The sequence below is a fragment of the Caretta caretta genome, chromosome 1 (assembly GCF_965140235.1).
Source record: "Caretta caretta isolate rCarCar2 chromosome 1, rCarCar1.hap1, whole genome shotgun sequence".
Lineage (NCBI taxonomy): Eukaryota > Metazoa > Chordata > Testudines > Cheloniidae > Caretta > Caretta caretta.
Genome location: NC_134206.1, coordinates 2,125,274 through 2,196,763, shown reverse-complemented (window position 1 = coordinate 2,196,763; position 71,490 = coordinate 2,125,274). Strand labels below are relative to the sequence as shown.

At 45.9% G+C, this 71,490-nt stretch overlaps 4 protein-coding genes and 1 pseudogene across 5 annotated transcripts; 3 read left to right on the top strand and 2 right to left on the bottom strand.

Moving 5' to 3' along the window:
* Window positions 1-4,017: 4,017 nt before the first annotated feature.
* Window positions 4,018-4,962, top strand: LOC142071052 (olfactory receptor 52D1-like). Its single transcript, XM_075125300.1, has one exon. The coding sequence runs from the start codon at window positions 4,018-4,020 to the stop codon at window positions 4,960-4,962; it is 945 nt and encodes a 314-aa protein (XP_074981401.1).
* An 8,742-nt stretch (window positions 4,963-13,704) lies between these two features.
* On the top strand, window positions 13,705-16,517 carry LOC125644276 (olfactory receptor 52M1-like). 2 transcript variants are annotated; one of them, XM_075125549.1, is made up of 2 exons: window positions 13,705-13,711; window positions 15,577-16,517. In XM_075125549.1, the coding sequence occupies exons 1-2, from the start codon at window positions 13,705-13,707 to the stop codon at window positions 16,515-16,517; spliced, it is 948 nt and encodes a 315-aa protein (XP_074981650.1). The 2 variants fall into 2 exon arrangements, with proteins under 2 accessions (XP_074981650.1, XP_048723961.2); XM_048868004.2 differs by lacking the exon at window positions 13,705-13,711 and having other exon boundaries at window positions 15,489-16,517.
* Window positions 16,518-34,679: 18,162 nt separating this feature from the next.
* LOC142071051 (olfactory receptor 52R1-like) lies at window positions 34,680-35,681 on the top strand (annotated as a pseudogene).
* Window positions 35,682-42,188: 6,507 nt separating this feature from the next.
* LOC125631123 (olfactory receptor 52M1-like) lies at window positions 42,189-43,010 on the bottom strand. The gene has a single exon (XM_048837344.2). It carries the CDS (start codon window positions 43,008-43,010, stop codon window positions 42,189-42,191), a length of 822 nt encoding a protein of 273 aa, XP_048693301.2.
* Window positions 43,011-54,323: 11,313 nt separating this feature from the next.
* On the bottom strand, window positions 54,324-55,271 carry LOC125640577 (olfactory receptor 52E4-like). Its single transcript, XM_048859329.2, has one exon. The coding sequence runs from the start codon at window positions 55,269-55,271 to the stop codon at window positions 54,324-54,326; it is 948 nt and encodes a 315-aa protein (XP_048715286.2).
* Window positions 55,272-71,490: the final 16,219 nt, after the last annotated feature.

Below are 71,490 nucleotides of genomic sequence, written 5' to 3'. Positions count from 1 at the left end.
CCTTTTTTTTAATAGTTTACTGTTAACAGAGAATGGTCAGGAATTTGCTTTGGTGTTTTGCTCTGCTGCCGCCTGCCTCTGTACTTCTGTATCCGAATGAGACGTGTGGCTGATCTATCCCTTAGCAATTGCCTGATTGTGTACATCTGGTTCTGAATTGGATGTGTGGTTGATCTGCCAGTTGCTAACTCTGGCGTTCGTAACTCTAAGGTTCGACTGTCAATGCTGTTTAAATCCCTTGTTCCGGCACCCAGTGCCAGAGGAGAACAACAGCAGAGGGGGCTCATTACCCGGTGTGCTTCACTTAATAATTACAATGGGGTGGAGAAGCAGAAAAGTTTATTTGCAGCTGCAAACAAGGTACAGGGAGAATAGAATCTTAAATCCTGCACACCAGACCACGTCATTACACACACTTTTATATGCCTTCATGCTACAGCACTACACATTAGCCAATTTAAACTTTGCACAAATACTCTGCCTTTCTTATATGGGTTACAACAATGTTTATTTCCTGCAACCTTTAACAAGCATTCCTAGCAACTTAAACAACCAGCACATTCTGTCTGGCCTTGTAACTGTCTCCTATTACCTTTAACTTGGCGTCAGCAAACCTTACACTATAAGACATTATCTGTGGCTGCAACATTGTTTTAAGAGCAAAAGAGCTTACTCCAACCAGCCAGGCCTGAATTGTATTAAGGGGGGTTGAGAAGAAGCCCTTAGGTCTTCAGCAGGGAGACTTCCTCGACCCTTCTGGCCTTCTATCTCCTCAACTTAACTAGTGGCCATGCCCTGGGGTCTCCAGCACCCTCCTTGACAGCTAATGGACTGGAAAGTTTTTCATCGGCTCATGTGATATACTGCTTCTTTCCAACTGCAGAACAAAAGTATTTCTTGAACACATCCACTTTTTCTGTACAATTAACAAGTTTCCTTTCTACCTCTCGGAACGGGCAACTAAACCTTTTCTAGGAATTCTTTTCTTCTTAATACACTTAATAACCACCTTTTTTATTATCCTGAGCCCACCAAGCATGGATTTTTCCAGTTTCCTTCCTCAGTGTCCCCCTTCCCAGCTCTGACACCACAGAGCCTTACACCTGTGTCCCTGTTCCCATTCCTGCCCTTAACGAAACATGATTCCAATTTCCTTACCGGCATTCCCTATTCCCATTTCCGCCACCCAAACCCCCACTCACCTCCTGATTGACTGCAGACTATATAGTAACACTTGAGTTCTGCTTAGCTATACCTTAACCAATCATTTTCCTGAAATTTAACTAACCAATCCTAACATATTGTAACATGATTATGTAACCAATTATATCCCACCACCTTATTTAGTTTTCACCCAGCAAAATTAATTATACAGCAGACAGAAACAATCACAGAACCAGACAGAGATTATACAGACAAACAATAGCAAAGTGACAGGTTTCAGAGGAACAGCCGTGTTAGTCTGTATTCGCAAAAAGAAAAGGAGTACTTGTGGCACCTTAGAGACTAACCAATTTATTTGAGCATGAGCTTTCGTGAGCCACAGCTCACTTCATCAGATGTGTACCGTGGAAACTGCAGCAGACTTTATATACACACAGAGAATATGAAACAATACCTCCTCCCACCCCACTGTCCTGCTGGTAATAGCTTATCTAAAGTGATCAACAGGTGGGCCATTTCCAGCACAAATCCAGGTTTTCTCACCCTCCACCCCCCCACACAAATTCACTCTCCTGCTGGTGCTAGCCCATCCAAAGTGACAACTCTTTACATAATCAAGTCGGGCTATTTTCTGCATAGATCCAGGTTTTCTCACTTCCCCCCCACCCCCATACACACACAAACTCACTCTCCTGCTGGTAATAGCTCATCTAAACTGACCACTCTCCAAGTTTAAATCCAAGTTAAACCAGAATATCTGGGAAGTTACCTACTACAGGACAGGCCTAACAAAGAAAATAACAGAACGCCATTAGCGGTCAACTTCAGCCCCCAACTAAAACCCCTCCAACGCATTATTAAGGATCTACAACCTATCCTAAAGGATGACCCAACACTCTCACAAGTCTTGGGAGACAGGCCAGTCCTTGCCTACAGACAGCCCCGCAACCTGAAGCAAATACTCACCAACAACCACATACCACACAACAGAACCACTAACCCAGGAACTTATCCTTGCAACAAAGCCCGTTGCCAATTGTGCCCACATATCTATTCAGGGGACACCATCACAGGGCCTAATCACATCAGCCACACTATCAGAGGCTCGTTCACCTGCACATCCACCAATGTGATATATGCCATCATGTGCCAGCAATGCCCCTCTGCCATGTACATTGGTCAAACTGGACAGTCTCTACGTAAAAGAATAAATGGACACAAATCAGATGTCAAGAATTCTAACATTCATAAACCAGTCGGAGAACACTTCAATCTCTCTGGTCACGCAATCACAGACATGAAGGTCGCTATCTTAAAACAAAAAAAATTCAAATCCAGACTCCAGCGAGAAACTGCTGAATTGGAATTCATTTGCAAATTGGATACTATTAATTTAGGCTTAAATAGAGACTGGGAGTGGCTAAGTCATTATGCAAGGTAGCCTGTTTCCTCTTGTTTTTTCCTACTCCCCCCCCAGATATTCTGGTTTAACTTGGATTTAAACTTGGAGAGTGGTCAGTTTAGATGAGCTATTACCAGCAGGAGAGTGAGTTTGTGTGTGTATGGGGGTGGGGGGGAAGTGAGAAAACCTGGATCTATGCAGGAAATAGCCCGACTTGATTATGTAAAGAGTTGTCACTTTGGATGGGCTAGCACCAGCAGGAGAGTGAATTTGTGTGGGGGGGTGGAGGGTGAGAAAACCTGGATTTGTGCTGGAAATGGCCCACCTGTTGATCACTTTAGATAAGCTATTACCAGCAGGACAGTGGGGTGGGAGGAGGTATTGTTTCATATTCTCTGTGTGTATATAAAGTCTGCTGCAGTTTCCACGGTACACATCTGATGAAGTGAGCTGTGGCTCACGAAAGCTCATGCTCAAATAAATTGGTTAGTCTCTAAGGTGCCACAAGTACTCCTTTTCTTTTTGCGAATAGCAAAGTGGGAACTATAATGACAAAACAAGACAGAAGTGAGGATTTCACACCCCAGCTATTCATACGTGAGTTCTTGCCAGGCAGGATGCTATCAGACTAAGTTTCCTTTTACATTTTCTAGGCACTTCCCTTTCTCTGGAGGCGACAGGCACTATCAGGACAGGATTGTGTCCTAACAGCCCAATAGCACCTTCTTTCAATGTGACTAGTTTGGAATGTGAGGAGGTGACCGGTCGCTTCCCAGCTTATGGCTGCCTCTGCTGCTTAGCCAAAGGCCTTAGCCTAAGAACAGGGCCTCAGACTTTCACAGTAAGAGAAGGCCCTTACACCAGCAGACAGTGATTTTGATTCTTTCTTTTTTACCTCTAGAACTAGCCAAGTGATAAGAATACACCTAAATTCTTCGAGTACAGGCCTTTACCAACAGGCCTGAATATCTATATCCTAACAGCCACTACTGCAAATGAGCAAGCAGGTGAATGGGGAAGTCCAGACAGCTTGGACTCACTAGCTTGGCTTCCACTGAATTAAGGAACAATGACGGATAACCAGTATCCGCACACATGTTTCCTCCTCGTGCCTATTAAGGTGTCCCACATCATGGCATGTACGAAGTATTGACCCGTGGAGCACGGTCAAGTATGGAATGGTGTTATTTGAGCCAGTTATTCAGAATTCATTTATTTGAATAAAGAAAATGTCATTTTCCAGTGGGTGAAACGTGATCAATTTGATTCACCCGTGAGAACAGTCTCCGGTTGTGCATGTATTGTCTCATAATGGCATTGTCTCTCCTTCCAGGCATTTCTCATGTGACCACCACCCTAGACTCTGCGCACATACAGCAAGTCGAGGCAATTTACAGTAGATGCAGGCGACACTGTTCTGCCTCAAAGTTGGAGACCTTCTCTCCTACTCCATGTCAGATTCCAACACAACCGACTTCACCAACCCCTCCACCTACGTCCTGATGGGCATTCCTGGCCTGGAGGCAGCCCACGTCTGGATCTCCATCCCTTTCTGTGTCATGTACACCGTCACCCTCTTGGGGAACTTCACCATCCTGTTTATCGTGAAGACAGAGCCGAGGCTCCATGAGCCCATGTTCTATTTCCTCTGCATGCTGGCCGTCACCGACCTGGTCCTGTCTACATCCATCGTGCCCAAAATGCTGAGCATCTTCTGGTTCAATTCCAGGGAGATAGATTTTAGTTTGTGCCTCACCCAGCTCTACTTCATTCACTGCTGTATAGCGATGGAGTCTGGAATCGTCGTGGCCATGGCTTTGGATCGTTACGTGGCCATCTGTGATCCGCTGAGACATTCCACCACTCTGACCTACTGCTTTGTAGCCAAGATCGGCCTGGCCGTGGTGCTGCGTGGCAGCATTCTTGCCCTGCCCTTTCCTTTCCTGGCGAGGCAGTGGCCATATTGTAGAACCAACATCATCTCCCACACTTACTGCGAGCACATAGCTGTGGTGAACCTGGCCTGCGCTGACATACGCATCAGTAGTTATTACGGCCTCTCTGTGGCATTCTTGGTGATTGGTCTGGATGTGTCTTTTATCACTGTGTCCTATATCCAGATCCTCAGGGCCATCTTCAGCCTCCCCACAAAGGATGCCCGGCTGAAGACTTTTGGGACCTGTGGCTCCCACCTCGGTGTCATTTTAGTGTTTTATATTCCAGGTCTCTTCTCCTTCCTCACACACAGGTTTGGCCATAATGTGCCCCCGCATTTCCACATTCTCATGGCCAACATATACATTCTACTGCCCTCTATGCTAAACCCCATCATCTACGGGGTGAGGACCAAACAGGTCCGGGACAGGCTGCTCTGGCACATTATTCATATTGAATAAAGTTTACTTTTGGTGCTCTGGCTCTCAGACCAAGCTCTGTGGAGATCTGATGGTTGACATAATGCTGTGTTCTCTTCCCTGAATCAGTGACTAGAGACATTAAATCCTTCCTTTACCTTATAGTGCTATATCAACCTGACAGTCTGGGGAATCCATCGATGTACATCTCACAGGGTTCCCACATTTCTTATTGCTGGTAACTGGACACCTGAGGCCCCACACTTTTCCCCACCTCCTCCCCCGTTTGTCCTGTCCCTGTCACTCACTCCTCTCCTCCACTATCCCTATTACTCGCTGGATTGTCTCCATCCCCCTTTCTACCCCAGCTGTATCCTCTATGTGCGGGGCTGGAACCGGAGTTTCAGAAGCCTGATGAGGATCTTTCCTGCCTGTAGGATGCAGCCCCAGTTGAGCAGGGGCTGATGTGAGTTAATGACATGGTTGTGCCCCCCCCCACACACACTCTGCTGTAACTGGACATTGCCAGATCCCCTTTTCGACTCGATGTTCCAGCTGAAAATCAGGATGAAGGGGTGGTTAGTGGTGTGGAACCCTAGCATCCTTCGGTGGAAGTGATGGGAGAGCAGGGTGGAGGGTTTAGAATGGATATTAGCGTGGGGCTGACGGAGTGGGTGGTCTGCGAATGGATATTAGCATGGGACTGATGGGGGAGGACCTTGGACTGTGTAATGACATGGAGGACACACCTCTCTCTCCCCTAGCTCCTGGGCAGTTGGGTGGGGGGAAGTCCAATTTATCCCAATTCGAGAACAGCGTGTTAATCACTTCACAGCATTTCTTATGATTTTCTTTTTCAGGGGGCTTTGTAGCCTGTTCAGTTAAAACGGACACAGCCCCTTTATATTGTTTTGCCTCCAATTGATACTTTTGTTTTTCCTGCATTTGTGCATTCATATCACATTCCAATTCCTGACAAGTCTGAGTTAACGCAACCATAGCTGGGCATTGGCTATATTTTGCATCAGAGAAGTTTGTAAATCTCTTTGCATCCCCTCATTTTGCAATCTCAGCTTCTGCAGCTCCTGTTGCAAATTTTCCTTCTCATCTTTCCAGATCTCATGCTCCTCTGCAAACTTATTCACAGCCTGATACATAATCCAAACAGCAGCATTTCTCATTTGTTCCTTTTTTAGGAGTGGGAGTGCACAAGTCTGATATTTTAATAATATGTCATTCAAACACCCTTCCCTGAACAGGACAGGAACAGCGTTTGGCAGCCAGAGAACAGAGCCCAGATCCTCACATGCCTATCTCAGTAAACACCCCTCCACCATAACCGGAGGGTTCTGGGCATCCCCTTCAGCCTCGGTACGATGACCCCTCACTGTCTGCATTTGCAAACCTCGAGCCATAAATAATAGGTCAGAACTGATTCAGCACAATATGTAAATTAGTTGGTCAACACCAGTGATCCAGGATAGCAACCTCTTACCGAGAAGCCAGTCCAGAAACAGCATTCATTCAGTGGAAAAACCTATTCACATAGACATGACAGTAAACCGTCCTCTGCTATCAAATATTAACACTAGGGGGCGTTACTACCCCTGAAATGGGTCTTTCATGGCTCCCAGTGGAGAGGATGACTGTCCGACCAGTGAGAACGTCCACAAGAATTATCCGCAATACACAGGATTTCATTGAGAAGGAATTACACAAGCGGTGATGGGTTATATCAAGCACATAACTCCTGTGTTAGACAAAGCTATACATGAAGAGCTTTACAGTCCCCTAAATGAGCCTCTGTTTCACAGAGATACGCAAGCAGTTCCTGTGCGGGCCCCACGCAGTGCTGCTTGGCACGCAGAGAAGGGGGTTGCCAATTTTATATACGGCTTCTTTTCTCTTTGTCTGTTCTTCTCAGCCCTCTGGTCTGTCTCGGATGCCCTCGAGGCAAGGATTTGACTGCGTTGAGAACTGCTGGGCTCTGTGCTGAGGCAGAGAGGAATTGGCTGTGTGACGTTGCACTCCATATGCTTTATGGAAATATACTTATGAATATGAATCTGACCTTAATGGCATATGCTTTCTGTGTGAAATGCCTCTTGTCATGTGTTATTGGAAAAGGTACAATCAACTGAATGCGTTCATCCTATTTGTATGCATGTATCATTTTTATGACTGAAGGTAGGAATATGAAGTATTAACTTGTATTACTGATGTAGTCACACTAAGTGAGGGCCATGAATGGTATTTCAGGGAAATGATGGCTCCATTTAAGTCGAGCAATTGGCTGTGAATGGGTTTTGTCCTGTATGTTTGCCGGACACCTGCAAGCAGGAGGGGCAATGGGGGCCCTGCAAAGAGAGGTGTCCAAGTCAGCTGATACTGAAATCCATCTTAAACCATGTACTTCTCCATCAGGAACTGGGAGAGAGTCAAACCGAAACAAAGGACTTCCACCTTTGGATAAATATGAAACTATCCTCACAGTCTGCAGCATGTTTTATTGAAGGATCTTCAAAACACCTAGGAAAGAAAAGTCACTATGAACATGTCCCCATTACACAGATAGGCAAATTGAGGCACCAGGAGGCATAAATTTGCCGAGGTCACACAGAGATTGTGTGGAAAGAAAACAGATAGGACTCAGGAGGACCGATAGGACCCCGGAGTCCTGACTTCCCTGCCGTAACCACAGTTTCTCGTCATGCCAGAGCCACGGTTTCCATCATGCAATTCAAACTGAATGCGGTGGGTGGGTGGGAGTGCACGAAGAAGATAACTGAGGCAGGGAAGGGGGATTGATCACCTGTGCGAGGTTGGTACACTGGCTCTCCAGCCGCAATATCATTGGGATGGGGTGCAGTGAACAAGGGGTGAAATTTAAAAGGGAGAAGGGGCACAAGCCCTTCGGGAGGTGACATGGGTGCATAGAGCAAGACGTAATCAAGGGGGTGGCAAGTTAAGGTTAGGGGAAAAGCAGGTCAGGATGGGGAGGAAGAGCAGAAGTAGGAACTGCTGAGGTGAGGGCGGGACAGGCAAACTAACAATCACAAAAAGAAAAGGAGTACTTGTGGCACCTTAGAGACTAACCAATTTATTTGAGCATGAGCTTTCGTGAGCTACAGCTCACTTCATCGGACGCATACTGTGGAAAGTGTAGAAGATCTTTTTATACACAGAAAGCATAAAAAAATACCTCCTCCCACCCCACTCTCCTGTTGGTAATAGCTTATCTAAAGTGATCATTCTCCTTACAATGTGTATGATAATCAAGTTGGGCCATTTCCAGCACAAATCCAGGGTTTAACAAGAACGTCTGGGGGAGGATTGGGGTGGGAAAAAACAAGGGGAAACAGGCTACCTTGCATAATGACTTAGCCACTCCCAGTCTCTATTTAAGCCTAAATTAATAGTATCCAATTTGCAAATGAATTCCAATTCAACAGTTTCTCGCTGGAGTCTGGATTTGAAGTTTTTTTGTTGTAATATCGCAACTTTCATGTCTGTAATCGCGTGACCAGAGAGATTGAAGTGTTCTCCGACTGGTTTATGAATGTTATAATTCTTGACATCTGATTTGTGTCCATTTATTCTTTTACGTAGAGACTGTCCAGTTTGACCAATGTACATGGCAGAGTGGCGTTGCTGGCACATGATGGCATATATCACATTGGTGGATGTGCAGGTGAACGAGCCTCTGATAGTGTGGCTGATGTGATTAGGCCCTGTGATAGTGTCCCCTGAATAGAAATGTGGGCACAGTTGGCAATGGGCTTTGTTGCAAAGATAGGTTCCTGGGTTAGTGGTTCTGTTGTGTGGTATGTGGTTGCTGGTGAGTATTTGCTTCAGGTTGGGGGGCTGTCTGTAGGCCAGGACTGGCCTGTCTCCCAAGACTTGTGAGAGTGTTGGGTCATCCTTCAGGATAGGTTGTAGATCCTTGATGATGCGTTGGAGAGGTTTTAGTTGGGGGCTGAAGGTGACGGCTAGTGGCGTTCTGTTATTTTCTTTGTTGGGCCTGTCCTGTAGTAGGTGACTTCTGGGAACTCTTCTGGCTCTATCAATCTGTTTCTTCACTTCCGCAGGTGGGTATTGTAGTTGTAAGAATGCTTGATAGAGATCTTGTAGGTGTTTGTCTCTGTCTGAGGGGTTGGAGCAAATGCGGTTGTATCGCAGAGCTTGGCTGTAGACGATGGATCGTGTGGTGTGGTGAGGGTGAAAGCTGGAGGCATGTAGGTAGGAATATTCAGTAGGTTTCCGGTATAGGGTGGTGTTTATGTGACCATTGTTTATTAGCACTGTAGTGTCCAGGAAGTGGATCTCTTGTGTGGACTGGACCAGGCTGAGGTTGATGGTGGGATGGAAATTGTTGAAATCATGGTGGAATTCCTCAAGGGCTTCTTTTCCGTGGTTCCAGATGATGAAGATGTCATCAATATAGTGCAAGTAGAGTAGGGGCTTTAGGGGACGAGAGCTGAGGAAGCGTTGTTCTAAATCAGCCATAAAATGTTGGCATACTGTGGGGCCATGTGGGTACCCATAGCAGTGCCGCTGATCTGAAGGTATACATTGTCCCCAAATGTAAAATAGTTATAGGTAAGGACAAAGTCACAAAGTTCAGCCACAACTCTCCAACTCTCTTCGGCAGCTCTCCAACACGAGTTTCTACAAGCCATTACCCTATGATCCCACTGAGAGTTACCAAAAGCAACTACAGCATTTGCTCAAGAAACTTCCTGAAAAAGCACAAGATCAAATCCGCACAGACACACCCCTGGAACCCCGACCTGGGATATTCTATCTACTACCCAAGATCCATAAACCGGGAAATCCTGGCCGCCCCATCGTCTCAGGCATTGGCACCCTGACAGCAGGATTGTCTGGCTATGTAGACTCCCTCCTCAGGCACTACACTACCAGCACTCCCAGCTACCTTCGAGACACCACTGACTTCCTGAGGAAACTACAATCCATCGATGATCTTCCTGAAAACACCGTCCTGGCCACTATGGATGTAGAAGCCCTCTACACCAACATTCCACACAAAGATGGACTACAGGCCGTCAAGAACACTATCCCCGATAATGTCACGGCTAACCTGGTGGCTGAACTTTGTGACTTTGTCCTTACCCATAACTATTTCACATTTGGGGACAATGTATACCTTCAGATCAGCGGCACTGCTATGGGAACCCGCATGGCCCCACAGTATGCCAACGTTTTTATGGCTGATGTGGAACAACGCTTCCTCAGCTCTCGTCCCCTATCGCCCCTACTCTACTTGTGCTATATTGATGACGTCTTCATCATCTGGACCCATGGAAAAGAAGCCCTTGAGGAATTCCACCATGATTTCAACAATTTCCATCCCACCATCAACCTCAGCCTGGTCCAGTCCACACAAGAGATCCACTTCCTGGACACTGCAGTGCTAATAAACAATGGTCACATAAACACCATGCTATACCAGAAACCTACTCTTAAGATAAGGAGGACACTGAGGCCAGAACCCTTTTTAGCACCCACTCCTACTCAAAGCTGCCTAGAAAACCAGTGGTCATCACCCAGCCCTCCTGTGTCTGGATGCCTGAGACAAGGGAGGAGCAGAAATAGTCCCCACGTTTGCAGAGCACCTCACTGTCCAGCATCCTCCTGAGGCTGTGGATTGTCATTTGGCCAGTGCCAGGAGGAGGCTGATGAGGAGGTCTTGTCACTCAATGGGGCCCTGGAAAAGGTGTGCATATAAGAAGAGGTGTGGGGAAAAGTGCAGCCAGAACCTCCACAGGTCTCCTTCACACAGAAAAAGGGCAAGCATTGGGGATTGGAGTGAACCATTCCAAGTACACACCCATGCTCACAGCTTCATGAATAACCGCCAACCGATATCCCCGGCAGGCTGCGGGACCAGCGTGGAGTCTAGGCTGGCCCACCAAGATTCCTCATCCTCCCCCACTCTGTAGACCAAGGAGCCTGTGATTGTTGGCCATCCCCAGAAGCTGGGATGTCCGACCATCTTACTGCTCGGCCCTGAATACAGTCCTGAGCTTGACTTTTTGCTGCCCCTCCCTGACTGAGGAACTGGGGCTCATAACTGACTGTCTGCTGCTTGGCTCTCAACACAGGCCCAAGGCATAGACTCTTTGCTGCCCTGCCCTAATGGAGGGCTTGGACTCGTAACTGTTTGCTCCTGAAGGCAGTCTTGTCATGGGCTCAGTTCTGATGGAGAGACCATGGAGACAGCATGGAAGCACAAGGACTCCTGTGTTCTGTCTGCCATTCTATGTGTGTCCTTGGCCAAGTCACATCTCCCTGTACCTCAGTTTAGCTATATGTAAAATGGGGATATGTTCATCGTGACTTTCCCTTGCAAGGTGTTTTGAAGATCCTCCAATGAAAGATGCTACATGGCATTATGACAGTTACTAATGAGAATTACTGATCTCTGATCCCTTAGCGACAGCCCCATGTGCCTGCAGAAAGTGTTTGTATCAACTCTCAGTCATCTGTCTTCATATCTCTGTCTACTCTCTATCCATCCGTCCTGGGCATTTACAGGGTATCAGACCCTACGGAGATCAAGTCATTATCCCTAATTTTCTTGCTAATCAACTATAATTTTTAAATATACACAAATACACAGAGTAGCCAATTATGCTGTGACTCAGCACAGAACCCAAGAGTTCTCATCTCCCTTTGGGAAGGTCCCTTAATTACTGTTTACTCCGAAAACTGTATAAATAGCGAACAAGTGCAGACAGGCTTGTCTCCACCCTCTTTGCACTCAGATGCTCTTTTCTCCATTAAAGGCTGAGTGAACCCAACTGGGATTGCACAGAGCTCCATTATAAACGGTGCACAGCTCTGTGTCGTCTGTCGGCGTGGGATGCTGCTGCAGCTGCTGGGGTGAGTGGGGTGTGGGTCACGGTGACCTGAGGGGGATTCCCAGGGAAGACATTTCTCTCTCAGAATTCACAGGTACCCAGCAATTGGTGCTTGAGAAACCCTGTGCAACTTGGGTGTGATGGAAAAGAGAATAGGTCTGTTATCCTTTCTGCTCTGCACAGACATTAAACATTCCAGGGCCTTGCCACAGGAGATGAGTTTCCTCCCATATCATGGGCCAAAATGTCCCTGTATGTTGTGCCCCTGAAGCTGATGGCCTCCAGCCCCAAGGGGGCTGCATTTCAGTGGCACAGTGGATCCTCAGGATTAAAGGTATTAGTAGATGTACAATACAAAGGCCAAATTCTGATGCTGTGGCCCATATGTTGGCCAGTCCCCACTGAGGAAAAAATCTCCTTGGAGTAAGAACTGAGTAAAGACCTCAGGAGGCAGCTGAGTGTTAATGCACAGAGACTCTTACCTCCTCCTATTGCATTTCAGGTCCTTGGCTGTTAACAGGGTGGCTGTTACCTGACTTATATCCTGGAAAACATGGAGGTCCTCGGGCTTCTAACTAGAATAATTATAAAAAAATGTCAACATAGAGAAGACATCTTCTCTCCTAGCTTTATTCCAGAAGTTGCCTGATCTGTTCTGTCTGAACTTTTTTTAAAAGAAGGTTAAGCCAGAAGCAGATGCCCACCATGATACATTTCAGGTTAATGTTTGGCAAACTTATAAGCAACTGAAAATGAGGACTTCTAATTCCACGAGTCAGACACACTACACTAAAGGCGGTGACACCAGCACCAACTACAATGCCAATCCATTTGTGAAACCCACTCAGTGACATTGAAACAGTCACTGTAATTCAATGTTCCCTTATACTTGTGTTATGAGACACAGTAAATATACATTCCGAATATAGGTTCTTTGTGGATAGGTTCATAGGGTTTAAAGATGGAAGAGACCATTCAGGTGTTATTCAGGGTGTGAATAACACCCATTTAACACCCATTCAGGGTGTTATTCAGGAGGTCATCCATTCTGAGATCCACAATCTCTGTTTGACAAAGGCCCTGTCTACATTAGAATTTCATATCAGAGAATCATAGAGACACATGGTGAGAGGGGATCGCAAGGGTCGTATAGTCTAACCCACTGCTAAAATTCAGGATTTGTTGCATGTAAACCATTCAGGACAGATAGCTATCCTGCCTCCCTTGGAAAACCTACAGAGAAGGAGCTTCTACAACCTCCCAAGGCATGTATCCTGGTGTCCTACTGTTCTCAGAGTTAGGAAGTTCCTCCTGATATTTAATCTAAATCTGCTGTGCTGTAGTTTGAACGCATTGCCCTCTGCAGGAAGAGAGAACAACTTTTCTCCTTTTTTATGGCAGCCTTTCAAGTATTACATAAGAATATAAGAACATAAGAATGGCCATATGGGGTGAGAGCAAAGATCCATCTAGCCCAGTATTCTGTCTTCTGACAGTGGTCACTGCCAGGTACCCCAGAGGGAATAAACAGAACTGGGAATCATCAAGTGATCCATACTCTGTCACCCATTCCCAGCTTCTGGAAAACAGAGGCTAGGGACACCATCCCTGCCCGTCATGGGTAATAGCCATTGATGGACCTATTTGAAGACTGCTATCATATCCACCCTTAACCTCCTGTATTCCAAAATAAACATACAAAGTTCTTTCAGCCTTTGCTTGTATGCATTACATTCCGTCCCTTGGATCATCTTTGTCACTCACCTCTGGACCATTTCCAGTTTCTCTACATCCTTCTTGTACATTGGTGACCAAAATTGGACACAGTGTCCAGCTCAGGCCTCCAGTTGAGATCTAACCAGTGCCAAGTTGAGTTGTACTATCACCCACCATGACTTGCATGCTACGTCTCCACTAATGCAACCTAATATTGTATTTTCTTTTTTTGCAATAGCAAAAAAATCCACACCCATAAAAGATACAGTTATATCAGCTGAACCCCAGTGTAGACAGCATGAAGTTGATGGAAGAATTCTTCCATTGATCTAGCTACCACCTCTCAGGGAGATGAATTACCTGCACTGACGAGAGAACCCCTTCTGTCAGTGTAAGTAGTGTCTACACTGAAGTGCTTCAGCAGCCCCACTGTAGCAGTTTAAGTGTAGACAAGTCCTCAAGCAGATCTTCCAGAAAAGCCTCAAACCTGGATCTGCAGACATGTGGAGTTGGAGAATCCACCATTTCCTTTAGCAGCATGTTCCAATGGTTAACCACCATTAGTGCTAATTATTTGGCCTTTATATCCAACTGGGATTTGTCTGGCTTCAGCTTCCAGCCATTAGGCCTTGATCTGTCTTTTCTCCTAAATTTCAGAGCCTGTTATTACCAATGGTTTTCTCCCCATAAAAATCTCTACTTGTCTTTTTGATTAGATAAATAGATGAAGCTCTTTATGTCTCTCACTGTCTGACATTTTCTCCAAACTTCAATCTTTTTTGTGGCTCCTTTCTGAACCCTCTCCAATTTCTCAACATCCTTATTGAAGTGTGGATCCCAGGACTGGACACAGACGGATTCATCAATGCCATGTGCAGAAGTAAAATCCTTCCCCTGCTCCAACTCACTACTCCCCTGTCACTACTTCTGGGTGAGCTTCAGTTTCTGTCAGCTGCAGCCCGCGGCAGTATCCACTTGGGTCCTGGCCATTGTTGTGGGGTCACCACTGAGGATAGAATTCAAGTTCTTATAAAAATGGCACGTCTGGGGATCAGCATCAGAGGGACCATTTGCCTCCCCTGCCTTCTGGCCCATGTGCCTCAGCTCCTTCCCCTTTGCTCTGCACTGCGGTGTGTCCACATCACAGCTCTTTCCTCACAAGCTGCGTGAAATCTGCCCATAGGTATCAAACTTCCTGCAGCTGGAGTGCAGCTGGCACTGCACATCCTCCTCTCCCAAAATACTTAGGAGATCCAGCAGCTCTGCAGTGCTCCAAGTGGGAGAGCGTTTCCTGGGTGGAGCAGCCATGGCCACCTGGGAAAACGTGATGTAAACTCTCCATGCCGAGCAAACAGGAAGGGGAATTTCTAAATTCCTGGGCCTTTAAAGGAGGAGTTCAAACTTCTGACAAGAGTGGTCAGGATGGGCATTGTGGGACACCTTCCAAAGGCCTATTGCTTTGATAAAATCAATTGCAAGTGTCTACACTGGCATGTCACTGACAAAACTTTTGTGTAAAAAGCTTTCCAACTCTTCTCAAGGTAGTTGTATTGTGTCACTGAAACTGCCAACTTCCGCCATCAAAAGTGGCTTTGCAGAGTGTCCTCCTCCACTGTTGCTGCCTTTTGGTGAAAAAACTTGGCAGTGTAGAAAAGGCCCAAGGAACAAGGATTGATAACCAATATCCACACTCATGTTTCCGGCTGGTGTCTATTAAGTTTTCCCACACCATGATGTGTGGGAATTATTGTAGCACAGAGCACCATAAAATATGCAATTGGCATTAGTGGGGATAGTTCTTCGTAATTCTTATCTCTGAATAAGGAAAATGTCATTTTTCAATGTGTGAAGATCAGTCAGTTTGCTTCATCCATCAGAATATCCCCCAGTAGTGCATGTAGTGTCTCATATTAACAATGTCTCTCCATCCAGGCATTTGTAATGAGACCATCACCCTAGGCCTGGACACATACAAGAAGTTGGGGGAACATAAGGTATATGCAGAAGATATCGGTCTGCCTCAGAGTTGGAAACCTTCTCCCCTACTCCATGCCAGATTCCAACACAACTGACTTCACCAACCCCTCCACCTTCCTCCTGCTGGGCATTCCTGGCCTGGAGGCGGCCCACGTCTGGATCTCCATCCCCTTCTGTGCCATGTACGCCATAGCTGTCTTGGGGAACTTCACCATTCTATTCATTGTGAAGAGGGAGCCGAGCCTGCATGGGCCCATGTACTATTTCCTCTGCATGCTAGCTGTCACTGACCTGGTCCTGTCTACGTCCATCCTGCCCAAAATGCTGAGCATCTTCTGGTTTAATTTGAGGGAAATAGATTTCAATGCCTGCCTCACCCAGCTGTACTTCATTTTCTGCTTCTCAGGGATGGAGTCTGGGATCTTTGTGGCCATGGCTTTCGATCGCTACGTGGCCATCTGCCATCCCCTGAGACATTCCACCATCCTGACAAACCCTGTGGTGGCCAAGATTGGCCTGGCCGTGGTGCTGCGTGGTGGCATGCTCATACTGCCCTATCCCTTACTGGCGAGGCGGTGGCCATATTGCAAAACCAACATCATCCCCCACTCGTACTGCGAGCACATAGCCGTGGTGAAATTGGCCTGCGCAGACATCCGCATCAGCAGTTACTACAGCCTCTCTGTGGCATTCTTTGTGATTGGTCTGGATGTCTTTTTTATCATCATGTCCTATACTCAGATCCTCAAGGCCATCTTCAGCCTCCCCACAAAGGACGCCCGGCTCAAGACTTTTGGGACTTGTGGCTCGCACCTCTGTGTCATCTTAGCCTTTTACATCCCAACTCTCTTCTCCTCCCTCATGCACCGGTTTAGCCACAATGTGCCCCTGCATTTACACATTCTCATTGCCAACATGTACCTCCTTGTGCCCCCCATGCTAAACCCCATCATCTACGGGGTGAGGACTAAACAGATCCGGGACAGGCTGCTCCGGCTCATGACTCATAACGGATCCTAAAGTTTTCTCCTGGTGCTCTGGGTCTCACACTAAGCTCCGAGCAGAGCTGGCTGCTCACATGGTGCTGGGCCCTCTTCCCGGAATCACTGACTGCATAGTCAAAGTGACATTAATCCTTTCCTGGCCTTACTGTGCTGTTTCGGTGGGACAAACTGGGGCATCTGTCTACATAGAACTCATTAACTCATGGGGTTTCCTCCTTTCTAATTTTAGGTAACAGGACCCCGGTGGCCCTGCCCACTTCTTTCACCAAGGTCCCGCCCCTGTTGCTCACTCCTCTCCTCCCCTCCGCATATCACTCACTGGATCATCCACCTTGACACATGTGCACTTCCAGGGGCTAGTTAGGCTCTTGAAATCTTATGTTTTTAACAGATAACTTAGCAATTAGCTGACAGGAATACTGTATCACATTCCTATATACAACTAATACTATTAAATTAATAATCCACTCACTCAGCTCTAATACTAATGTGTTCTGACATCTTTTGGCTGGTCACTTAAGGACACTGGTTAGGTTTAAACATTTCATGTATCTTCTTACTTTCTTACTAACTCTGCAGAGAGAGAGACCCCATCAGGCCTTCTGGGAGGGGAGTGGGGTCTGGGAGGGGAGTGGGGTACAGTGGGTTAAGGCAGGGGGGCAGGTACATCTGGGGTCCATATAACATCAGATTGGCCATACTGGGTAAGATGAATGGTCTATCTAGCCCTGTATCCTAGCTCACAACAGTGCCCAATACCAGGTGCTTGAGAGGGAATGAACAGAACTGGAAAATTCTGAGTGATCCATACCCTATTGTCTCAGCTTCTGGCAAACAGAGGCCAGGGGCACACAGAACATGGTGTTGGCTTCCTGGCTAATAACTATTGATGGACCTACCTTTCTTTCACTTCTCTAGTTCTTATTGGAACCCTGTTATAGTTTTGACCTTCACAACGTCACCTGGAAAAGAGTTCCACAGGTCAATGGTGAAGAAATACTTCCTTTGTTTGCTTTAAATCTGCTGCCTATTAATTCATTTGGCTGACCCCTAGTTCTTGTGTTAGTTGAAGGAGTAAATAACACTTCCTGACTGAACTTTTCCAAACCATTCATGGTTTTATTTACACTCTCATGTCCCCCCTTAGTCGTCTCTTTTCAAAACTGAAAAGTCCCAGTCACTGTAATCTCTCCTCATACGGACTGTCAGTTTTGGTCTATTCGCCTCCTAGTTGCATAAACCTTTCTGATGCGGTGTCATAACTAATAACTCACGTTTGATTCTATGAATCATCTGTATCCTTGTTCCATCGTCTGCCCTGCTCCATTCCACAGCCTTTGTGGGGATGTCGTGGCAGCCGGCTTGCTAAAAAGCAGTAGCTCTATAGAACAGCGGGCACCCCAGCTCCAGCAGATGGGAGTGAATGGGGAGTGGGAGATGAGGAAGGCTGAGGAACTCCAGACTGATATTTGCAGTGCTCAAGGTCCCCTATTAGCTGCTCCATACAAAGGGGCAGCACAAGATTAGGACTGAGGATATTCGAAGCTGAAGCCAGCAAATGCCCCCTTCAGTGCTGTGTATGTTTTGGCAGATTTCTTACTGGGGACACATTATTAGAGTAAAAGACTAGCAAATTCTGAAGTGGGCATTTCAAGTTTCCTTCCCCACTCTGAATTCTAGGGTAGAGATGTGGGGACCTGCATGAAAGACCCCCTAAGCTTTTTCTTACCAGCTTAGGTTAAAAAGTTCCTCAAGGTATAAACTTTGCCTTGTCCTTGTACCCTATGCTGCCACCACCAAGAGTGTTAAACAAAGAACCAGGAAAGAGCCCACTTGGAGACGTCTTCCCCAAAAAATTTCCTCCCAAGCCCTAAACCCCCTTTTCTGGGGAAGGCTTGATAAAAATCCTCACCAATTTGCACAGGTGAACACAGACCCAAACCCTTGGATATCAAGAACAATGAAAAAGCAATCAGGTTCTTAAAAGAAGAATTTTAATTAAAGAAAAAGTAAAAGAATCACCTGGCACTGGTGCTGGTGCTGGTTTTTCCGCCAGTTCCGGTTCTGGGACTGGCTCTGACTCGGTCTCTGGGACTGGATCCATTACCTATGACTGGGTCCTGGTACTCACATGACTGGAGTACTGTCATGGATGGTTATAAACTGTTCAGGAAGGACAGGCAGGGCAGAAAAGGTGGGGGAGTAGCACTGTATGTAAGGGAGCAGTATGACTGCTCAGAGCTCCGGTACGAAACTGCAGAAAAACCTGAGTGTCTCTGGATTAAGTTTAGAAGTGTGTGCAACAAGAGTGATATAGTGGTGGGAGTCTGCTATAGACCACCGGACCAGGGGGATGAGGTAGATGAGGCTTTCTTCCGGCAGCTCACGGAAGCTACTGGATCGCATGCCCTGATTCTCATGGGTGACTTTAATTTTCCTGATATCTGCTGGGAGAGCAATACAGCGGTGCATAGACAATCCAGGAAGTTTTTGGAAAGCGTAGGGGACAATTTCCTGGCGCAAGTGCTAGAGGAGCCAACTAGGGGGGGCGCTTTTCTTGACCTGCTGCTCACAAACCGGGTAGAATTAGTGGGGGAAGCAAAAGTGGATGGGAATCTGGGAGGCAGTGACCATGAGTTGGTTGAGTTCAGGATCCTGACGCAGGGAAGAAAGGTAAGCAGCACGATACGGACCCTGGACTTCAGGAAAGCAGACTTCGACTCCCTCAGGGAACAGATGGCCAGGATCCCCTGGGGGACTAACTTGAAGGGGAAAGGAGTCCAGGAGAGCTGGCTGTATTTCAAGGAATCCCTGTTGAGGTTACAGGGACAAACCATCCCGATGCGTCGAAAGAATAGTAAATATGGCAGGTGACCAGCTTGGCTTAATGGTGAAATCTTAGCGGATCTTAAAGATAAAAAAGAAGCTTACAAGAAGTGGAAGGTTGGACATATGACCAGGGAAGAGTATAAAAATATTGCTCGGGCATGTAGGAATGTTATCAGGAGGGCCAAATCGCACCTGGAGCTGCAGCTAGCCAGAGATGTCAAGAGTAACAAGAAGGGTTTCTTCAGGTATGTTGGCAACAAGAAGAAAGCCAAGGAATGTGTGGGCCCCTTACTGAATGAGGGAGGCAAACTAGTGACAGAGGATGTGGAAAAAGCTAATGTACTCAATGCTTTTTTTGCCTCTGTTTTCACTAACAAGGTCAGCTCCCAGACTGCTACGCTGGGCATCACAAAATGGGGAAGAGATGGCCAGCCCTCTGTGGAGATAGAGGTGGTTAGGGACTATTTAGAAAAGCTGGACGTGCACAAGTCCATGGGGCCGGACGAGTTGCATCCGAGAGTGCTGAAGGAACTGGCAGCTGTGATTGCAGAGCCATTGGCCATTATCTTTGAAAACTCGTGGCGAACCAGGGAAGTCCCGGATGACTGGAAAAAGGCTAATGTAGTGCCAATCTTTAAAAAAGGGAAGAAGGAGGATCCTGGGAACTACAGGCCAGTCAGCCTCACTTCAGTCACTGGAAAAATCATGGAGCAGGTCCTCAAAGAATCAATCCTGAAGCACTTGCATGAGAGGAAAGTGATCAGGAACAGCCAGCATGGATTCACCAAGGGAAGGTCATGCCTGACTAATCTAATCACCTTCTATGATGAGATTACTGGTTCTGTGGATGAAGGGAAAGCAGTGGATGTATTGTTTCTTGACTTTAGCAAAGCTTTTGACACGGTCTCCCACAGTATTCTTGTCAGCAAGTTAAGGAAGTATGGGCTGGATGAATGCACTACAAGGTGGGTAGAAAGCTGGCTAGATTGTCGGGCTCAACGGGTAGTGATCAATGGCTCCGTGTCTAGTTGGCAGCCGGTATCAAGTGGAGTGCCCCAAGGGTCGGTCCTGGGGCCGGTTTTGTTCAATATCTTCATAAATGATCTGGAGGATGGTGTGGATTGCACTCTCAGCAAATTTGCGGATGATACTCAACTGGGAGGAGTGGTAGATACGCTGGAGGGGAGGGATAGGATACAGAAGGACCTAGACAAATTGGAGGATTGGGCCAAAAGAAATCTGATGAGGTTCAATAAGGATAAGTGCAGGGTCCTGCACTTAGGACGGAAGAACCCAATGCACAGCTACAGACTAGGGACCGAATGGCTAGGCAGCAGTTCTGCGGAAAAGGACCTAGGGGTGACAGTGGACGAGAAGCTGGATATGAGTCAGCAGTGTGCCCTTGTTGCCAAGAAGGCCAATGGCATTTTGGGATGTATAAGTAGGGGCATAGCGAGCAGATCGAGGGACGTGATCGTTCCCCTCTATTCGACATTGGTGAGGCCTCATCTGGAGTACTGTGTCCAGTTTTGGGCCCCACACTTCAAGAAGGATGTGGATAAATTGGAGAGAGTCCAGCGAAGGGCAACAAAAATGATTAGGGGTCTGGAACACATGAGTTATGAGGAGAGGCTGAGGGAGCTGGGATTGTTTAGCCTGCAGAAGAGAAGAATGAGGGGGGATTTGATAACTGCTTTCAACTACCTGAAAGGGGGTTCCAAAGAGGATGGCTCTAGACTGTTCTCAATGGTAGCAGATGACAGAACGAGGAGTAATGGTCTCAAGCTGCAGTGGGGGAGGTTTAGATTGGATATTAGGAAAAACTTTTTCACTAAGAGGGTGGTGAAACACTGGAATGCGTTACCTAGGGAGGTGGTAGAATCTGCTTCCTTAGAGGTTTTTAAGGTCAGGATTGACAAAGCCCTGGCTGGGATGATTTAACTGGGAATTGGTCCTGCTTCGAGCAGGGGGTTGGACTAGATGACCTTCTGGGGTCCCTTCCAACCCTTATATTCTATGATTCTATGATTCTATGATTCTATGGTAGAAGTTTCGAGAACAGAGCTCGGCGTGAAAACTTGCTTAGCCTGTCTGCGGGTGACCATTCCCACCCTCTTGGCTAGCTTCACATGATTGGAGAAGTCTTCCCCCAACAGCATGGGGATGGGATAATCATCATAGACTGCAAAAGTCCATGTTCCTGACCAGCCCTTGTACTGGACAGGCAACTTGGCTGTCGGCAAATTGAAAGAGTTGGACTTGAAGGGTTGAATTGTTCCTTGGATCTCTGGGTTGATTAAATTGGGGTCCACTAAGGAAGCATGGATACCCGACACTTGTGCTCTGGTGTCCCTCCACACGGTGACCTTCTTCCCACCCACACTCACAGTTTCCCTCCACTCTGAGGGTATCTGGGAGGTATCTGGGCCTGCAGACCTCTGGTGTGATTCTGGTGCAATGAACTGTAATCTGTTGGGGTTCTCAGGGCAGTTGGCCTTTACATGCCCCAGTTTGTTATATTTAAAACATCGTCCAGCTGACAGGTCATTGGGGCAAGGTGGGTTGCTGGAGAACAGTGTGGTGGGACGATAAGGTGTCTGGAGTATTCCTTGGAGTGTAGTTGGGGCCTTGGACTGCCCCGGGTAGTAGGGTGTGGTCTGAGGTTGTCCCTTCTGGTATCCTCTCCAACTGTGACAGGGTTGTTTCTCTCTCCTCCCTCCACCCGTTTTTTTTTTCCAGTTTTCCCCACCTCTCTGGCACTCTGGAACTGCTTGTATTGATCAGCATAAGAAGCAAGACTTCCTTCTGAGTCTATTTTCTTATCCCATAAACTCTGTTTTATTTCCTCCTTGGACATAATATTCAGGAATTACTCCTGAGCCATCAAATACACATTCCTTCAAAGCTAGTGACACCTGTTCCTTTGACCCATTTAAACTCACAGATCCTTTATCTGGTTTAGGTAAGCCACGTCACTTAGTCCAGGTCCTCCCTTAAGGGCTCTAAATTTTACTCTGTAAATTTCAGGTGTAACTTGAAATTGCCTGAAAACCAAATCCTTGAATTTATTATAGTTAGAAGCCTCATCAATAGGCATCTTATTAAATATGTCCAGAGCTCTTCCAATCAATTTTGCGACCAATGTGGTCATCTTGTGAGCTTCAGGAATTTGATGAAGTGTGCACAGTCTCTCAAAGGTGAGAAAATATTCAGCAATATCACTAGATTCATCATACTGTGGACATAGTCGCTCCCATTTGTGGATTGTTGGGTAAGGATTGTTAGGGTTATCCGCTACATTCTGCTGAGCCTTTGCTTTCTCCATCTCCAGTTGTATGCTTCCTCTCTTTTTCCTTCTCCTCCATTTCTTTAGCTTTTGCCTCCATTTCTTTTTCCTTTACCTCCATTTCTCTCCTGTGAGCAGCCTCTTTGGCTTTTTCCGCCTTGGATTCTGTCATCTTAGCCTCTCTGTTTTTAACTAACTTTACACCCGAGAGTTAAAAAAAAAAAACAAAAAAAACTTGTCTTGTAAAATTTTGCTGTGCTGTAATATGATACCTATGTTCTCTGATAGCTATTCTCAGCCTACAGAAAAATCCTTTGTCTCCAGGCAAATAGACAGAAAACCCTCTAGTTTCTCTTAGGTTAAAGAAACAAAAACAAACAAACAAAAAACCCTCTTCAGGTCTGTGAAAAACTTGTGAATTTCCCTGCAGGAGGTTAACTACCCTGCCTCGAGGTAGAGAAAACTCCAGCTCAAAAAAGACAAATCCCTTTTGTCTTTGCTCTGGCCCCCAGGCAGAGACAAAAAAGCCTCTAACTGCTTTCGCTTAAAACCTGTTTCCAAGCAGCCAAAAGGAAAAAAAATGTCCTTTTAGAATCCCACTGTGCTTCTGCTTCAAAATGATCTAAAAAAATCTCAAAATTATCTAAAAACAGTCTTAAAATGATCCCACCACTCTGCCACCATCTTGAGGTTCCTTCCCCACTCTGAAGTCTAGGGTACAGATGTGGGGACCTGAATGAAAGACCCCCTAAGCTTATTCTTACCAGTTTAGATTAAAAACTTCCTCAAGGTACAAACATTGTCTTGTCCTTGAACCCTATGCTGCCACCACCAAGCAAGTTAAACAAAGAACAGAGAAAGAGCCCACTTGGAGATGTCTTCCCCCAGAAATATCCCCCCAGGCCCTACATCCCCTTTCCTGGAGAAGGCTTGATAAAAATCCTCACCAATTTGCATAGGTGAACACAGACCCAAACCCTTGGATCTTAAGAACAATGAAAAAGCAATCAGGATCTTAAAAGAAGAATTTTAATTAAAGAAAAGGTAAAATAATCAACTCTGTAAAATCAGGATGGTAAATACCTTACAGAGTAGTCAGATTCAAAACATAGAGAATCCATCTAGGCAAAACCTTAAGTTACAAAATGACACAAAAACAGGAATATCCATTCCATTCAGCACAGCTTATTTACCAGCCATTTAACAAAAGGAAATCTAACACATTTCTAGCTAGATTACTTACTAACAAGTTCTAATACTCCATTCCTGTTCTGTTCCCCACAAAAGCATCACACAGACAGACATGACCTTTGTTTCCCTCCCCCCACCCAGCTTTGAAAGTAACTTGTCTCCTCATTGGTCATTTTGGTCAGGTTCCAGAGAGTTTATCTTAGCTTCTTAACCCTTTACAGGTGAAAGGGTTTTGCCTCTAGCCATGAGGAATTTTACAGTTCTGAATACAGAAAGGTAGTTAAGAAAGTTTTGGTGGCACGACAAGACTGCCACTGCGCAAATATACAACCTTATCCCCTTAATCACCTTTCCAGAGATCGATCCGGGCAGCACATGGTTTTCAAGGAGGCTACGTTCCTTTGGGATTTGCCATGAAGATGTTGATGATGACTGATGGGACGAAAGGCTCCCCAGATACTTTGGCAAATGGTCTGTTGATCCAGTAATGTGTGTGAGGCTGAGATCCGATAAACAGAAAGTGCAGGTGACAGTCGCTGAACAAGGAAAGTGGGAAGGACATTTTCAGAGGCTCACATATTGCGTGTGTGATATGTAGTGGGGAAAACAGTCTTTCCTTTTCCTTTTCTCTGTTTTCCTCTTGTGATACATACCAGAATGTAGTCTTTTTCAGGACATGGATGTGTGACTTATATAAAAATACAAAATTAGATCTCAGAAAGTTCTAGTTCTATAGATATATTTCTGTGACATTCTGTGCCCCAAAGCAATATCCTGGAACCCCCATATTTACCAGTTATATAATTGCAACAAATGTTGTACAAAATATGTCATGTGAGGTGTCTGTAGAGAAATCCTGGTTTGCTGAATATGATTATCCTGTTTGTATGCATGTCACATTTTTTTTTATCTGAAGTTATGAATATTGACTATGTACCTGTATTTCAAATGTGTTTGCTCCTCCGACAACTATCACAAGGTAGTTTACATCCAGTCTAGCCAGCAAATTGTGAATGGACTATTCAAGGTCATGGCTCATCAGTGAGCACAATGGGCCATGGAAGAAATTTATCCTCACCTGATGGACTTTCCTGGGGATGTTGTCACCAGAATAAGGGTGATAGCCCCTGCTATGACTCATAGAGTCATTTAAGGGCATGTGGCCAGCTCATGTGACACTGGACTCCATCTTGTGCCTGTACTTTTCCACTATCTGTGCTGGGGGATTTTGCTTGGAAAAATGACGTTTCCCCTCAAATGGTAGAAACTAAAAAAAGGGAGAAATATCATCACCATTGGTCTCACTCCCCACACAACAGAATATCTGAAAACACAACTACAGGAAAAAAGAGTTTTCCTGGGGAGGTGGCCCTAGGCTGGAAAGGAGAAATCCCAGCCTCTGTATGGAAATTGGTATCAAGTTCCCCATGTGAGCAAAGAAGCCCCTGTGGCAGCTGACTCTTATCATACTGGGTGAGAAAAATTAGCCTTTCTACAAGTAAGCTTGAAGCAGATCAAGTCTGTCAGAATTAATGGCAGGGAATGCCTTAGGTTTGAAGATACAGGGGCAGAAATTTCTGTAGTTAGGTGGAGTATAGTGTAGGAAGATGACATACTGTCAGGACAGATGGCAGAGCTTTTTTAGTAGCAGGTTACTGAATCCTTGTGCCTTTGGCGAAAGTGCACATACAAACGGAGGGTTTGGAAGCTGTAATATCAGTGGGGGTAGTAGACTGTCATAAATATAGAGGGAAGGGTAACCACCTTTCTGTATACAGTGCTATAAAATCCCTCCTGGCCAGAGGCAACATCCTGTTACCTGTAAAGGGTTAAGAAGCTCAGCTAACCTGTCTGGCACCCGACCGAAAGGACCAATAAGAGGACAAAATACTTTCAAATCTTGGGGAGGGGGCAAAGGCTTTTGTTGTGCTCTTTGTTTACATGTTTGTTCTCTCTTGGGACTGAGAGAGGCCAGGCAGAAATCCATCTTCTCCAACCCACCCTAATCCAAGTCTCCAATATTGCAACCAGTATAGGTAAGCCAGGCAAGGCGGATTAGTTCATCTTTTGTTTTATGTGCATTTTCCCTGTGTTAAGAGAGAGGTTTATTCCTGTTTTCTGTAACTTTAAGGTTTTGCCCAGAGGGGGATCCTCTGTGTTTTGAATCTGAATACTCTGTAAAGTATTTTCCATCCTGATTTTACAGAGATGATTTTTATCTTTCTTTTTTTTAAAATAAAATCCTTCTTTTAAGAACCTGACTGATATTTCCATTGTTCCAAGATCCAGGGGTTTGGGTCTTTGATGATTTTGTAACAAATTGGTGAGGATATTATTCTCAAGCCTCCCCAGGAAGGGGTGTGTATAGGGCTTGGGGGGATATTTTGGGGGAAGACGTCTCTAAGTGGGCTCTTTCCTTGTTCTTTGTTAGATGGGGTGGGATCTGAGTTACCCAGGAAAGAATTTTCTGTAGTATTTGGCTGGTGAATCTTGCCCATATGCTCAGGGTTTAGCCGATCGCCATATTTGGGGTCAGGAAGGAATTTTCCTCTAGGGCAGATTGGAAGAGGCCCTGGAGGTTTTTCGCCTTCCCCTGTAGCATGGGGCACGGGTCACTTGCTGGAGGATTCTCTTCTCCTTGAAGTCTTTAAACCAAGATTTGAGGACTTCAATAGCTCAGACATAGCTGAGAGGTTTTTCACAGGAGTGGTGGGTGGAATTCTGTGGCCTGCGTTGTGCAGGAGGTCAGACTAGATGATCATAATGGTCCCTTCTGATCTAAATATCTTTGAATCTATGGGGGAAAAAAAGTGCTTGGTGGTGGCAGCATAGTGTTCAAGGCCAAGGCAAATTTGTACCTTGGGGAAGTTTTTAACCTAAGCTGGTAAGAATAAACTTAGGGGGTCTTTCATGCAGGTCCCCACATCTGTACCCTAGAGTTCAGAATGGGGAAGGAACTCTGACATAGACCATAACCCTGTTGATAGAATAATTGGTAATGATTTCTTCCACATAGCTCAGGCTGTTAAAGTGTCCGCCTGCAGGAAGAAGGAGCATTCTGCAGGGACCTCAGAGCAAAAGGGGAAAGTCCTAGGAACTGCTCAGGGAATGGGAGAAAGTCTCCTTGATTTGTCTGCAGCAGGGGGGAAGCTTTGATGTTTCCAGGGGTGGGGGTGGTTGAGACCAACTCCTGCCCTACAGGTGAAGACAGAGTCTCCTCAGTGAGGAAGGAGTTTGTATTGCCTGTCAGGGACAAAAACGTCCAGATTGCAGCTTAGCAAGAGACAAACCCAGTGCTAGAGAGCACAGGGAGATGTGTCCCAGAGCGGAGCCCAGAGAAGGGGGATGGAATCATAGAAACCACTGAGGAGGTGGGTGAGGTTTACTATAATACTGAAGCAGGAGGGAACACCACTGAGGAAAGGCGGGGGTTGTAGCAAATGTAAGTGAAAAACTATCGAAGCTGTTAGCTGTCAGTCCTTCGCAACTGAGCAGAGGATAGATCCCAGCCTCGAGAGCATAGAGGTATGTGTTCCAGAGGGGTGCCCAGATAAGGAAACTGGGGTAGGAATAGATGGGGTACAAGAATATATCCTCACTGGTCACATGGGGGAGAATGTTCAGGACAGAATGGCTGGTTCATCATATGTGTACTCAGGCACCCAACCCATGGTTCAGACTTTCAAAGACAAAGGTGTAACTGACCTCCTGGAGGGGAGCAGTCACACAATTGACCTCTCGGGGTAGAGAGAGGAGTGACAGAAGGTACGCCAATCCAGGTCCACAATTTTTCAGGACTTTGTTTCTGATGTGATTGTGAAAACTAACTCTGTCTCTTTGAGAGAGGATGTAGATCCTGATGAAGAAATGGTTGGTTGTGAAAATGTGAATGACCCACCTGACAGAGGGGAGGAGGAAATGGTCTGGCTTGGGAAGACACAGATAGCAGCCGTGAAAGGGTTGCTGAGAAAAGACATACTCTTAGCCGTGAGAAAAAGGGGATGGAGAATGTCACAATGCTGGCAGTGGGGATCTCAGGGAAACCACTAGACAGGGTGGAGGAGTGAATTTTTTGGAAGGTCATAACCCTGGGATTGGGAAGCAGCTCCACAGAGGGATAGCCAGCATGCAAAGTCCCCTTAGATCCTTAACTCACCAGAGCCTGGCATACCAAGACCTGTTAGGGTATAGATTTCAGGCCTGTCTGTAAAGGCCTAGACTCTAAGAATTTAGGTGTATTCTTATCACTTAGCTAGTTCTAGAGGTATATAAGAAAGACTCAAAATCACTGTCTGACGGTGAAAGGTTCTTCTCTCACTGTGACAGTCTGAGGCCCTGTGATTAGGCTAAGGCCTTTGGCTACAGTTTCAGTTAATCAGCAGAGGCAGCCATAAGCTGGGAAGCGACCGGTCACATCCTCACATTCCAATCTAGTCACACTGAAAGAAGGTGCTATTGGGCTGTTAGGATACAATCCTGTCCTGATAATGCCCATCGCCTCCAGAGAAAGAGAAGTGCCTAGAGGAAGTAAAAGGAAACTTAGTTTGATAGCATCCTCTCTGGCAAGAACTCACTTATCAATAGCTGGGATGTGAAATCCTCATTTCTGTAAAAAGAAAAGGAGGACTTGTGGCACTTTAGAGACTAACAAATTTATTTGAGCATAAGCTTTCATTAGCTACAGTTCACTTCATCGGATGCATGTGCTGTTTGATCATTGTAGTCCCCATTTCCCTATTGTTTGTCTGCATAATCTCTGTCTGGTTCTGTGATTGTTTCTGTCTGCTGTATAATTAATTTTGCTGGGTGTAAACTAATGAAGGTGGTGGGATATAATTGGTTACATAATCATGTTACAAGATGTTAGGATTGGTTAGTTAAATTTCAGGAAAATGATTGGTTAAGGTATAGCTAGGCAGATCTCAAGTTTTACTATATAGTCTGCAGTCAGTCAGGAAGTGGGTGGGTGAAATGGGAACAGGGAATGGGGGTGGGGAAATTGGAATCATGTTTTGCTAAGGGCAGGAATGGGAACAGGGACACAAGTAAGGCTCTGTGGTGTCAGAGCTGCGAAGGGGGACACTAAGGAAGGAAACTGGAATCGTGCTTGCTGGAAATTCACCCAATAAACATTGAATAATTTGCACCTTTGGATTTCAGGTATTGTTGCTCTCTGTTCATGCGAGAAGGACCAGGGAAGTAAGTGAGTGAAGGAATAAGCCCCCTAACAATCCCAAACATGACTTTACACTGAAATCTCATACTGAAGGAGACAATGGGGGGAAGGAAAAACAGTAAATAATCAGAGGTTAAAGTTCGGGGAGGAGTTGAAAGACAGAAAGGCGCAAAGCTTGTCACAGCAGGGAAACCAGCACCTCAGTGACTAACACTCCTGCAGTAAATGAAGGAGGCAGGTGTCACAGTCTCTGCCACAAACAACACCCTGGCACCTTCTTTGTGATTTGTCAAATCTCTGGTGAACGTGTACTTAAAACGGGGACCACATGCTGGATCGTCACCCAAGACTGCTATAACATGAAATATACGGCAGCATGCAGGCAAAACCATGGAGCAGGAGACATACAATTCTCCCCCAAGGATCTGAATCACAAATTTAATTAACCCTTTTTCTGTAACATCATCAGCATGGAATCATATCCTCCGGAATGGTGGCCGAAGCATGAAGGGGCATATGAATTTAGCATATCTGGCACGTAAATACCTTGCGATGCCGGCTTAAAAAGTACGATGCAAACACTTGTTCTCACTTTCATGTGACATTGTAAATAAGAAGCAGGCAGCATTATCCCTGAACAACGTAAATAAACTTGTTTGTCTTAAAAAGAAAAGGAGGACTTGTGGCACCTTAGAGACTAACCAATTTATTTGAGCATAAGCTTTGGTTAGTCTCTAAGGTGCCACAAGTCCTCCTTTTCCTTTTGAGAATACAGACTAACATGGCTGCTACTCTGAAACTTGTTTGTCTTAGCGATTGTCTGAACAAGAAGTAGGACTGAGTGGACCTGTAGGCGCTAAAGTTTTGCACTTTCATGATAAAGAGATTGCATTACAGTACTTGCATGAGGTGAATTGAAAAATACAATTTCTTTTATCATTTTTACAGTGCAAATATGTGCAATAAAAATAATAATATAAAGTGACCACTGTACACTTTGTATTCTGACTTGCAAATGTAGAAAAAATCCAGAAATATTTAATAAATTTCAATTGATATTCTACTGTTTAAAAGTGTGAAAAAATGTGATTAATCACGATTATTTTTTTCAGTTAATCAGGTGAGTTAACTGCAATCAATTGACAGCCCTAATCTGTATGCTATTCATTATAATCACTATCTACCTTTCATACTTAATGAATCTGTTCTATTTTTTTTACCTATACTAGTGTGTTCTTTGAAACGCAAATGGGAATTATGCTCAGCAGCAGGGGGTGGTGCACACTCTGCTCCACACCCAATGGGGGCAGACTGGGTAATAAACTTACACTGGTCAGTCTTCTGACCAGGGAAAGACTGTGGGGTCCTAGGCTGGGGAACTGGAGGGAACTGGCTCTCTATTGTTGGTTCATGAGTGGCTAGTGAAAGTTTTCATGTAACTGCAGCTGGCTCTGTTCCTGTCTCTGTGCGGCTGTGTAAGTGAATGACCTGGAGAGGCTTGCAGCTTGTCACAGCCTCATACTGTGAGAGGGGGCACAGACTGGTATGCCAGAGGGCTCAACAGTACCCCAGTTCCAGGTCCCACCCAATGAACAGGCCCTGCTAGACTGTGAGTCCATTTCCTTCTTGTCATGCTCTCAGTTACTGACAGAGAAACAGTGATAACAGTAGGGAAGTGAGGACTCATGGATTCTGTCTGTCATTCTCTGTATGACTTTGCCGAAATCACACAACCCCGTACCTCAGTTTACCTACCTATATAATGGAGATGTGTTCATAGTGACTTTCCTTTGCTACGTGTTTTCAAGATCCTTCAGTTAAAGGTGTTGCCAAGTATGATAACAGTTACTGGTGAGAATTACTGATCTCTGAACCCATAGCGACAGCTCCATGTGCCTGCAGAAAGTGTTTGTGTCTCCCCTCAGTCATCTGTCTGCAGATCTGTCTGCTATCTACCCAACTATCCTGGGCATTTACAGGATATCAGACCCTAAGGTGGTCTAGTCATTATCCCTCATTTTCTTCCTAATCAACTACAGTTTTAAATATACACAAATACACAGAGCAGGCGGTTCCTCAGTGACTCAGCAGAGAGCCCAAGAGTTCTCATTTCTCTTTGGGAAGGTCTCTTAATTATTGTTTACTCTTAATGCTGGACAAATAGCATAGAAGCGCAGACAGGTTTGTCTCCAGTTTGTTTACATTCAGATGCTCTCTTCTCCTCTAGAGGGAGAGCGAACCCACTGGGATTTAATAGAGCTAGATTATAAACGGTGCACACTCCTGTGTCCGCACTTAGTGTGGAATACTGCTGCAGATGCTGGGGTGAGTGAAGTGTGGGATACAGATACCTGAGGGGGATTCCCAGGGATGACACTTCCCTCTCAGGATTCACAGATACCATCTCCTGCTGGGGAGCTTACCTGCTCGACAAACCCAGAGCTATGTGGGCGTGATGGGGTAGAGACTAGGTCTGTGACCCTTTCCACTCTGTACACCAGGGTAATTCCAGCTGATGACGAGTTTGCTGCAGTGTTATGGGCCAAAATTTCCCACCATTTGGTGCCCTCCCTTGCTGATGGCCTCCAACCCCAAGGTGGCTGCATTTCAGTGGCCCATAGTTTGCCTAGGTCCCACAAAGGCAAGATTCACCTTGGAGTAAGAACTGATTAAAGACCTGAGGAGCCAGCTGTGCATTAATGCACAGACACTGTCACCTCCTGCTCTTGTATTTCAGACCTTTGGCTGTTAACTGGGGGGCTGTTACCTGACTTTTATCTGCTGGAAAGCATGGAGGTGCTCGCGCTCCTCACTGGAATAGTTATGATTTTTTTTTCAACATGGACAAGACATCTTCTCTCCTAGTTTCATTCAAAAAGTCAGCTGAACTGTTATGTATCAAACGTTCAAAAAGCAATTCAGCCAGAAGGGGACACCCAGTGTAGGAAATTTAAGTTCCAACACTTAAAGTTTGGCAAACTTACAAGCATCAGAAAATGAGCTTTTCTAATTCAAGGTGTCAGACAGCCATAACTAAAAGCGGTGCCACCAGGTCCACCTACAATGGCCAATCCATTTGTGAATCCCATTCAGCTCAGCTTTTTGTTCCAATAATGTATTTGGCAAGGGGTTCCAGTAGCCAAATATGCATTATGTAAATAATTTTATTTTATCAGTATTATATGTTCAGAGTGTTATAAAATTGAATGTTCCTTTGTTCATGTGTTGTGAGAAGGAGTAAATATAAAGGTCTGATCTACTTTCTTTTTCAATAGATTCATAGGGTTCAAGGTCAGAAGGGACCATTAGATCATCCAGTCTGACCTCCTGTAATATACAGGCCATTAAATTTCACCCTGTTACCCCTGAATTGAGCCCAGTGACTTGTGTGTGACTAAGACCTGGTCTTCACTATGATTTTACATCATAGAAACATAAAGTCACAGGGTGAAAAGGGATGATAAACATCAGCTAGTATAACCCCCTGTGAAGATACAGTATTTGTTGCTTCTGAACCATCAAAGACAGATGGCTATCCAGCCTCCTTTTTATACTCTCCATTGAAGGAGCTTCCACAACCTCCTGAGGCCTCCTATTCTTACAGTTGGGAAGATTTCCATGAGATTTAAATCTGCTCTGCTGGAGTTTGAACCCCCTGCCTCTTGTCCTGAGCTCAGTGGCAAGATAGAACACCTTTTCTCAAGTATTTGAAGACCATTGCCACATCCCTAATCAGTCTCCTCTTTTCTAAATTAAACATCAGCCTTTGATAGTACAGCTTGTATTTCATCCCTTTGATCATCTTTGTCTCTCGCCTCTGGATCCTTTGCAGTTTCTCAACATCCTTTCTATATATTTGTAACCAAAACTGTACACAGTACTCCAGCTGAAGCCTAACCAGTGAGGAATAGAGAGGAAATATCACCTTCCGTGACTTGCATACTATGCCTCTCCTAATGCAACCAGAAATTGCCTTTGTATTTTTTGCTATAGCAAAAAAAAAAATCCACACTCTTGAGAGATATAGCTATATCAACCTGACACCAGAATAGACTGCTGCATACTTCTGGTTCCGAATGAGATGTGTGGTAACTCAGGTGTTTGTAACTCTATGGTTCTATTACAGCTGCTGTTTAACATCCTCCTTTACTCCTAATGAACTGGAAAGTATTTCATCACCTCGTGTTATATGGGCGTCTCATACTGCTTCTTTCCCAGTGCAGAACAAAAATATTTATCGAACAAATCTACCTTTTTTGCAATATTAACAAGATGCCTTTCTCCCTCTAGGAATTAGCCTAAACCTTTTCTAGGATTTTCTAGGATTTAAAAAACTCAATAACCTCCTATTCTGATCCTTAGTCTTTCCAAGCATGGAGCTTTCCCTTATGTCTTTAACATTCCCTATCAATTTTTATAACTTCCAATTTGTATGGCTTGCTATCTGTATTCCCTTTCCCCCCCATTTGCTATATATTCCTTTCCCCCCACTGATTACTGACTTCCCTCTACCACTGGATGGGATTTTTAGTTAAAGTTGTTCTCCCTCATTGATTATGGAATTGTAGCTTTTTTGCAATCTAATAAACTATTCTCAAAGAACTTCCAAGTTTCATTCCCATTTTGCTGTCTATCTTTTTCCTCCCAAATCATTTTTTTCTGATAATTTGCCTCAAGTTTGGGGGATTAGTCCCATTTCAAACACTAAGTGTCTATAGATATTACTGGTAAGGAACAGTTCTCTGTCTGCCCATTTAAATGTAATCAGTTCCATCTTTTATTTTTCCCTCCTTTATCATATCACCCTGTGTTTGTCCTTCCCTCAACTAAACAGTCCCAGACTTTCAATCTGTCTGCACATGGCAACCTCCAGCATTTTCACAGCCTATCGTGGAAAGCCCCTTTATAACTGCTATACCCTTTAGAGTAGAGTCTGGATGACGGAAACTGAGCACATCTCATTTCTTCGGCATCCGGATATGTTCTTTCTTTGCTCACTGCTGCGAATAAGCAGGAGTTTCTGTGGAGCTGCCATCAACGATGCTCAGGTCATTTCCCTGAGATGTATTCTAGCTGGGATGTTTCCTCTGGCACATGTCTTGGCAAAAGTTTTTTTTCCACTCTCAGATTTTGAGCAACCGTGTGAATTGTGAACTCCCTACAGCATGAACTCCCGAGCCTGGCTTTCATTTCATTAAGAAACAATTAGGGATGACCAGTATTGACACTTGTGTTTCCTGCTGGTGTCTATTAAGAGTTCCTAAACCATGATGTGTAGGAATTATTTGATGCATGGACCACCATAAAATATGGAATTAGCATTAGGAGGGTCAGTTGTTCATGATTCATTTATCTGAATAATGGAAACGTCAAATTTCAGTGTGTGAAGAGCGAGCAATCTGCTTCCCCAATGAGAACAGCCTCCAGTAATGCATGAAGTGTCTCATATTCACATTGTCTCTCCATCCAGGTATTTGTACTGCGACCATCACCCTAGAGGCTGGGCACATACAGGAAGTCAGGGGAACTTACGGTACATGCAAGAGACACCGTTCTGCCTCAGAGTTGGACACCTTCTCCCCTACTCCATGTCAGATTTCAACACCACCAACTTCACCAACCCCTCCACCTTCATCCTGCTGGGCATTCCTGGCCTGGAGGTGGCCCATGTCTGGATCTCCATCCTCTTCTGAGCCATGTACGCCATAGTCATGTTGGGGAACTTCACCATCCTGTTCATTGTGAAGATAGAGCTGAACCTCCATGAGCCCATGTACTATTTCCTCTGCATGCTGGCTGTTTCTGACCTGGTCCTGTCTACGTCCATCCTGCCCAAAACACTGACCATCTTCTAGTTCAATTCCAGGGAGATCGATTTCAGTGCCTGCCTCACCCAACTGTACTTCATTCACTGCTTCTTCATGACTGAATCTGGGATTTTTGTGGCCATGGCATTGGATCGTTACGAGGCCATCTGCGATCCCCTGAGACATTCCACCATCCTGACAAACCCGGTGGTGGTCAAGATTGGCCTCGCTGTGATGCTGCATGGTGGCATAGTTGTACTGCCCTATCTCCTCCTGGCCAGGCAGTGGCCATATTGCAGAACCAACATTATTCCCCAAACGCACTGAGAGCACATGGCCGTCATGAAGCTGGCCTGCACCAACACCCACGTCAGTAGTTACTATGGCCTGTTTGTGGTATTCTGTGTAACTGGTCTGGATGTGGTTTTTATCACCATGTCTTATACCCAGATCCTCAGGGCCATCTTCAGCTTCCCCACAAAAGATGCCAGGCTCAAGACGTTTGAGACCTGCGGCTCTCACCTCTGTGCTATCTCAGCCTTTTACATCCCACGTCTCTTTTCCTCCCTCACATCCCGGTTTGGCCAGAATATGCCCCTGTATTTCCACATTCTCAGCGCCAATGTATATCTACTGGTGTCCCCCATGCTAAACCCCATTATCTATGGGATAAAGACCAAAGAGATCTGGGCAGGATCCTCCAACACTTTACTCAGAAAGGCACTAAAGTTTTCTCCTGGTCATCTGGTTCTCAGACTGAGCTTTGTGGGGAGCTGGCTGGTGACAGGGTGCTGGGCCGTCTTTCCTGAATCGTTGGCTGGCCAAAGAGACATTAAATCCTTTCCTGACCATACTGTGCTGTGTCAGTGTGACAAACCCTTTAACTCATAAGGTTGCCACCTTTCTTATTTCTGGTAACTAGACCGCCTCTGCTCCCCATCTTCCTTCAAGGCCCCACCCACTTCTCCGCCTTTTCTCCTAAGGCTCTGCCCCTGTCCCTCTCTCCTCCCCTGTCACTCTCTATATCATCTCCACCTCTCTCTCACCCTCCCCCACAACTGGGCTCCCTCTGCTCTGGGGCTGGGACAGGAGCTGCTGCAGCCTGAGAAGGAGTCTTCAGTGAGTGCAGCCGGGTTGCAGTACTGGGACCAACAAGGAGCAGAGAGGGAAGCCAGGAAGCCGTATAAAGGCACCTGAGGGTTGGGAGCAAGGTTGTGTTATAGGTGGGTGAGGTTCTGCATCATACAGCTTGTGGGCCCTAAAGCTCAGCTACAAAGTTCTAAGGCCAGAGACAATTGGGTGGTTTATTTCCTTAGCTTTCAGTTCCCCTTTGTTCCTCCCAGCTGGGAGCCTGTAGCAGGCAGGGTACTGGCAATGGGGATGGGCTGGGAGCCCTTTGCCCTGAGCTTGGCCTTGGGGGCATAGCAAGAGATCAGGTTGGTATCTAGGTGAACAACAGCGGAGAGAGGCAGAAGGATCAGCCCCTTCATTAGCTGGGAAGCTGGGATGCTGGGCAGAGGCCGGGGTGGCTTTGATAGCTCACCGGGAGTGAGATAAACAGCACACCTGCCATTAGCTGGGTATTTACACGTGTACACAGCCCCCCATCTGGAGCTACAGGGCACCCATTTCTTAGGGGCTGAAGCTGAACAGTGAAGTTGAGTCTAACATACGCTCTGCATGACGCTTTTTCTCGAATTTCTTTCGCTAGGCTGCTAGGCAGCGTCATCCCCATGTCAAGGAGGGACTGAGCCATGCAGAGGTAAAGTGATTTGCCCAAGGCCACACAATGGGTCAGTGGCAGAGCTGGGAATAGAAACCAAGAGCCCTGACCCCTGAGCACCGCTGCTCTGGCCACTCACGGGCACTGCTCCACTGATACCAGTACATAACCAATAATCTTCAGACACAAAGATGATACAGGGGCGTTGCCCGGGTCCGAGCAGGGCAGCAGCTGGAACACGAGAGCCACTGGAGGAAGGGAAGAGCCGATACAAATGTGTTTTGCTGCAGGGAGCTTCTCCTTGTGCAAAGAAAAGAGGAAAGAGTTCTCTGAAAGTGAGAGGTGGACGTCCGGGAATGCAGCTGTTTCCTCCAAGCGTCGCCAGCCAGCACCCTTGGAACTGAACATCCTCAACTTGTGTTTGACTAAAGCATCTTCCAGAAATGCTTCCAGGGGCTAGATCCACAAAGGCACCTGGGTAAATACTGAACTTAGGCGCCGCTGCCTTTCTCAAACCCCGGCTCATCTGCTGCCTGACCCTGCAGGAGCCTCAGATTCCACCAGAGGCCAAATCCATTATGACTTCTGGATGCAGCCTTGCAGGCTGGAAATGCGTGTGTCTACATGCACGTGCGTCCATGTGTGTGTGCACGTGCGTTCATGTGTCTGTGTGTTTTTCACATGCATCCATGATGTGTGTGGATGTGTGTCCCTGCATGTGCATGTGCACACCCACAATGTGCCATAGCCCGGCGGTTTAGCACCCTCACCTGGAGTGTGAGAGACCCAGATTCAAAGCCCTGTGCCACTTAAGTTTTATTTCTATAAAGTAGAAGAGCTCCAGACGGACAGACTGAGAGCTCCACACCGAACAGCCATTTGCCTGGTGCTCAGGGCACTCCTGGGGGATGTGGAGACCTGTGTTTAAGTCCCTGTTTGAAGTCAGATAGATCAAAGATTTTGGATCTGGGTGTCCCATGTCTCTCTCGGGTCTCTCATGAGAAAATGGTGATCTGTCCTAGGCATCCCGCTCCAGGAGAGGGCTCACAGATGACAATCCCACATGAAAATATGCCTATGTGGTAAATGTGGGGGGAGGGTAGCACCCTTTTATGGACACCCAGCCAGTCAGTTAGCAATAAAAATCCTTCTTAGTAGCTGTACACTATTGCCTTACCTGTAAAGGTTAAGAAGTCTAACTGAAATGCTTAGGTAAGAGGAAGTGAGTGGGCACCTGGCCAAAAGAGTCAATGGGAAGGGTAGAAACTTTCAAATTGGAAAAAAAAAAAAAACTTCTGCTCTGTCATCTGTTTTTTGGTTTGTTCTCTGGCCTGGAGAGACCATGCCAGAGGTATGCTGTAAGAAGCTTGGGCCAGGCATGAAAATTCCTCAGCATTCCTACCTAGAATTATTCATTTGAAACTACAAATATGTAAGTAGGACAAAATGTTTTGTTAGATGTGATCAGGATTCTCTCTTTATTTTGGGCTTGTTGAGTCCTCTGTGCTAAACAAAGGTGCTTTTTCCGTTTTGTAATCTTTAAGCTGAACCCCAGAGAAGCAATTTCTGGGGTTTAGTCTTTTCCAGTTGCTCTTTAACATCTAGCAACATCCTTGATTTTCCAGGTGTGTTTTCTTTCTTCTTTTTTTTCAATAAAAATCATCTTTTTAAGAACATGATTTGATTCCTGTGTCTTAAGAAGAAGAGGGTGTCTGTGCGCATTATTCAGTTATCTACTAGCAGGAACAAAGGGTTTCAGATTCAGCGGGTGGCAAGAGCTGGTTCTTTTCCTCGTTTCTTTTCTCGACTCTTCCCTAGAGGAGGGGTGAAGGAGCTGAGGATGTCTCACAGGAAGGAATTCCCAAGGGAGCCTTCCTGGGTTCTAAGGAGGTGTTGCATTTGGGTGGTGGCAGAAATACGACCCAGGGCAAGGGAGAATCTGTAACCTTGGGAGTTTAATACAAGCCTGGAGTGGCAAGGTATTTTAAGGTCTTTTGCGGGCCCCCACCTTCTGCACTCTAAGTGCCTGAGTGGGGAATCAGCCTTGACTGCCCCCATCTCCATCCCATCAGCCAAGCCCCTAGAAGCCCAAATCAGAGGGAGTTAGGTGCTTAAGGACCATGTATGGACTTTGGAGACCACAATGGCTGAATTGGAGGAGCTAAGGGAGACAAGAGAGCTACATAGATGAGACTTCCTGGGACAGAGCAGAATGGTCCCACCCCTGGTCTGACAGCCTCTGTGATGCTGAGGAGGATGAAAGTCTCAGGGAAGGAAAACATCAAATTGGAGCAGTTGGGACCCTCCTTCTAGATGATGTCTTGGGACCCTCTCATACTGAGGATAACTCTCTGGAGGAGGCAACTCCAATTATTAGGGAGAAACGGTTAATAGTTATGGGGGATTCAATCATTAGAAACATAAAAGCGGCAAAGAGTCCTGTGGCACCTTATAGACTAACAGACGTATGGGAGCATAAGCTTTCATGGGTGAATAACCACTTCGTCAGATGCATGTAGTGGAAATTTCCAGAGGCAGGTATAAATATTAGCTTGCGTATTTATACCTGCTTCTGGAAATTTCCACTACATGCGTCCGACGAAGTGGGTATTCACCCACCAAAACTTATGCTCCAATACGTCTGTTAGTCTATAAGGTGCCACAGGACTCTTTGCCGCTTTTACAGATCCAGACTAACACGGCTACCCCTCTGATATTAGAGACATAGATAGCTGGGTTTGCAATGACCAGAAGAACTGCATGGTAACTTACCAACCAGGTCCAAAGTTTGTGGACCTCTTCAGACATTGACTTATGTGCAGTTCTGGGAAGGAGCTGGTAGTCGTGGTATATGTAGGCACCAGGGAAAGGAGGCATAGGGAAGCACAGGAGAGAGGTTGTGGAAGCCACATTTAGGCCTTTTCTTGGCCTGGCTGCCTCCCTAGTATATCCTCAGGCCTTTGCTGCAAGGTCTCAGCCTGGGAGGTCGCCAGGCCAGAGCTCCCCAGCTTGGTTTGCTCTTCCCCAGCACTGCTCTGTCCAAGGTTCCCCTGTCTCTCCCAGGCAGCTAGGTCCTTCTTGCTCCACTGCTGCAGCAAGACTCACTTCCTTTTCCCCAGGAGCCCTTCTTATACTTGTCCTGCTGGGCCCTGACTGCCTGCCTCAAGCCCGCTCGTGATTGACTCCCCGGGGCAGCCCTTTCCCAGGGCTGTTTTTAACCCCATCCAAACTGGAGCAGGGGGACCACCCTGCTCCACACCCCCCCACTCAAAATACCATGCCCTGGGGTAGGGAGTCCTCTACCCTGTGCAATCCGGAGATGTCTCATCAGCCACCCTCACGCCTCTTCATTTTCCTTCAACTTCAGGGTCAGGTCTTCCTTCTCCTTGTGGAATTTCTGCAGCTCCACCTCTGCTGTCTCGTGGGCCTGTCCCACAGCCGTCAGCCACGTCCATTGGCTAACATCCTCCTGACCCTGTAATGTCAGGGTCTTGGTTCCCATTGTAGGCTGCTCCCTCACAGCCTGGGTCCCAACCTCTCACTGGGCCCACTCCGTCTCAGTCCCCTTTTCTGCCACCTCATGCTGGTGGCTCTCAGGCAGGTCTACCGCCTTCACTGCCATGTTGACCTCGCTCATCTTTGCCACTTCTTGGTCCCCAGGCACCTCCTTCTTCGGCTGCCCTCCCCAGAAGGGGCAGTGCCCCTTAATATGGCCCCACTCGTGGCAGCCAAAGCAGACTCCCTGCCTCTCTGCTGCCTTGGGCCCCTTCTCACTGGGCTTCAACTGGACCCTCCACCTGGGGCCTGGGCACTCCCACTGTAGGTGTCCATGTTGCCCACAGGCCCAACAGGTCTGTTGTCCCTTGGGTTTCCTCACCCAGCGGGCATTCCCAGGGCCATGTCCCTTCCCCTTCTCTGGGTGAGGCTCCTTGCCCCCATCCCAGTAGGGACAATTCCTCCTTAAATGTCCACACCTCCTGCAGGAGTAACAAGCTCTATACTCCGCCACTGGCCTCCTGGCCCTGCTGCAGGGCTTTTCTCTTGGATTCCTTCCTCAGGAGTCTTACAAGGGCCTGCTGTTCATAGAGCAGCTGCCCCATTTGTTCATGCAGGGCCAAATACATCTCCCATTGTCCCTCCTGGCTCTCCTGGGTCACCTGTAGCGGGGTCTCTAGTCTTCCCCACTGCTCACAAGTCCCCTTTCATAGAATCATAGAATCATACAATATAAGGGTTGGAAGGGACCCCAGAAGGTCATCTAATCCAACCCCCTGCTCGAAGCAGGACCAATTCCCAGTTAAATCATCCCAGCCAGGGCTTTGTCAAGCCTGACCTTAAAAACCTCTAAGGAAGGAGATTCTACCACCTCCCTAGGTAACGCATTCCAGTGTTTCACTACCCTCTTAGTGAAAAAGTTTTTCCTAATATCCAATCTAAACCTCCCCCACTGCAGCTTGAGACCATTACTCCTCGTTCTGTCATCTGATACCATTGAGAACAGTCTAGAGCCATCCTCTTTGGAACCCCCTCTCAGGTAGTTGAAAGCAGCTATCAAATCCCCCCTCATTCTTCTCTTCTGCAGGCTAAACAATCCCAGCTCCCTCAGCCTCTCCTCATAAGTCATGTGTTCCAGACCCCTAATCATTTTTGTTGCCCTTCGCTGGACTCTCTCCAATTTATCCACATCCTTCTTGAAGTGTGGGGCCCAAAACTGGACACAGTACTCCAGATGAGGCCTCACCAATGTCGAATAGAGGGGAACAATCACGTCCCTCGATCTGCTCGCTATGCCCCTACTTATACATCCCAAAATGCCATTGGCCTTCTTGGCAACAAGGGCACACTGCTGACTCATATCCAGCTTCTCGTCCACTGTCACCCCTAGGTCCTTTTCCGCAGAACTGCTGCCTAGCCATTCGGTCCCTAGTCTGTAGCTGTGCATTGGGTTCTTCCGTCCTAAGTGCAGGACCCTGCACTTATCCTTATTGAACCTCATCAGATTTCTTTTGGCCCAATCCTCCAATTTGTCTAGGTGCACTGGGGCACTGATGCTGGAGTCCAGCCAGGGATGGAATAAGAGCCCTCCATGAAAAAAAAATCTACATAGGCCCCTGGTTGCCTCTCCTTGCCCCAAGATGCCAGAACATTTTTGTACCAGAGCTGAGGGGGTCTAATATTTATTTATTTTTCTTTCTTTTACATAGGAATTAGATACAGTTCTCCAGTCAGATAATTGGTAAGTTATCTGCGAAAAAATAGTTTTTAGTGCCTAAGTAGCCCCTTGAATCATGTTTAAAGTTGTCACCCCTACCAAAACCTTAAATGGGGGGTGGGGGGAGGAGGGACAAGGAGATGATCCAGCACATGACACGGGGAGGAGAGGAGAGGAGCAAGCAACCAGGCCAGGGCCTTGGAGGGGAAGAGGCAGAGCAGGGCGGAGCCTTGTTGGAAGAGGTGGGGCAAGGGGGGAGGCTTGGGGGTCCAATACAAGCAATTAAAAAGGTGTCAACTCAATGAGTTGTACATAGACCGATTCCCCAGTTTGTCACCCTGACAGTACACAGTAAGGTCAGGAAGGGGATTAATGTCTTTCTGACTGTCAAGTCAGGGATTCAAGGAGGAGGGCCCAGCATCATGTCAAAAGCCAGCTGTCCATGGAGCTCCAGGAGAAAACTTTAGGTCCCTTTATGAGTAAAGAGCCACAGCAGCCTGTCCCGGATCTGTTTGGTCCTCACATAAAAAATGACAGGGTTTTGCATGGGGGGCACCAGGAGGCACACATTGGTAAAGAGAACATTTAAATGCAGGTCCATATTGTGGCCAATCTGGTACACGAGGACGGAGAACAGACCTGAGATATAAAAGGTTAAAATGGCACAGAGGTAGGAGGCACAGGTCTGAAAAGTCTTGAGCCGGGCATCCTTTGTGGGGAGGCTGAAGATGGCCTGAGGATCTGGATATAGGACACAGCGATAAAAAACACATCCAGACCGATCACCAAGATTGCCATTAAAGAGGCCGTAATAACTATTGATGTGAATGTCTGCACAGGCCAGATTCACCATAGCTATGTGCTCACAGTAGGAGTGGGGGACGATGTTGGTTCTGCAATATGGCAACTGCCTTGCCAGCAAGGGACAGGGCATTACAAGCATGCAGCCACGCATCACCACAGCCAAGCTGATCCTGGCCACGATGGGGTTTCTCAGGATGATGGAATGTCTCAGAGGATCACAGATGGCCACATAGTGGTCAAAAGTCATAGCCATGTCCAAAAAGCAGTGAATGAAGAACATCTCGGTGAGGCAGGCATTGAAATCTACCTCCCTGGAATTGAACCAGAGGATGCTCAGTGTTTTGGAAAGGGTGCAAGTGCACAGGACCAGGTCAGTGACGGCCAGCATACAGAGGAAATAGTACATGGGCCCATGAAGGCTTGGCTCCATCTTCACAATGAACAGGATGGTGAAGTTCCCCCAGATGGCTATCACATACATGGAGCAGAAGTCTACTGGGGAAGACTCTTTTGAATAAGTACTGTTGTCCCTTAAAAGTAAGGCAAAGCAGGCCAAGAATCGGGATGCAATGGGATGGTGAAAAAACAATTTGCCTAATCTATGACAGAGAACCATCTAGGGGGCCCTGTGTTCTTGCCATCACTAGAGCTAGATCTGCCACTATTGTTGCTATGGGGGTGTAGCTTTACTATTTTTTCTAAAATCCACTCTCAATCTCCTGAAGCATTTAATATGGGCCAGATCAGGCTACTGTATGTGGGATTCCCCTTTTCCAGCACTCCCTGTTGTTCTAATGATTCAATTCTTTTCTGCGTATTCAAGTCTTATTTCCTGAAGTGCTGCAATGTCAACACTGAGTTTGTACATTGTACGTGAGTTTGCTCACGGTCTATCAAAGTTAACTTCCGTATGCTGCTTGTGTATTGTATGTCATCATTCTCTGTCAGTGCCGGACACATGGTCCTGACATTCCAGCTGTCAAGCCGGAAAGTTCATGGTTTCTTATTTTTGCCAGGTGCAAGGTTTCCATCTGTCATTGAACTTTTGGTTTAGCCCGCACACCCCATGAGGCATGGTGGTTCAGCACCTAACTGTCCGGGGGCTGCTCGAGTATGTGGTGGGTGATGGCTGACAAATGGAGTGCAGTGGTTCCTCCCACCATTGAAGGTAACCCTTGGTGCCCTACTCTATGCCAATCAAGTGAGAGCTTATAACCCGTAACTGCCACCTTCCATGTTGTATCCATGCTACCAGCAAGGATGGAGTGTCCTCTCCATGTGATGTGGCACAATAGCCTGGGCAGTTAATATGAGGGTGCTATTTTACCTATGTGTGAGCGTGCCCCTCTTGACTTCACTGGTTTGGATCGAAGGAAGGACGGAGTTGATACATTTTGAACCAGCTGTGCTGCAGGAGTTGCCAGTGCAGAGGAGTCTTCCATTTGTCTGCCTTTCAGGGCTCCACTCCTAGATTAGTGATCAGCCATACCTGCAGGACCCAATCTGTCCTTTATGGATGTTGTTGGCAAAGCACCGAATGAATCTGCTCACCTGCCCTTTTGATGACATTTCCTCCATCAAGAGTTCCACTTTTCTCCTCAGGCATTTGTTATGCTTATGTTCCTGGAAAAAGCAGGTTTTCAATTCCGACCTGACTTGACAATGCCAGAGTTAAGGATCACAAAAAGGAGGTTATTAAGAATCTAAAGAACAAAAGAAATCCTACAAAAGTTTGGGGCCAATTCCTAGAAGGAGAAAGAAAACTTGTTAATGTTGCAGAAAAGGTGGAAAAGGTTCAAGAAATAGTTTTGTTCTGCATTTGGAAAGGAGCAGTTTGAGGTACTCATATCACATGAGTTTATGTAATCCTTTCAAGTCCATTAGCTGTCAAGGAAGATGCTAAACAGAATTTACAGTAGAAACTTGGAGTTGTGAACACCAGAGTTACAAACTGACCAATCAACCACACACCTCACTCAGAACCAGAAATAAGCAATCAGGCAGCAGCAGAGCCTAAATAAATAAATACAAATAAAGGACATTTCTGTGTTAAATGAGAAGTATTAAAAATAAAGGGAAAGATTAAAAAAAAATCCTCCAGACCATTAATGAAGATATTGAACAAAACCGGCCCCAGGACAGACCCTTGGGGCACTCCACTTGATACTGGCTGCCAACTAGACATGCAGCCAACTAGACATTGATCACTACCCGTTGAGCCCGACAATCTAGCCAACTTTCTACCCACCTTATAGTCCATTCATCCAGCCCATACTTCTTTAACTTGATGGCAAGAATACTGTTGGAGACAGTATCAAAAGCTTTGCTAAAATCAAGGAATAACATGTTCACTGCTTTCCCTTCATCCACAGAGCCAGTTATATCATCATAGAAGGCAATTAGATTAGTCAGGCATGACTTGCCCTTGGTGAATCCATGCTGACTGTTCCTGATCACTTTCCTCTCATGTAAGTGCTTCAGAATGGATTCCTTGAGGACCTTCTCCATGATTTTTCCAGGGACTGAGGTGAGGCTGACTGGCCTATAGTTCCCAGGATCCTCCTTCTTCCCTTTTTTAAAGATTGGCACTACATTAGCTTCTTTCCTGTCGTCCGGGACTTCCCCAGATCACCATGAGTTTTCAAAGATAATGGCCAATGGCTCTGCAATCATATCCGCCAAGTCCTTTAGCACTCTCGGATGCAGCGCATCCAGCCCCATGGATTTGTGCTCATCCAGCTTTTCTAAATAGTCCCGAATAGTTTCTCCACAGAGGGCTGGTCACCTCCTCCCCATGCTGTGCTGCCCAGTGCAGCAGTCTGGGAGCTGACCTTTTTTGTGAAGACAGAGGCAGAAAAAGCATTGAGTACATTAGCTTTTTCCGCATCCACTGTCACTCTGTTGCCGGCACATCGACACTCGTGGTCTTCCACCCTCCCGAGTTACCTAGTGTAGTGCCCAGTGTCACCAACAACTCGGTTGCCACCCTCATTCAGTAAGGAACCCACACTTTCCTTGAAATTCTTCTTGTTGCTAACATACCTGAAGAAACCCTTCTTGTTACTCTTAACATCTCTTGCTAGCTGCAACTCCAGGTGTGATTTGGCCTTCCTGGTTTCACTCCTCCATGCCCGAGCAATATTTTTACTCTCTTCCCTGGTCATTTGTCCAATCTTCCACTTCTTGTAAGCTTCTTTTTTGTGTTCAAGTTCAGCAAGGATTTCACTGTTAAGTCAAGCTGGTTGCCTGCCATATTTACTATTCTTTCTACACATCGGGATGGTTTGTCCCTGTAACCTCAATCAGGATTCTTTAAAATACAGCCAGCTCTCCTGGACTCCTTTCCTCCTCCTGTTATTCTGCCAGGGGATCCTGCCCATCATTTCCCTGAGGTTGTCAAAGTCTGCTTTTCTGAAGTCCAGGGTCCATATTCTGCTGCTTTCCTTCCTTCCTTGTGTCAGGATCCTGAACTTGACCATCTCATGGTCACTGCCTCCCAGGTTTCCATCTGCTTTTGCTTCCCCTGCTAATTCTTCCCGGTTTGTGAGCAGCAGGTCAAGAAGAGCTCTGCCCCTAGTTGGTTCCTCTAGCACTTGCGCCAGGAAATTGTCCCCTACACTTTCCAAAAACTTCCTGGATTGTCTGTGCACCGCTGTATTGCTCTCCCAGCAGATATCAGGATGCTCTCCCATAAGAACCAGGCCCTGCAATCTAGTATCTTCCATTAGTTGCCAGAAGAAAGCCTCTTCCACCTCATCCCCCTGGTCCGGTGGTCTATAACAGACTCCCACCATGACAGCACCCTTGTTGCTCACACTTCTAAACTTAACCACTTACTCTGGGTTTGTTAATAAACAAAAATGATTTTATTAAGTATAAAAAGTAAGATTTAAGTGGTTTCAAATAATTAGAGACAGAACAAAGTTAGTCACAAAACCAAAATAAAGCAAAAACATGCAAGTCTAAGACTAATATGTTAAGAAACTGATTACAGGAAATATCTCACCCTCAAAGATGATCCAGTCAGTTTCTTTCACAGACCAGCCTCCTTCCTACTCTGGCCTCAATCCTCTCCCTGGTACAGTCTTTGTTAGAACCAGCAGACATCTCAGGTGGTAAGCAAGAGTTTTGTCATGACTGGTGCCCTCCTTTGTTCTGCTCCATCCCCTTTTACAGATTTGGTTCAAGCTGGGAATCTTCTGTGTCTGCTTGTCCCCACCCCCGCCTCATCAATGGAAAAGTACAAGAATTAAGATGGATTTCTGTATCATGTGACACGGGCACATGTCACTGTAAGACTCCTAGTCTCCATTATTCCTGGGTTGGCCCACAGGTACACAGGAAGGTTTCCAGGTTAATAAATTATTTATAACCAGTTGTCTGGGTCAATGGGAGCCATCAAGATTCTAAACCACCATTAATGGCCCACACTTCGAATAATTACGATAGGACCTCAGAGTTATAATTCATATTTCTAGCTTCAGATACAAGAATGATGCATAGAAATTGGATGCAAATATTCAGTAGGTTATAACCTTTGTTATGATACCTTCCAAGGGACCTTTTTCATAAAGCATATTCCAGTTACATCATATTCACATTCATAAGCATATTTCCATAAAACATATGGAGTGCAACGTCACAGTATATTCTTACTTTGTTATTAACTCTGCGGATAGAGAGACCCCATAAGGCTTCCTGATTTCTATCTCAGCGTTGGGAGAAGAATAGAGTCTAGTGAGTTACAGCAGTGGTCAAATACATATGGGCTCTATATAAGGAAGCTATGCTTGGTAAAGACAATAGTCCATCCAGCCCAGGATCCTGTCTTCTGACTGTCACCAATGCTTCAGAGGGAATGAGCAGAACAGGTAATCATCAAGTGATTCATGCCATGTCACCTACTCCCAGATTCGGGCAAACAGAGGCTAGGGGCACCATCCCTGCCCATCATGGCTAATAGCCATTGATTGACCTATCCTCCATGAATTTACCTAATTTGTCTTGGAACTGTATTTTTCTTTTGGCCTGAATAACATCCTCTGGCAAACGGTTCCACAGGTTGACTGTGAATAAATAATTATTTTTCTTTGCTTTATATCTGCTCCCTAATAATTTCATTGGGTGACACCTAGTTCTTGTGTTATTTGAAGGAGTACATAACATTTATTTATTCAATTTCTCCACACCTATCATGACTTTATAGATCTCTCTCATACCCCCCTGAGTCATCTCTTTTCCAAGCTGAAATGCCCCATTCTTTTTCACCTCTCCTCCTATGTTTAATACCCCTAATCCTTTATGTTGCCCTTCTCTGTATCTTGTTCAATTCCAACATATCCTTTTTGAGATGGGGTGACCACATCTGCATTCGGTATTCAATATGTGGGCATTGCATGGATTTCTATAGAGGCAATAAGATAGCTTATGTCTTATTATCTATCCTTTACCAGCATTGTGTTCACTTTTTTGAATGCCACAGCACATTGAGCAGATATTTTAGCCCTATTAATTGACATTTGATTGTATCAACCATCTGTATCCTTATTTCATTGGGATTTTCCTCTACTCTTTGCTCACCTTCTTTGTACTAAGGGGCAGGTGGCATCTATCTATGTATAAATTGGTCATTGAAGGCTATCAGCCCTAATGAGATCTCACCCAGACAGAAGAAGGGAGTAACTGCATTCTAGATAAAAAACAGTTTTCTGCAGCTTCTCTGCAGAGGGGTGGGTGCGGAAGGAATGGAACCTCACCAGAAAAGGAACAAAGAGAGCAGGTTTTGTTCCAGCCCTTTAAAACCAAGGAGACTGGATGAGCCAGAGGAAGCTGGGATAGGACAGAGGCACAAGGGCAGGAGAGGGGAGTCTGGTAGCATGGCAATGGCTGCAGCAGAGAGACAGACTCTACCTGGACGAGAAGTCGGGGGTGCAGGAGTTGGACCTTGGACACCCTAGAATAAGGGCTCTGACCAAATCCCAGTGTAGGCTTCAGGGTAATGTTGAAAAAAAAATTAATTGCTTGACAGCCCTAGTAAACAGTGAGCTGGCAAAATTTGCAGATGATACAAAACTATTCAAGACAGTTAAGTCCCAGGCTGACTGAGAAGAGCTACCAAAGGATCTCTCAAAACTGGGTGACTGGGCAACAAAATGACAGGTAAAATTCAGTGTTGACAAATGCAAAGTAATGCATATTGGAAAACATACACCCAACTATACATAGAGAATGATGGGGTCTAAATTAGCTGTTACCTTTCAAGAAAGATCTTGAAGTCACTGTGGCTAGTTCGCCAAAAACATCCACTCAGTGTGCAGCGGCAGTCATGAAAGCGAACAGAATGTTGGGAATCATTAGGAAAGGGAGCGATAATAAGAAGGAAAATATATTGCCTCTAGCTATACCCAGGGTATGCCTGCAGATCTGGTTGCCCCATCTCAAAAAAGATATATTAGAATTTCAAAAGATACAAAAAAGGACAACAGAAATGATTAGGGCTATCAAACAATTTCTGTATGAGTAGAGATGAAAAAGATTCATAGATTCATAGATTCATAGATATTTAGGCCAGAAGGGACCATTATGATCATCTAGTCTGACCTCCTGCACAATGCAGGCCACAGAATTTCACCCACCACTCCTAAAAAAGACCTCACACCTATATCTGTGCTATTGAAGTCCTCAAATTGTAGTTTGAAGACCTCAAGGAGCAGAGAATCCTCCAGCAAGTGACCCGTGCCCCATGCTACAGAGGAAGGCGAAAAACCTCCAGGGCCTTCCAATCTGCCCTGGAGAAAAATTCCTTCCCAACCCCAAATATGGCGATCAGCTAAACCCTGAGCATATGGGCAAGATTCATCAGCCAGATACTACAGAAAATTCTTTCCTGGGTAACTTGGATCTTACCCCATCTAAAAACCCATCACAGGCCATTGGGTCTATTTACCATGAACATTTAATTACCAAAACCATGTTATCCCATCATACCATCTCCTCCATAAACTTATCGAGTTTAATCTTAAAGCAAGATAGATCTTTTGCCCCCACTACTTCCCTCGGAAGGCTATTCCAAAACTTCACTCCTCTGATGGTTAGAAACCTTCGTCTAATTTCTAATCTAAATTTCCTAGTGGCCAGTTTATATCCATTTGTTCTTGTGTCCACATTGGTACTGAGTTTAAATAATTCCTCTCCCTCTCTGGTATTTATCCCTCTGATATATTTATAGAGAGCAATCATATCTCCCCTCAACCTTCTTTTAGTTAGGCTAAACAAGCCAAGCTCCCTGAGTCTCCTTTCATAAGACAAGTTTTCCATTCCTCGGATCATCCTAGTAGCCCTTCTCTGTACCTGTTCCAGTTTGAATTCATCCTTCTTAAACATGGGAGACCAGAACTGCACACAGTATTCCAGGTGAGGTCTCACCAGTGCCTTATATAACGGTACTAAAACCTCCTTATCCCTACTGGAAATACCTCTCCTGATGCATCCCAAGATGACATTAGCTTTTTTCACAGCCATATCACATTGGCAGCTCATAGTCATCCTATGATCAACCAATACTCCAAGGTCCTTTTCCTCCTCCGTTACTTCTAGTTGATGTGTCCCTAGCTTATAACTAAAATTCTTGTTATTAATCCCTAAATGCATGACCTTACACTTCTCACTATTAAATTTCATCCTATTCCTATTACTCCAGTTTACAAGACTGGGAGTTGTCAGCTTGGAAAACAGATGAGTAAGGGGAGGTATGAGAGAGGTCTATACAATCATGAAAGGTTTAAACAAAATGAATAAGGAAGTGTTATTTACTCCTCCTCATAACACAAGAACTAGGTGTCACCCAATGAAATTAATAGGTAGCTGGTTTAAAAGAAATGAAAGGAAGTATTTTTTCACACAACTCACAGTCAATCTCTGGAACTCTTTGCCACAGGATGTTGTGAAGGCCAAGACTATAACAAGGTTCCAAAAAGAACTCGACATATTAATGGTCCATTAATGGCTATTAGCCAGGATGGGCAGAGGTGTTTTCCCTAGCCTCTGTTTGCAAAAAGTGGGATTGGGTGCTGGCAGATGGATCACTTGATCATTACCTGTTCTGTTCATGCCCTCCATGGCACCCGGAATTGGCCACTGTCAGAAGACAGGATACTGGGGTAAATAGACATTTGGTATGATCCAGTATGATCATTCTCATGGTCACTGAGGTAGGTGTGCAGGTGTTGTATTGTGCTCACCTGGATGTGGGTGTCTCTTGTTCTCCGTAAAATAGAAGAATTTTTTTAGCAGCCTGTGACTGGGGTTCCAGGTGGGCCCACAGTGAGATCGGTACATTAGGGAAAACACCAAAGAATGGAGCTGACTCAAATGGGTGGTTATTCTAAGAGTTGGTTTCACTGAGCCAGCAACAAAACAGCTTTCACAATGCTTTACTGATTACACAGAAGGCAAAATACAGTTCGCTTGCAACAACCCAGCCTTTGGTTTCCACCAAAATAGAAAAGTCAAGTATGATGATGATTATATCAAGCAGAGTGTCCCAGGGTCGGTGCTGGGGCTTGTTTTGTTCATCTTCATCAATGAGCTGGATAATGGGATAGATTTCACCATCAGCACGTTTGTGGACAACACTAATCTGTGGGGAGAGGTAGGGATGGGGGTAGGGATAGGTCCAGAGTGACCTAGATACATTGGAGGATTGGGACAAAAGAAATCTGATGATGTTCAATAAGGACAATGCAGAGTCCTGTATGCATTGCTACAGGCTGTGGACCAACTGGGTAAGCGGCACTTCTGCAGAAACCAATCTGGGGAGTACAGTAAATGAGAAGCTGGACATAAGTCAGCAGTGTGCCCTTGTTGCCAAGAAGGCTAAAGGCATATTGAGCTGCATTAGTAGAAGCATTGCCAGTAGATCGAAGCAAGTGATTATTCTCCTCTATTCAGCCCTGGTGAGGCCACATCTGGAGTATTGCATCCAGTTTTGGTCCCTGCACTACAGAAGGGATGTGAACAAATTGGAGACAGTCCATCGGAAGGCAACAAAAATGATTAGAGGGTTGGGACACATGATTTACAAGGAGAAGCTGAAGGAACTGGGGTTATTTGGTCTGTAGAAGAGAAGAGTGAGGGAGGGATTTGATAGCAGCCTTCAACTACCTGAAAGGGGGTTCCAAACAGGATGGAGCTAGGCTGTTCTGAATGGTGGCAGATGACAGAACAAGAAGCAATGATGTCAAGTTGCTGTGGGGGAGGTCTAGGTTGGATATTAGGAAAAACTATTTCACTGGGAGGGTGTTCAAGTACTGGAATGGGTTACCTAGGGTAGTGTTGGAATCTCTAGCATTAGAGGTTTATAAGGCACAGCTCGAGAAAGTCCCGGCTGGGATGATTTAGGTAGAGTTGGTCCTGCTTCGAGCACTAGTTGGACAAGATGATACCATTTGATAGATATATTGCTGTGACACTATGTACCCCAAAACAACATATTGGCACCTCCATATTAACCACTGTTATGTAATTGCAACAATTCATGTACAAAATATGTCCTATGAGGTGTCAATGGAAAAGTTATGGTTTGCTGAATATGACCATCATATTTGTATGCATGTCTCATTTTGGGATTTGAAATGACCTATGTACCTACATTTCAAATGTGTTTGTTCCTGTGGTCATTCCCAAAATGTAGTTTACATTCAGTCTAGCCAGCACACTGTGAATGGATTATTCAAATTCATACCCCATTAATGAGCACAATGGGCCATGGACCAGAATATGACTCACTTCTATGACTCACTGAAGCATGCAAGAGCACGTAACCAACTCAGATGATTCTGGACTCAATCTTGTGCCTGTACGTTTCCACTAACTGCTGTGGGCTTTATTTTGAAAAACGAGGTTCCATCCACCTGGCAGAAGCTATAAAAGGGAAAGTGACATCACCACTTGGTCTCACTCCCTGTCCCCCACAAATGAACACCTGAAAGCATGGCTAGAGGGAAAAGACTGTGACCGGGCAGGTGGTCCCAGGCTGGAAAGAAGAAATCCCGGCCCATGTATGGAGGATTGGGGAACTGTTTCTACCATCAGGGTGAGACACTCATTGATTCAAATCCTGTCTAGTTTATAGAACTCAGTTTGCAATTTTGCTTTATTTCTTAGGTAATCTTCTTTGATCTGAACACTTATTACTTGTAGTTAATAAATCTGTTTTCGCAAAAAGAAAAGGAGTACTTGTGGCACCTTAGAGACTAACCAATTTATTTGAGCATGAGCTTTCGTGAGCTACAGCTCACTTCATCAGATCACGAAAGCTCATGCTCAAATAAATTGGTTAGTCTCTAAGGTGCCACAAGTACTCCTTTTCTTTTTGCGAATACAGACTAACACGGCTGTTCCTCTGAAATCTGTTTTATTTTTTTAACCTAAACCAGTGTGTTGTTTGAAGTATAAAGGGAAATCTGCTCAGGATCAGGGGCTGGTGCATTGTCCTCTCCACAATGAGGAAGGGGCAGATGAGTAATAAACTTACCATTCAGGCTTATGAGCAGGACAAGACAGTCAGCTCTGTGTCCTAGGCTGGTGAACTGGGGGTACTTGACTGGAGCTTTGCTACAGTGGGTTCACGGGTTGCTGGTGAAAGCATTCATGTAACTCAACTGGGTGTGTCCCTGCCTGTGAACGTTTTTGTAAGTGCAGGACCTGTAGGTGACTGAAGCTTCTCATAGCCTGAGAGGGGAGGGGGCCCAGACTGATATGCTAGAGGGATCAGCAGTGCAGATTGCATCCTGAGGAAGTCCATCACAGTGGCATTACAAGCAGTGTGAAATGCACACCTTGTTGTTCTGAGTGAAATTTGAACTTCATACACTTGTGCAGAGTTGTTAAGCGTGGTGGCTGGAGATCAAATAGGTCACCATTGTTTTTATTTTCTGTTTCCTTATTTCAGAAAGGGAAGTAGGGACAGAAAAAGCAACAAAATGAGAGAAAGCAGCAAACAATTTCAAAACTGGAGCTATTCAAATTGCAGGCAGCAGAAAAAGAAAAAGCACATAGGTGAATTTTTAAGTTAAAGAAGACAGAGACTGCCAGAGAGGAGGCTGAAAAGAGTAGGTCTAGGGAACCAAAATAACAAGAAATTAAGGAGAAAGATGGAGCACAGAAACACCTGTTGGACTTCCTGGACAAGCAGAACCAGAACCCTCCACAAATTTCCACCTCTCCAAAAATCCACAAATTGGAACAGTTGTGTCCTGCATACAATGAGGCCATTGATATTGCTGAATAATTCACTATCTTTGAGAGGCTATGTGTGATTCCTGATGACCAGAAGATGAACACTTTAGTTGCAAAGTTAACTGATAAAGTTCTGTATACACTCAATAAAATGCCAATTGAGAATGCTTTAGAGTATTGTAAATTCAAATAAATTATTTTGGAACAATTTCAGATTACCCTTGAAACATAAGGAGTGAAATCTGGGTATCTTAAGAGGGGTGCTGATATGAGTACTGTGGAATATGGTAAAAAAAGAGAAAGATTTAATGGGAAAGCGGGTAAGGGGTAAAGATGTTACAAGCTTTGAAGGAATGTTTGACCTTTTTTCCTAATATCCAAACTAGAATTCTCCCACTGCCACAAGTGATTCCCACAACTGATTCCCACAAGTGATTCTGGGAAGGGGCCCACAAGTGATTCCCACAAGTGATTCAGGGAAGGGGGCCCAGCACCATATCACCAGCCAGCTCTTCACAGAGCTCAGCCTGAGACCCCGATCACGAGGAGAAAACTTTTAGGTCCCTTTATGAGGAAAGAGCCGGAGCAGCCTTTCCCGGATCTGTTTGGTCCTCACACCATAGATGATAGGGTGTAACAAGGGGGGCACCAAAAGGTACACATTGGCCATGAGAATGAGGAAATGCAAGGGCACATTGTGGCCAAACCGATGTGTGATGGAAGAGAAGAAATCTGGAATGTAAAAAACCAAGATGGCACAAAGGTGGGAGCCACAGGTCCCAAAAGTCTTGAGTCGGGCATCCTTTGTGGGGAGGCTGAAGATGGCCCTGAGGATCTGGATATATGACACGGTGATAAAAAAAACATCCAGACAGATCACAGAGAATAGAATAAAGAGGCCATAATAACTACTGAGGCGGGTGTCGGCACAGGCCAAATTCACCACAGCTATGTGCTCACAGTACGAGTGGGGGATGATGTTGGTTCTACAGTATGGCCAACACCTTGCCAGGAAGGGATAGGGGAATGCAAGTATGCTACTGCGCAGCACCATGGCCAGGCCAATCTTGGCCACAACAGAATTTGTGAGGATGGTAGAATGTCTCAGGGGATGGCAGATGGCCACGTAGCGATCCAAAGCCATGGCCACTAAGATCCCAGACTCCATTGCTGAGAAACAGTGAATGAAGTACATCTGGGTGAGGCAGGCACTGAAATCTATCTCAGTGGAATTGAACCAGAAGATGTTCAACATTTTTGGCATGGTGGACGTAGACAGGACCAGGTCGGTAACAGACAGCATGCAGAGGAAATAATAGATGGGCCCATGGAGGCTCGGCTCCATCTTCACGATGAACAAGATGCTGACGTTTCCCAAGATGGCTATGGTGTATATGGTGCAGAAGGGGATGGAGATCCAGACATGAGCAGCCTCCAGGCCAGGAATGCCCATCAGGATGAAGGTGGAGGGGTTTGTGAAGTCAGTTGTGTTGGAATCTGACATGGAGTAGGGGAGAAGGTGTCCAACTCTAAGGCAGAATGGTGTCTCCCGCATACACTGTAGTTTCCCGTCACTTCTTGTATGTCCCCAGGGTGCAGGGTGATGGTCGCTTTACAAATGCCTAGATGGAGAGACAATGTTAATATGAGACACTACATACACTAGCGGAGACTGTTCTTGTGAGTGAAGTAGATTGGTTGCTCTTCATACACAGAGAAATGACATTCTTCTTATTTAAATAAATGAATTTTGAACAACTGACCCTTCTTATGCCAATTCAATATATGATGATGCTCCATGCATCAATAATTCTTACATGTCTTAGTGGGGGAAACCTTAAGAGGCACCAACAGGAAACACGAGTGTGAATATTGGTTTTCAATCATTGTTCCTTAACACAATGAAAGCCAGGCTAGAGAATCCATGTAGGGAGTTCCCATTTGTCATCTGGTTGCTTAAAATATAAGAGTAGAGAAAACCCCAAACCTTGGAAACATCCCAACTAGAAAACACCTCAGAGAAAGGGCCTGGGCATCACTGATAACAGCTCTGGAGAAACACCCGCTCCTTCACAGCAGTGGCCAAAATAAAAACAATATCTGGATGCCTTCAGAATGCAATGGAAACTAATCTGCTTTGGATATGTGCTCAGTTTTGGTTACCTGGTCTCTATAAATGATCTAGCAAATAAAAAGGGGATTCCAAGACAGGCTCTGAGAATAGGGAGGCTGCCATATGTGGACAGACTGAAAAGTCTGAGGCTGTTTAGAGAAGAGACAAACAAGGGGAACATATAATAGAGGACAGCAAAATAAAGAACGGAACTGATTACATTCAAATGGAGAAACAGAGAAGAACACCAAATCAGTACTTTCTATAGACACTTAGTGCTTTTAAAGTGCTAATTCCCCAAAGCTGAGGAAAACTCTCATCAAAACTGATTGGAAGGAAATAATTAGACAAAAAATGTGAATGCAAATTGAGAGTGTTTTTTAAAAAGAGATCATGAGATAGCAAGAAAGGCATGATTGCTCCGTCAAGATGCTGAAAACCTTTGGCTAAAAAGTAGGTCCAGTTGCAAAGTGAATGCAGTAATTAGGGTGGGGAAGATATATTTATATCAATGGGGAAAAGGGAAAATAGCTAGCAACTCATAACAGAAGTTATGAAAACTGATAAGGGACACTGAAGACATCAGGGGAAAATCCAAAGTTGGCAGGCTGAGGATTACAAAAAAGGAGGTTATTAAGTATATTAAGAACAAAAGGAATCCTAGAAAAGTTTTAAGGAAATTCCTCTGTTACATGTAAAGTATTAAAAAAAATGAAGGTACTATTTAAAAAAAAAGATTTGCGAAGGTTAGGAAGCAATGGAAAAGCTGGTATGGAATTAGTTCAAGAAAAAAAATTGATAATATAAGAAATGCCATTCAACAACACTGTTTATGCAAACCCAGTCTCATCAAATAAACCTGATTTCCTCCCTTTAATAGAGTACACATTTGACTGAGCAAGGGAACCATGCAGATGTAATCAGCTTTGATTTTCCTGAGGCATTTGATATATCAGGGAAAACTCTGAGATAAGATAATTAACACTCTACAATATCAGTCGTGCACAAATAAAATAGACTAAAACTGTTGAACTGACAGATCTCAGAAATCAATTGTTAATCGGCTATTGTCAGTGAACGGGGCTGTTTCTAGTGGCATTCTGAAGGGATCAGTTCTAGACCCAATGCTAGGCAGTATTTTCATCAATGATCTGAGAGGACACAGAAAATCACTGCAGATAAAATTTTCAGATGACCCAAAGATTGGCAGAGTGATGAAAATGAGGAGGACAGGGCAGGCATACCGACTGATCTGGAACATTGGTAAGAGTGTCCCATGCAAACGCAATGTTTTAATACAGTCAGATGCAAACGTATCCTCTCATAACAGGAAATGCAGGCCTGACCCGCAGTCTTGGACACTGTATTATGCAATGCAAGGATCCTGAACAGGATTTAGACGTCATTGTGTAAAACCAGCTCTTTGTGAGCTCCCAGTGTGATGCTGTGGCCAAAAGGGCTGATACGATCCTTGGATGCATAAACAGGGGAGGGTGAGTTGGAGCAGGAGAAGGATTTTACCTCTGTACATGGCATTGGTGAAACCACATGCATCAATTTCTGAGGTCCACATTTTAAAAGGATGTTGAAAAATTGGAGAGGGTGCCGAAAAGAGCCACAAAAATGATTGGAGGCTGGAGAAAAAGCTGGACCATGAGAAACTTGAAGGATTTCATCTATTTAACTTATCAAAAAAACTGATCAAGCTGACACTTTCATGGCGAGATAACCGTGGGTACTGATGCACTCTGTAATCTAGAGGAGAAAGGCAAAGCAAGGACCAAGGGGTAGAAGCAGAACACAGACAAATTCCAGCTGGAAATAATGGCCAAATGTTCAGCACTGAGGGTAGTTAACTGCTGGAACAAACTGTGAAGGGAAGTGGTGGATTCTCCAACTCTCCATGTCGGCAGATCCAGACTGAATTTTTTGCAAAATCTGCCTGCAGGCTTGTCTACAATTAAAACGCTATAGCAGAGCTGATTTAGTGTTTCTGTGTAGACACTACTTACACTAAAGGCAGGACTCCTTCCAGCAGCATAGGTAATCCACCTCCCCAAGAAGTGCTAGCTAGGTGGACGGAAGAATTCTTAAGTCTACCTCTTCATGTCTACACCGGGGTTAGATTGATGTTTCTCTCAGGTGTTTGACTTTTTGAGAGGAGGGATAGCTCAGTAGTGTGAGCCTTGGCCTGCTAAACCCAGGGTTGTGAGTTCAATCCTTGAGGGGGCCATTTAGGGATCTGGGGAAAAAATTGGGGATTGGTCCTGCTTTGAGCAGCAGGTTGGACTAGATGACCTCCAGAGGTCCCTTCCAAACCTGCTAGTCTATTTTTTTTTTTTGTTGGTTTGTTTCAAAATAGGCAAATGCAACATTAGGTTGTATTAGCAGAGGCATGGCATTCAAGTCGCGGTATGTGATAGTATTTCTCTACAAAGCACTGGTTTGGCCTTAGCTGGAGTACTGTGTCCAATTATGGTCACCAATGGATGGAAAGGATCCAGAGGTGAGTGACAAAATGACTAAAGGGATAGAACACAAGCCATACGACCAAAGGCTGAAGGAATGGGGTATGTTCAGTTTGGAAAAGAGGATATTAAGGGGGGGCATGATAGCGTTCTTCAAATACTTGAAAGGCTGCCATTAAGAGGTGGAGGAAAGCTGTTCTGTCTTACCAGAGGACAGGAAAAGAGGCAGTGTGTTCAAACTTCCAGCATAACAGAATTAAATTAAATTTCAGGAAAAACTTCCTAACTGTAAGAAGAGGAGGACTGTGGAACTGTGGATATCCCTTAGTCTTCAATGACTTAGACACACTTTAATAGGAAGACCTCATTTTCAGTTGCTTGGAAGTTTGCCAAATTGTAGGTGTTTGGACTGAAATTTCCCATGCTGGGGGTCTGCTTCCGGCTGAATTGTCTTTGAAAGTTTATGGCATAACAGTTCAGCCAATTTCTTCAATGAAGCTTGGAGAAAATATGTCTTACCCATGTTGAAAAATTCAGTGAGGAGCCCTAGCAGCTCCAGGCATTCCGGCTGATAAAATTCAGGTAACAGCCCCCAATTCACAGTCAGACCCTTAAGTGGAAGAGGTGTTGACAGTGTCTGTGCATTAACACACAGATGGCTCCTGAACTCTTTACTGAGTTCATATTCCACAGGGAGTTTTGCCTTAGTGGGGTCTGAGCAAAGTATGTGTCCCAGCCTCAGAATTTGGCCTTGTATTGTATATCTCTTAAAACCTTTCATCCTGAAGGATCCCCTCTGCCACTGAAATGCAGCCACTTCGGAGCTGCAGGCCATGAGCAGGGATGGGCAGGGGTGCATAGAGAAAAGTGACATTTTGGCCAGTGATACTGGAGCAAATTCATCATCTGTGGCAAGAACTCTTGGCTGTTCAACTGCTGTGCAGATTGGAAAGGACCCCAGACTTGCTCTCTAGCCCATCATTCCCATGTTGTCCTGGGTTTGTCGTACAGGTGAGCTTCTCAGCAAAAGATGCGTACCTGTGAATTTGGAGATGGAAGCGTCTTCCCTGGGAATTGGTCTCAGGTAGCCGTGTCTCACACCTCTCTCACTGCAGCATCTGTAGCAACATCCCACACGGAGAGTCCACACAGGGATGTTCACTGTATATAATAGAGCTCTGTGCAGTCCCAGTGGGATTTTCTCAGCCTCTAGGGGAGGAGCAGCATCTGAATGAAAACAGGCTGGAGACAAGCCTGTCTCTGCTTCTGTGCTAATTATCCAGCATTAGGAGTAAACAGTAACTAAGATACCTTTCCAAAGGGAGGTGAGAACTCTTGGGCTCTGTGCTGAGATAGCAAGGAATTGGCTGTTGTGTGTATTTGTGTATATTTAAAAATTACAGTTGATTAGCAAGAAAACTAGGGATAACATCTAGATCTCCATTTGATCTAACACCCTGTAAATGCCCAGGATGACTGGGTAGATAGTAGATAGACAGATCTGGAGGGAGACAACTGAGAGGAAACACGAACACTTTCTGGAGGCACCCTGGGCTGTCATTAAGGGATCAGTAATTCTCATCAGTAACTATCATCATACTGTGCAGGATCTTCAAAACACCAAGCAAAGGAAAGTCACTATGAACATAACCCCATTATACAGATAGGTAAACTGAGGAACAGGGAGATGTGATTTAGCCAAAGTCACACAGAAAATGATGGACAGAATTAATCACTCTGAATTCCCTGCTGTAACCACAGTCTCTCCCTCAGTAACTGAGTGAATGACAAGAGGGAAATGGGTTCATGGTCTAACAGTGCCTGTTCATTGGATGGGTGTGATGGACTTTCTCAGGTTGCAACCTGGAAGTCAGGTACCACTGAGCCTCATGACATACCCATCTGGGCCCCCTCTTACGCTGCAAGGCTGTGACAATCTGCAACCCTCTCAGGTCTTGCACTCACACAGCCATGCACAGGCAGGTACACACCCAGTTTAATAAATGCTTTCAGTAGCCATTCATGAACCAATAATACAGAGGCTCCAGCGGAAAGAAGAAAGAAACCAGTGTCTGGTGAGGGGACTTTGCATGTTGGCTAGCCCACCGTGGAGTAGCTTCCCAGCCCCAGGGTTATGCCCATGCAAAAAATCCACCCATCCCCATCTCATGCTTTCCTTGTGATCCCCACTCCCAGCACTGGGACCTAGAGAGTTGTGATCTGGGCTGAGAAGTGTGTTTTCTCCCAGTAGTTCTTTCATAGCTGCTCCTCCTCCCTTCTTTTAGGTGAATCATTAGCATTTTAACAGACACCCACATCCTGTCTTAAAGAGACAGAGTTAGTTTTCAGAAGTACGTGAGGGACAAAGTCCTGAAAAATCGGGACCTGGATCGGGTTACACTCCTTCACCCCTCTGTCTATCCTGAGAGGTCAGCTGTGTGACTGCTTCCCTGTTCTGTCTCATAGCCTGAGCCACAGGAAGGGTGCCTGGGTGCACAGATACTTAATCAGCCATTCTGTCCTAGGCCCCACACTACAGGAAGGATGTGGACAAATTGGAAAGAGTCCAGTGGAGGGCAACAGAAATGATTAGGGGACTGGAACACATGACTTCTCAGGAGAGGCTGACGGAACTGGGATTGTTTAGTCTGCAGAAGAGAAGAATTCAAGTTCAGCAGTTTCTCGTTGGAGTCTGTTTTTGAAGCTTTTCTGTTGCAGAATTGCCACCCTTAAGTCTGTTACTGAGGGGCCAGAGAGGTTGAAGTGTTCTCTCAGTAAAAGATGTGAGGGTGGCAATTCTGCAACAGAAAAGCTTCAAAACCAGACTCCATCGAGAAACTGCTGAGCTTGAATTAATATGCAAACTAGATACCAGTAACTTGGGTTTGAATAGAGACTGAGAGTGGCTGGGTCATTACACATATTGAATCTATTTCCACATGTTAAGTATCCTCACATCTTTTTTCTCCTGCTGATAATAGCTCATCTTAATTAATTAGCCTCTCACAGTTTGTATGGCAACTTCCACCTTCTCTGTATGTATATGTATATCTTCTTACTGTATGTTCCATTCTATGCATCCGATGAAGTGGGCTGTAGCTCATGAGAGCTTATGCTCTAATAAATTTGTTTGTTTCTAATGTGCCACAAGTACTCCTGATATCAGTAGAGTACATGTAAAATGGACTAAAAACTGGCTAACTGACAGATCTCAGAAAGCTGTTGTCAATGGGCCATTGTCAGTGAATGGGGGAATTTCTAGTGGGGTTCTGCAGGGATCAGTTCTTGGCCTGCTGTTCAATATTTTCATCAGTGATTTGGAAGCAAATAGAAAATCACTGCAGATAAAGTTTGCAGACGACCCAAAGATTGGCAGAGTGGTTAAAATGAGAGGTGGGTTACAATAAACAGCGTAGCAATAAAATGCCATGACAAGGTGGCATTTTCTCAGCATTAGTTCTTCATGTGTCCTGTGCTAATGCCACACAAAGAGTGAGTCACAAATGTCCTATTCTTGGCTCCTGCACTGCAGCCAATCAACACTCATTACAGAGGCTTTTAGCGGTGAATGAGGGCTCAAAGCACTTTTTCTTCCTTTTTCTCTGCACTCTTCTCATTAGGTGTAGTAAGAACGGTCCACAAAATACCTGCCTGAAAATAGACTCTCCTGCTTTGTTAGCTGTCAGACCCAGCCCTGAACTGGTATAAATGGGCAGGGAGCTATTCGTGTTGTACCCATTTAACGCAGCCTGAGATCTGGCGCATTGCAGCCAGCTGAAAGAGAGACCTAAGTGGAACCATTCTTACTCACTGTGCATTGTATCCTAGGGGGAGGGAAGGGAATGTGATGTGAGGAGGACCATTCATATGAATAATGGATTTTGGATGGCTCAGCCCTGATACTTGTGGAACAATGGTGGCTAATTATTCCCCTGGGGGGAATCTCAGCAGAGAGGCAATAGATTCTTCCTAAAGGGGGGGGGGGGCACGAGGCCACACCCTCTCTGTGAACCTGCCCCTGCCCCTACTCTTCCCTCCAAGGTCCCACTCCGCTGCCAAGCCAGAAGCCCTGGGGAGATGGAGGGGACCGGGCTCCCCAGTCAAGCTCTCGCTTCTGACTTGGCAGGGGAATGAGACCTCAGAGGGATACGGAGCAGAAGAAGGCCGGGCCTGTGGCAAAAAGTGGATGGACCATGGCCCCCGCACCTGGTTCCAGCACCCCTCAGAGGCAGCCTCTGTCAGTCAGAGATGAAGCCTATTTCAATGGCATGGGGGATTGTAGCTTGACACCCCCGTAAGCTTTCTCCAGGGCTGTCAGGCCAGCACCAGTTCCAGCAATAAATTCATGTGAGAAGAGCAAACCCTTCAGATGGAATGGTTCTGTTGTGTCTAACGTTTCTTTTTACAGGATTCGCAGCTAGAGCGGAACTGCCCTGCTAGAGTACCTGGAAATGCCAATCGGAGCCCCACATATGCTCAGGAGACCTGTGGCTGGCGTCACTGCCAGTCCTTTTGGAGGGAGCATAACTTGACATGAATTAAGCATGGATGGCTGCAGAGGACCCTGGGAGCAGGGTCCCTTTAGGCAGAAGCAAATTTGATAAAGGACTGGCACAGTGTGCATGTGCAATCGATATTGCAGCTGGAGACTTCGCTTCCAGCTCTGATAAAGTGAGCATGCTAAACACAGCAGGGTAGGCGTGGTGGTGTGAGGGGCCAAGTTCAAGCCCAACAGAACCCCTAGCTGTGTACTTGGGAGGCTGGCCTGCCCCACTGCTCACGCCACGGCAGCTACACTTCTATTTGCAGTGAGCGAGCTGGGTCAGAGCTAGCGCGGGTGCATCTCCCCAAGCTGGGAATTCCACCTCCAGGTGTACCCCGCCTTCCTCTAATGAACCCTTTTGGTAACTTTACTCCACACCATCAGAGCTAACTGCACCAGCATTCACAGCTCAGCCTGTAATGAATGAGTCTTGGGCAGAGTTCTGTCCATTATCCAAGTGATAGATATTAGTGGCTTTGCGCATGCTAGGAGAACTTCGACCAGCTCCTGGCCTGGGTTTTCCGGGGTCACTGGGTGCAAAGTAGAGGTTGGGGCTTGTCTAGGTTCCTTCCCCACTCTGAACTCTAGGGTACAGATGTGGGGACCTGCACGAAAATCTCCTAAGCTTACTTTTACCAACTTAGGTTGAAACTTCCCCAAGGTACAAACTATTTTACCCTTTGCCCTTGGAATATCCACTGCCACCACCAAACTTTATCTGGCTTCCTGAGAAAACGTAGTTTGGACACGTCTTTTTCCCCAAAATCCTCCCAACCGTTGCACCCCACTTCCTGGGGAAGGTTTGGTAAAAATCCTCACCAATTTGCATAGGTGACCACAGACCCAAACCCTTGGATCTGAGAACAATGAAAAAGCATTCCATTTTCTTACAAGAAGACTTTTAATAGAAATAGAAGTAAATAGAAGTAAAGAAATCACCTCTGTAAAATCAGGATGGTAGATACCTTACAGGGTAATTAGATTCAAAACATATAGAATCCCTCTAGGCAAAACCTTAAGTTACAAAAAAGACACACAGACAGGAATATTCATTCTATTCAGCACAGTTCTTTTCTCAGCCATTTAAAGAAATCATAATCTAACATGTACCTAGCTAGATTACTTACTAAAGTTCTAAGACTCCATTCCTGGTCTATCCCCAGCAAAAGCATCACACAGACAGACACAGACCCTTTGTTTTTCTCCCTCCTCCCAGCTTTTGAAAGTATCTTGTCTCCTCATTGGTCATTTTGGTCAGGTGCCAGCGAGGTTACCTTTAGCTTCTTAACCCTTTACAGGTGAGAGGATTTTTCCTCTGGCCAGGAGGGATTTTAAAGGCATTTACCCTTCCCTTTATATTTATGACAGGGCTCATGTATACATGGGGTTGCACTGTATTAACATAGGGCATGGTTTTAAACTCATTTAGTTAAATTGGTGCAAAAGACTTTGCAGACATTTGATTTCAGGCTAAGAGTGGCTTACTGTAGCATGGGTCTTCTTATGTTCTTGGTCCTGTCCTTTTGAAGTATCAATAACTCCAAAGCAAGTAATGGCATCTTTAATGTAGAGGGCGGCCCCCGGCCACTGTATCCTTCTTAAATAGATCATATCTAGTGATTAATGTTCCAGTTGTGCGTTGTTCTGCTAGGTTTCACTAATACCAATCATATCAATTTTCTTGACTTCTCCTCTCCCTGGACTCACCCCAGCCTGCTCACCTGGTGGGGATTCAGTGGGTTCGTGAGACCTAAAACTGAGGGGTTGGACACTTGTGGCTATCAAAGATTCCCTTGGCACTTTATGAAGGTGTGAGGAGCATTGGACTTGGTGTCCTGGTTCAATTGCAACCAGAGGAATTACTTCATATCTCCGGAAGGATTCCCTTGTAAATTCACCTGGCTGTGCAGTCCTTTTCCACTTCATCTCCTTAACCCTGGCTGTGCAGTGCCGGACAGACAGGCAGAGAGAGGGCTGCGTGGAGAGAGGGATGGATGGAATAGATAGGTGGAAGCAACTTGCCTGTTTCACACTACAGCTGGCTGCACTTATGCAATGGGTGAAGTGATTCCCATAAAGCTGCTGCAGCCTGCAACCTGCTCTGTAACCTGTCCTGTGGGAGGTTGCTATAGAAACATTAGTTATGAACCATAAAGACCTAGGGGACACAACACATCTCACACACAGACAGCGTTGAGATCTATGGGGGCAGAATCTGGACATAGCTGGGCAGCCCTCATGGGACACTGAGATCAGACATAACTGCTGGATTATTGGTGCTGTGAAATACAAACATTTCCACTATGCAACTGCTACCAGTAACAGCCACAAGCCATTTGCTTTAAAAAAGTGCAGATCCGCCCCCTGGTCAGTTTGCAGCAGGCCTGTCAAGAGAAATTTAGGGGACATGGTACATCCTATTTCCTGGGCCCCGCACACTGTCATTTCACTGTATTTATGCAGATATTACAAACATTTTGTGGTGCCCCTGAGTTTGGGGTCCCAGTACAATTGTCCCCCCACCCCATCAGCCATGGTGTGCAGCTCTTGCTAACTATGTTGGGAGTTGCCTCATGTCTCTGAGGCAGAACCTGGTCCACGCCTCTTAAAAATGAGGGACAGAAGCAATCAGAAGGGACGTGGGATCCAACCCTCCCCTACAATCAAAACAGGCCATAAAACAGAGTAGACTCCCAAAGAATCAGGAGTCAGGACTCTCCCTGGTGTAGTGATATTTGAACAAAATCCCCCAAATTAACAACCCGTGGAAAACAATTTATTGCTTTTGATGTTTTTGCAAGAAGATTTTCCCATTGTCTCCGCTTGTCCCTGACACCTCCCCTTCCCCAGCTCCCTTGGGGCACTGTATGCTCAGGCACAGGGGAAAACAGGGGGCTGTTTGTCTGTCTCACGCTCTCTCCTGAGCTGCGGCTTCTCAGAAACCCTGCAGGGATCCCCCAGCGACGGCTATAAACCTCCCTGCCCAGCACTCCTCTGACAGAGCACAGAGACCCTCCAGACCCTCCTGCTGCTCTCAGCAGCCCCTCTCTGATGAGCAGGAGCTGGGTCAGTGCAGGGCTTCGGAGCCCAGAAATGTCCCTCGTTTTCAGCACCTGTCCTATGCAATAGTAGAGGAAGCACAGAACTGGGGCATGTGAAGGGCTGCCTGCTGGGCAGATTGTCCCTTGGCCAGAAGGGCTCAGAGAGGGGCAGGCTCAGGGTCCGGGAGCCGAGCTCTGAGAGCCATATGTCTGGAGTTGTGTTCTAGTCGATTCATGTGCTTTTCTCACCTTCACCTCTACACTAGCTGAGTATCTTCCAGATGTGTGTTAAGTGACATGACTAATGTCTAGGGAGACAAGGTGGATGAGGGGATACTTTTTATTGGACTAATATATGTTGATAAAGCGACAAGTTTCCAAGCTTGCACAGAGCTCTTCAGGGGGAAGACGCTGTGTGGAGTGTTTGTTTTGATAGGGTTTGGGGGTTTCCGATGCCCACACAGCCAGTGCTTATACCAGAGACGGCTGGTTGAAGAAGTGCACTTTGCACTTGGAGCGGAAGGTGGGGAGGGTTGGGAGTGGCCCTTAGTTCTCATGGGAGAGGACCTTTTGTTCCACAGCCTGGGCTTGGCCCCTGGGAAAGGTCCAAATGAGCTTTTCACTCGTGGTAGAAAGTTCCACTGAGATTGAGGAACATGGGGGTCAGATCTTCATCCTTGGGATTTAGGTCCTTTTAGATATGCTGGGGCCAGGCCACTCAAAGATAGGTCAGTGACCTTGAACGTGCCTTGATTAGAAGGTTAATCCAAAGGGTCCCAGCCCAAGATGCTCTCAGGACAGTGGTTTACAAACTGTGGCTTACGCTATGAGCAGATAGGGCTGTGGCGATCCCTAGTGTATGGAGGACACCATTTTGATCTGCACAGCATCACCTTGCAGGTATAGGATCAAGAATCATAGAACTGGAAGGGACCTCAAGAGGTCTTCAAGTCCAGTCCCCTGCACTCGTGGCAGGACCAGTATCAGCTAGAACATCCGTAACAGGTGTTTGTCCAACCTGCTCTTAAAAATCTCCAGTGATGGTGATTCCACAACCTCCCTAGGCAATTTATTCCAGTGCCTAACCACCCCGACAGTTAGGAAGTTTTTCTTAATGTCCAACCTAAACCTCCCTTTGGTTTGGTGCATGAAAGATCAGGATGCCTGAAGAATGCCTTTTTGCTCTACAAAATGGCATCCTTAGCACAGTGTGACCTCACAGACAATGTACACACAAAGTCACACTATGTGGAAGATGCCATTTTGCTCTTCCAAACAGCATCGTCCGTGCTGTCTGGGGTCTCAGGAAGAAACAGTTCATTGAAATGGGTTCCATGCCAGCAAAATGTTTGGGAAGCCTTATCTCAGAGCTTGATTCAACTTTTAACTAACAAGGACCTGAGTTATTCAATGAGGGGCTGATTTTTTGTCTTCTTCTGGATATTTAGAAAGGGATGCATCCTATGTCTGAATCCACTGGGACTTGTTGGGGGAACATTAGCTCAGCTTAAATGTCCCTGTGTCTCAGGCAGACCCTGCAGGTTTCCTAGCTCTCCTATTTATGACAGAGGTGCCTGCATGTTCTGTATGGGTCAGTGGTTTGTGGATGTGATTGAACACATGGACCTTTCAGTCTCTCTTCACTGGCTTGCATTTGTGACATGTTGGGCAAATTCTACCCTCTGATCCACACTGGGATCTTGGAAATGTGGACTTAGTTTGCTTTATCACGTCTCAGAATTGTAAATCCACCTTGGCCAGTAATGGCTATAGCCATGTTGCAATCAGAACAGAATGGCTGGAATGGCTGAGACGTATAGTGGATTAGTTATGATTCAATGCTTATGTGACGTTAGGGGTCTATTGGATGAATTACTGCTGAGCAAATGCCACCTTATCCTGTTCCCATCAGCTGATTGCTGGGGCACTTTCTGTTTTCTTCATGATAATAACATACCACTAAGATAACTAAAACAATGAGTGGCATGGAAATGCAAAATTGGGAAAGTATGTTGTGTATTTTTATCTTCCTACCAATTACAATTTAGTAGCTGGAAAGCAAGAGGAAAGCCAGTGATGTGAGCAGCCAGCTCTCTGTGGACTGCTGGGCTGTATTTTTCAGACTTCCTGTGGTTCCTGGATAATAGTTTGGGAACATCCAGCCTATGACAAAAAACCCTCTAGGTCAAGCAAGAGGGCTCCTCTGCTGCATGCCAAGGACTGTGCTGCAACCATCTGAGGTAGAGCAATTAACCCCAGTCCTGCACAAAGCTAAATCTCCTCTGTCTATCTGCTTAGAAATCCTCCATCACAGAAGATTCAGAATGCCACCTATTTAAAATAAGTTACATGTTTTCTCTCTTCCTCTCTCTCTTCCTTCCAAAGATGAAGAAGAACTACCTAGATTAACGTATTGGCTTTTTTGGGGCATTGAGGGGAGGTGAGAGAGAGAAGGGGGTTATTGAGAGCTAATTTAAAGAGCCGTTTTCTTTAAGTTTTCAGCATAGTGAGGCCTGTGGCCATTTTGACCTCCCCTGGGAGTCAATATCACAGATGAGGTCCATCTCCCACGCAAGTTCTGTCTTCCCTACTCACAAGACATCCCTATTGGTCAACAGCTGGGTCTCCTAACATCAGATACTTTCTTCTCTCAGCTAAGGTCCTTACCACCCTACCCATTTGTTCAGCTGTGTTTGTGAGGGGAAAGTAGGTGCGCAGTGGGTTGAAGGGGTTAATAAAACCCTTGTTTTACTGTGACAATATTAAACAGTTAAGTGCAGTCCAGGGTTTCACATAAAGTTACAGCTGACAACTCCCGCTTTAACGATCACCGTAAAATATATGCTGGTCTTTTATTAATTACACAAAGAAGAATCCTGCATCTTGGCAGGGGGTTAGACTAGCTGACCCTTGCAGACTCTTCTCACCCTATGGGTCTATGAATCCAAGAAAAAAGAGTTACAACTTTTGGAATTTACAGAATTAATCGAAATGTTCATTTTAAGAATTTTCCTTTTCCTTTTCTCTTTAGAGCATCTTTTAAAGAAGAAGTCCCCTGTTGGCAGTTTTTTAGTTGCTGTTCGAGGTCCTTCTTGAGAAAAAGAAAGACTCAAAATTAGGGGGTAGCTTTTGGGTTACTGTTCTTGGAGTTGAGTTCAGCCCTCCCCTGCCCCGGCACCCACCAGGAGGAGACGCCGAGGGGGCTTTCGGCGGGAGACCTGATCAGCTACAGTGGACCTCACTCACCGGAGCAGCTGCTGGGGCTTCGGTGAGTGTTTGACCTGTTATCTGCCCCCCCTCCTCCCGCAGCCACCACTCCTTCCCCATGCTGGGCAAGGGGAAGCCCCATACCCCAGCTCCAGTGAGGCTACGGTGAGGGGCAACAGCAGGGGAGGCCACACTTGATGGGAGCCCGCCCCCGGTACCCAGTATAAGGGACACCACAGGGGAGGCGAGGGGGCTTTCTGGACCTGAGAGGGGCCCTAGGAGCATGTGCAGAGTGAGTGTGCTGGGGGGGAGAGGAGGGGTCCCTCACCCGGAGCTCGCTGCTGCCAGTGGGGAGCAGAGTGCGGGAGTCCTCTCTGACCCGAGCCCTGGGGCACCCTGTCTGCACCCCAAGCTCCTCATCCCTGGCCCTGACCCACCCCAGAGCCTGCGCCCCCAGTACCCCAACCCCAAGTCCCAGACCTGAGCCCCCTCCTGCACTGTGAACCCCTCATCCCCAGCCTCACCCCACAGCCCTCACCCCTGCACCCCCTTCCTCCACACACCCCCATCCCTAAACTCCCTCCCAGAACCTGCACCTGCTCCCTCTGCCCCCTCCCATCCCCAAATGCCCTCCCAGAGCCTGCACCCTGCAACCCTCCTGCAGCCAATCCCCTGCCCCAGCCCAGGTCCTGAACCCCAGACCTGCTCCCCCACCCACAGTCCCTCCCAGAGCCTTGGGCAGGTGTGGGGTGGAGTTTCGGGAGGGGCAGGTTCTGGGCACCACCAAAATTTCTACAAACCTGCCACCCCTGAGCAGGGGGTCTCAGCCCTGACTGAGCTGGGAGCATGGAGCAGGGGAGCAGAGAGGAGGCTGCTGGACTGGGATCCTGTTCTAAGTTCTTTACAGAATAAAGCCTGGTTCCCGGTGGTTTGTCTGAGCGGGTCTGCTCTGAGGTGAACGCACACTGACTCACAATGCAGAGCACACAAAGGAGCCTCAGGCCCAGGTCCCCAAAGTTGTGTAAAAAGTCAACAGATAGGCGTCCCCTATCCTGAACAACCTCACACTGGGTCAGTGAACAGGAGGATGGAGGGGCTACACTTGCAAGAACTCTCCCAAATAAGGGTGGGGGTTATTCACAGACCTTCACTGCAGCCCCCACCTCCCTCAGCTCCCGGCACAGCAACAGTCTCTGCCCTGGCCCCAGGGAAGCCACCTGAGGCTCCCTGCTCCATCAAAGCCCCAGCAGGCTCAAAGCAGCAGCTCCTGGTGTAGACAGTGCTCTCCCACACCGGAGCCCACCACCCGCTCCCTTCTGCACTCCCTGGAAGAGGGAGTCTTTCGCTCTTCCCCCAGGCATCATGGGAGTTGTAGTTTCTAAAGCTAGATTACAGCACACAGGCTCTTCCCAACTGGAACATTCCCACTAAAGTTCAAAGGCCCCTCTCGTACAAAGAGGTTACACTCTATTATGGTGTCTTTAAAGAATTTCCAGGCAGCTTGCAGGGATTTCACTTTTGGCACTGTACCTTTTAACTTCTATTTAACCAACTTCCCCATTTTAGTGTAATTCCGCCTTGCGAAGTTAAATGTTAAAATGTTCGTCTCCTGTAGTGTTTTTCCTGCCACAAGGATACTAAATTGAATTATATTATGGTCACTTGCAAACTTGTAACACCTCTGATGCAATAAACAGTGGTACCTAGACTGAACCATCCAGCCTCCGGACTCGATCCGTCCTTCTCTCTAAATTCTACCCCCAACACCTTCTTTCCCAAATGTTTCCCCAGTTCCTAAAAAAACCCTCTTCCCAACACCATCATCTCATCCACACATTGTCTCTTTAAAGTTTGTGGTAAACTGTCTATGAACTGTTTAATGGATAATTACCTTACATTAATCCAGATAGTTAATTACCGGTGATGTTTAGGAAAGAGAAGGTGACTTCAAAAGCTTATTGTTCACCCAAGGACTGCTGTGCTGCCCAGGAACTGTGTAAAGGGCTCTTGGGTACTGATCCTTTTAACTTCAGATCTGCTTAAGCTTTATCAGGGGAAGCTTGAGTCACAAGACTGTGGTCTCCAGTTACACACTTAACTATCCTGATATTGAATATTTTGACTATATAGACTAATTCTGAAAGACCTCTATGTGGCTACAAAGCCCACCATCTCTACTATGAAACTGACATAAGAATTCGATTAATGTCTGTATGTATAATGATCTTTTAACAAATACTCTCTCTCTTTCCCTTTTTAATAAATTTTAGTTTAGTTAATAAGAATTGGCTGTAAGTGTGTATTTGGGTAATATCTGAAACATTCCTTGACCTGGGAGAGGATGTGTCTGA

Bases quoted from the DNA above. Each gene is read 5' to 3' on its own strand.
- LOC142071052 (XM_075125300.1), top strand. From the start codon at position 4,018: ATGTCAGATTCCAACACAACCGACTTCACCAACCCCTCCACCTACGTC.
- LOC125644276 (XM_048868004.2), top strand. From the start codon at position 15,519: ATGCAGAAGATATCGGTCTGCCTCAGAGTTGGAAACCTTCTCCCCTAC.
- LOC125631123 (XM_048837344.2), bottom strand. From the start codon at position 43,010: ATGTATGTGATAGCCATCTGGGGGAACTTCACCATCCTGTTCATTGTG.
- LOC125640577 (XM_048859329.2), bottom strand. From the start codon at position 55,271: ATGTCAGATTCCAACACAACTGACTTCACAAACCCCTCCACCTTCATC.